Source organism: Solanum pennellii, chromosome 7 (assembly GCF_001406875.1).
Source record: "Solanum pennellii chromosome 7, SPENNV200".
In the NCBI taxonomy this organism is placed as follows: Eukaryota; Viridiplantae; Streptophyta; class Magnoliopsida; order Solanales; family Solanaceae; genus Solanum; species Solanum pennellii.
In genome coordinates, this window is record NC_028643.1 from 67885683 (window position 1) to 67949410 (window position 63728).

The 63728-nt window shown below is 31.9% G+C and overlaps 4 protein-coding genes, 1 long non-coding RNA gene and 1 pseudogene across 7 annotated transcripts; 5 read left to right on the forward strand and 1 right to left on the reverse strand.

Annotated features, from left to right (window-relative positions):
* Nucleotides 1-1434: 1434 nt before the first annotated feature.
* Nucleotides 1435-20074, forward strand: LOC107025200 (protein EIN4-like). The gene is made up of 2 exons (XM_015226013.1): nt 1435-1605; nt 19463-20074. Exons 1-2 carry the CDS (start codon nt 1435-1437, stop codon nt 20072-20074), a joined length of 783 nt encoding a protein of 260 aa, XP_015081499.1.
* A 4445-nt stretch (nt 20075-24519) lies between these two features.
* On the forward strand, nt 24520-30294 carry LOC107024384 (OTU domain-containing protein DDB_G0284757-like). Its single transcript, XM_015225359.2, has 10 exons — nt 24520-24730; nt 24954-25150; nt 25735-25808; nt 26617-26671; nt 26788-26862; nt 27366-27439; nt 27517-27565; nt 28911-28995; nt 29936-29992; nt 30070-30294. The coding sequence occupies exons 2-10, from the start codon at nt 24968-24970 to the stop codon at nt 30114-30116; spliced, it is 699 nt and encodes a 232-aa protein (XP_015080845.1). The 5' UTR covers nt 24520-24730; nt 24954-24967; the 3' UTR covers nt 30117-30294.
* Nucleotides 30295-34334: 4040 nt separating this feature from the next.
* On the forward strand, nt 34335-36581 carry LOC114078076. The gene is made up of 2 exons (XR_003579593.1): nt 34335-34472; nt 35267-36581. It is a non-coding gene; the product is annotated as an uncharacterized LOC114078076 (long non-coding RNA).
* Nucleotides 36582-38505: 1924 nt separating this feature from the next.
* On the forward strand, nt 38506-42357 carry LOC114078032 (annotated as a pseudogene).
* A 4568-nt stretch (nt 42358-46925) lies between these two features.
* On the forward strand, nt 46926-51099 carry LOC107024221 (UDP-arabinose 4-epimerase 1-like). 3 transcript variants are annotated; one of them, XM_015225156.2, is made up of 12 exons: nt 46927-47074; nt 47734-47808; nt 47930-47980; nt 48342-48466; nt 48602-48715; nt 48801-48908; nt 49039-49130; nt 49410-49551; nt 49731-49825; nt 50088-50217; nt 50328-50472; nt 50575-51099. In XM_015225156.2, the coding sequence occupies exons 4-12, from the start codon at nt 48344-48346 to the stop codon at nt 50790-50792; spliced, it is 1167 nt and encodes a 388-aa protein (XP_015080642.1). In that variant the 5' UTR covers nt 46927-47074; nt 47734-47808; nt 47930-47980; nt 48342-48343; the 3' UTR covers nt 50793-51099. The 3 variants fall into 3 exon arrangements, with proteins under 3 accessions (XP_027774557.1, XP_015080642.1, XP_015080641.1); XM_015225155.2 differs by lacking the exon at nt 47734-47808; XM_027918756.1 differs by lacking the exons at nt 47734-47808; nt 47930-47980 and having other exon boundaries at nt 46926-47074.
* Nucleotides 51100-52002: 903 nt separating this feature from the next.
* On the reverse strand, nt 52003-60469 carry LOC107026092 (heat shock 70 kDa protein 17). Its single transcript, XM_015226945.2, has 13 exons — nt 59391-60469; nt 57774-57933; nt 56568-56813; nt 56323-56459; nt 55910-56246; nt 55593-55754; nt 55018-55089; nt 54847-54947; nt 54683-54752; nt 53796-53852; nt 53628-53689; nt 52699-52771; nt 52003-52567 (listed from the first exon to the last, which is right to left on the reverse strand). The coding sequence occupies exons 1-13, from the start codon at nt 60389-60391 to the stop codon at nt 52373-52375; spliced, it is 2673 nt and encodes an 890-aa protein (XP_015082431.1). The 5' UTR covers nt 60392-60469; the 3' UTR covers nt 52003-52372.
* Nucleotides 60470-63728: the final 3259 nt, after the last annotated feature.

Below are 63728 nucleotides of genomic sequence, written 5' to 3' on the forward strand. Positions count from 1 at the left end.
ACCAGTAATTAGTTATTAATGAGGAGTTTTCCCTTATGGGTAGACTAAGAAGTGATGAGTTAAAACAAAAAAAAAGTGATGAGTTTGTATAGATATTCATGACAGAAGGTAGAGTAAGAGTTACTAGTATAGATGAGTTTAGAGTATACGTTAACCAGGAGGGAGTTTATGTTGATGTGTCATCGTGTTAGTGAAGACCAAGTTAAGTGTTGAATAAAAGAGCATAGTAGTCATAAGGTGATAGATCTAACCTAGGCTTACGATTTTAAGGGAGAGCCCATGACAATCGAAGGGTAATGGAACTAATTAGGAAATTATGTACAATGATAGTAGCATGGAATGTGAGGGGATTGAATAAGGTGTATAAACAAAAAGAGATGAAAGAGTTCTCAGTGATGAATAAAGTGATACTTACAGCTATTATCGAACACAAAATTAAGGAGCAAATAGCGCCGAAGGTGATAAATAAGATTGCACCAGATTGACTGTGGTGCGACAACTACATTCATAGTACTCGAGGTAGAATATGAATTGTATGGAATCCCAGGTTTGTCATATATAAACGTTGGTTAAACATGCCCAATTCATTCATGAGGAAGTTATGATATCTTCTAGCAATACACAATTTAGGTTGACAACAGTGTATGGATTGCATACAATTGAACATAGGAGAGACCTATGGCAAGAGGTAAAAGATTAAAGCAGAGGAACGCAAGGGGACTGGATTACTATTGGAGATTTCAACTCAATCCTAAGTGAGGAAGACAGAATTAATGGGAATAAGGTAACTGATCAAGAAGCCAGAGACTTTAATGAATGCATCCTTGAATCCTATCTGACAAATATTAGAACTGTAGAACGAAATTATACTTGGAAAATTGTAATGTTTACAGTAGAATAGATAAAGCGTTTGGGAATGCAGAATGGAAAATGAACTGGCCACAAGTCGAAGTGACATTACTTAAGCCTGATTTTTCAGCCTGAGTTTTAGAATTGGAGGGCAAACAACATCATAGAAGAGACCTTTTAAATTCTTTAACCATTTGGAAAATGACCCTTCCTTTATAGAAGTGGTGAAGGAAGGGTAGAGTAAACAAGGAGAGGGTTCAAAATTGGATAGAGTAAGGCAGAAACTAGGGTTGGTCAAGAAGAAACTGAAACAATTGAATAATGCTTAGTACTCGGGGACAAAAGCTAGAATTAATTGAATAAGGAACCAGTTCCATGACATTTATGACCAGATGAGAGGATATAATAATGTACCGGAGATGTTTGAGAAAGAGAGAAAACTGAAGAGCGAACTGGAAAAATGGGTAATGATTGAGGAAAGTATTTTAAACAAAAATCCAGAATACAATGGCTGAAATTGGGAGATGCAAATACAACATACTTTCATGCTAGTATGAAGAGTAGAGTTTCCATCAATATGATGATATGGTTGACACTGAAAAAAAGATAACGCAAGAGGCATTACAGTTCTATAGAAGTCTGTTGGGATCTAATGCCAGTCAATTGCCTGCAATTAATCCGTGGGTGATGAAGAATGTTCATGTATTGGATAGATCACATCAACTGCGGTTGATTCAACCAGTAACAAAGGAGAAAGTATGAAAAGCTTTACAGAATATTGATGATCAGAAGGCATCGGGGGGAGATGGATTAAATGCAGTGTTCTTTAAAAAAAGCTTGGAGTATAATTGGAGAGGAAGTTACAGAGGCAATACTGCGTTTCTTCGATCAAGGTGTTCTGTGCCCATATATCAATTGTACATCTGTTACATTGATACCAAAGGTACATAATCCTACTTCAGTTAAATAATTTCTACCTATCTCTTGTTGTGATGTAATTTACAAGATTATCTCAAAGATACGGATTAAAAGAATGCATGGAGTTATGGATCAACTAATTGATAAGGGACAATCAGCTTTGCTCCAGGCAGGGTTATAACTGATAACACAATACTAAGTCATGAACTGATTAAAGGTTATGGAAGAAAACACATTTCTCCTAGGTGTATGATGAAAGTGGACATGCAGAAAGCTTATGATTCAATTGAATGGACTTTTTTGGAGCATGTATTGGAGTGTCTAAATTTCCCAATGCGATTCACTAAATGGATAATTCAGTTCATAAGAAAAGTTTCGTATTTTATTATTATTAATGGCAAACCTTCAATACTGTTACAGGCTAAGAAGGGATTAAGACAAGGCGACCCTTTATCTCCCTATTTGTTTGTCACTACCATGGAATATTTTACTAGGTTATTGCGAACTCTCCAAACAAATCCTTATTTTAACTATCACCCTAAATGTGCTAAATTGAAGCTTATTCAGTTGGGGTTCGCAGATGATTTATTGATGTTCGGTAGAGGAGATATTGGTTTTTTGACACTTCTGAATAATTGTTTTAATGAGTTTTCTATGGCCTCTGAACTCAGAGAAAATTTGGAAAAAAAATCTTACAGACGCAAGAGCAACAAGCTATCCTGGAGGAATTGGGGTACACGAAGGGAGAACTACCCATACGTTATCTTGGAGTACCTTTGAGCACAAAAAAGATTACAGCGAACAATGCAAACCTCCTAGACAACAAAGTTCCTATCATATACTGAAAGGGTGCAACTTATAAAAAGTGTTCTTTTCTCAATTCAGACATTTTGGGCACAAATTTTCCTTTTACCAAAAAAGATTACAAAGATGATTGATGCTTTATGCAGAAGTTTCTTATGGACTGGAGGTGCTGAGATATCAAAAAAAGCTCTTATTACATGGAACACAATATGTTGCCCATAGTCAGCAGGTGGACTCAACATTCTGGGCATCCTAACATGGAATAAAACAACTATTTTCAAGCTATTATGGAATCTATGCTAAAAAAAAATATAAGATTTGGGTCCAATGGATCCACACATACTATGGGAAGGGTAGAATGGTGTAGAGTATGGAGGCAAAAAATGCTTCATGGATAATAAAGAAAATTCTCAAAGCAAGGAGACAATGGAAGCTGCAGGGTACGGTGAAGATGAGTTGATCCAGATGCCAAAACTTTCAATACACAAAATGTATACACAACTAAGAAGAGTATTCTCAAAGGTATCTTGGAGAAGGTTCTGTAACAACAAGGGGTCGCCAAAATGAATTTTTATGCTACGACTGGCTATTCATGAGAAGCTACTCACCAAAGATAAGCTTCAGAAGAGGGGTGGTTCAAGAAGCTAAATGCTCTTTGTGCAATAAAACGAATGAATCTGTAGCTCACCTGATGTTTGAATGCAGCATATCAGCTGGAGTTTGGAGAAGGCTACTGGTATGGCAAGGGGTTAAGCAACAAGTATTGAACCGGAAAGGAGAAGTTTTTTGGGCTAGCACACACCAGAAGGGGAAAACACCAGATGTTGAAGTTTATAGAATGACCAGCAAGTGATGTATATCACATTTGGAAAGAACGAAATGCAAGAATATTCAAACAGAATCAACAAAGTGAAGACGAGATTGTGAAGATTATAATTCAGGAGATACATCATAGAGGGAATATGTACAGAAAATTGAGAGGAGTGTTAGCTAGATTGAATAATTATCCTTCATAATTGAGAGTTGATGTTGAGGGGACGAAGTAGATGAGGATGAGGTTGTTGAAGCTCAGGCCTTTGTCTTTTTCTTTTAGTGTTGTAATGTTTACTTGGTGAATCAATAAATCTATTATTTGCCAAAAAAAAAAGTATAATGAATCGTAAGTAGTACTTAAGTTGTGAAATAGAATGTGATAGTAATTTATAAATAGATAGACTGAGTATTAATGGTTGCCTACTTATCATGAGATCTTAGTGGGCGAGTGTTTCTTAATTTTTTTTAGTATTCATAAGTTAGTATAGTATGTGAGATAGCGTATAGATAATTGAATTTAATACTAGGCACTAAACTTAAATTTAAGATGAGTGTCGTGAAAAAAGGGGTGGTAGCATGAGGGTGATGACGTTAGTTTTGAGATCTGAAGATGTTAGTTGCAATTAGTGGTGGCAAATGAACGGCGTGGCTCAAATTTAGGCAGGCTGAAAATGGGTCAACAAATATTGGCAATAGTTCAACCCGTCCATATTTGATATGGGTAAAAATGAATTGGGTAACAAATGAATTGGATAAAAATATGGGTAAATACTAGTTTACCCATATATTCATGAGTCAATAAAACTCTACTTGAGAATTTAACATGGAGAAAATATTTTTATTTTTTTAGATGAAAAATGTTGAAAATGCTTCTTTTTTAGTTTTATTGTATCATAAAAGTCAATTTTTTTAAATAAATTTTCAATATAAAATAAATTTATGTATTCATTAACAAAGGGGACATATTTAATTTCAAAATAAATGAATATCTGAATTTTAAGGCTAAAACATGCTTATTGCACTTTAACCAATGTCAATACTAATACATTATTTGCTTATTTTACACTATTATTTATTATCCAATCTAAAATTAAACAAATAAAAAATATTATTATAATTAATAAAAGAAATGTCTATTCAAATTGGGAGGGTCAAAACTCAAAAACTTCACCTTTTCAATAATAGAGAAACATAATTAGTTTTATAGAATAACATAAAAAGGAAGAGAAACTACAATATTTTAGGTGATATCATGAATTTTGAGTGAATAAAAGTTAGAAACTTAACCCATTTGGCTAATCCACATTTTACCCATAGTTTACCCATATTTTTATGGGTTGAATATGGGTATCAATCCTACCCATATTTTTATGGGTTGAATATGGGTATCAATCCATATTTTACCCATGTAAAAAGTCAATCGTCACCAAACCCATTAAAGTATGAGTGGGTTACAAAAATATAGGCTCATTTGCCGGTACTAGTTGCAATGCATGTGAATGGTTAAAGTGTGATGTTATTACACTTAGATGAGAGAAGTAAAGTATGACTAAGACCTCATTTGTTTCTATTAAGATTAAGACGTCTGAATCTGATCATACATCTGAATATTAAATATGCATTTAGACCTAGATGTGTAAATCTGAATAAACATCTGAAAATTAAGATGTTGTCTATGATCTGAACACTAGTTTATTGGGACTGTTTATTTTCGATATCTGAATGTACATATGAAATTAAACGTTATATTAATAGAATATTATAAAAATGTCATTTTAGTAAAATAGTTTTTTATATATAGAAAATAATATTTTGAACATTCTTATCGTAACAAGGTAATATGATTCATCTATTAAGAATTTAACACTAAGTTGCATCATTAATATGACTATTCTTCGCACTCAAAAACTTTGAGAATCTAATATAATTCAATGTAAAATAGTTTATATAGAGTAGTAATATAATGTTTATGAAAAAAAATTATTTTCTAATGAACATTTGTTATTGTTATCGATCAAATAATTAATACTTTCTTATTTTCTAGAACCGTGCTGAATATTATATCATGAAGTGCTCATCAATTCAAATATTTTGATTAATTTATAAAAGTAAAATTCATATATTAAGTTAATACGAATAAAGGAAATAATAACGGTAAGAATGTGATTAACATTAATTAAATAAGAAAAAACATTTATGAGTTTTTGTGATGTAGTTGAATTAAGAGAGAAGTCTTATTTTTGAGTCTGAATGGTGTTAATAGTGTGTTACAGATTTGATTTATTCAGATGTATTCAGGCCCATTAAGATGTTTACAAGAAAATAAAACAAACTCAATGAACTGAATATGAATAATTAATTCAGTCCTAAAAAACAAACACACTGAATGAGATAAATATGATTGATTAAGATTCAGACTCACATTAAGTGCAACCAAATGAGTCCTAAGTCATATATATTAGCAAGAACATTAATGCAATATCGTATGTAGCCAGACGAGGTTCCAATTAAGTTTATGATTTTTCATGTGTGCCTAGATAATATTTTAATCTATCAATATGGAATAAGCTAATGTAAGCATTATTTTTCCTTAAAATTTAGATGAAGCGACCCTATACGCCAATGAACAAAGGTTAAGAGAAGTGTCATAGATAGAAGTCTTAGAAGGAATCTGTCACACGAGCAGATTACTTCACTTAAATTTTGTGTTAGAGGTTAGCCCAATGTGAGGCAGTCAAGTCTCACTTAACTCAACCCTTTCACAGCCTAGTTTGCCTAACGTTCAAGGACGTTTTACTGTTTTTACCCTAGATTATTTTCAATACTTTCAACAATGAAATCAACTCATTAAAATACGGGCGAACCCAACCTTTATATTAATAACCAAAACCAATACAAAGGACTCACTCGTTGGAACAACAATTATGTCATACTTCGACTTAAGGCACAATCACAAGTTGATTGCTGCCTTTGACACCTTTTTAAAACCCTCACATTTTTTCTAAGTGTCTTGGTAAAATTCCAGACTTAGTCTTCCCTCTTTCAACTTTAGGATAACAAGTCTATCCTCCCTAAAATGTCCAACACATAAGGCTATTCATTTATAGAATATGTAGCAGTCTTGTGTTTTACATTGCATAGTGTTGTGACACATGTCTAACACTTGTCAAGCAATCAGCCCACTAAATAATTTCAGTTGACATCCCCAACTGATAAGAAGCATTTAAATTTTGAATTCAAAAAGCTTTCAAAAGATACGATGAATCTGGACACAAGTAGTTATAAAAAGGTAATGATTGCATGTGCTTTGCATATGACTTAGCTGACTAGGTTTTGGCCCTTTGCTGCTTTTTTAATCTATAATTTTGGTTCTAATAAAATTTCTAAACATTGTATATTCATTGTCTCATCAAAATTCACCCGAATCCATCCGCCCATTTTTCATGCCTTCGCACCACCGACGCCTTGCCACTGCCTTGCCTTGGCCATGTTATCTTTTTATTATCCGTTCCATTCATTGTTTTCTTGATGCATTTCATTCACGTTTGACTATGCTTTAATTTAGCTCAGGTTGATTTCCCGCACTTAATCAAATCATGTGCTTTTCGCATGCCAACTTCGCCCAAAATTAATGTCGGTCAGCGTCCAAGCTATGTCATGGTCTGTTGCCTTGCCAACATCAATTTCATGTCATGACACTGCCTTTCCAGCATTATTTGGTATCATTATACCATGCTAACACTTTTTTCACACAAAGCATGATTGATTTCACCCGCACTTTGGCCCTTAACAAAGTCATTCATGCCAACCCTTTAGCGCAATCGTGTATATGTCGAGTTAGGACCCTTAAAAACTTCCCCCACCCAATGGAAATCGACGTCCTCATCAAGGTCATCCCTCATCTGATCCTATTTGGACTCCGAACAAGAATCATATCCTGCCCATCATCTTTATCTTCAACCAACGCCAAAGAGTTTAAATTTGAAGTTCCTGCCTCATTGTTTGTTTCCCTTTCCAATTCGGCAGCAAGCATGACATTTACTTTCACTTGCATCGGATAGTCCCTTTTTAAATGTGGACCACTACAAGTAAGCATCCCTCAAACTTTCCCTTGTGTTTTAGAAAATAAGACTCCCCTTGTCTAGTTTACCCAACTTCATCTTCCTTTTCGGTAACTTGGCCCTTCTTATTTTTCTTCAACTATTTCCCCTTGTACTTCTGTTTGAAGTGCAAAGAATCTCTTGGGTCGTCACTCTCATCTAATTCAGCCAACTTATCTGCTGCCACTATGGCAGACTTAAGAGTTTGGACATTTTGCCTTCTTAATTCTCTTTGTACCCATCCTTTCAATCCGCTTATGAAATAGTACAACTTGTCTTCCTCAACTATGTTTCCTATTTTCAACATCAAGGATGAAAACTCCTTGATATAATCCCTCACTGTGCTGCTTTGTTTCAATCGCCGCAGCCCGTCCCTTGCCAACCAAGACGAATTGTAATTCTTTCTTTAACACTTTCCACGTTTCAATTTGTGGTAGCTTCGAACCTTCCACTTCAGCAACCCTTATTCTCCATCAAACTTTGGCATCATCACTTAAGTACATTGTTGTGACTGATGCCTTTTCACCATCCGAAGCTTTTGTTGCCTTGAAATAGTTTTCTACATCCCAAAGAAAGTTCTCCAATTCCTTGGCACTTCTCATACCATTGTAAGCCTAAGATTTTAGAACCTTCATCCTTATGGGGTTAATGGTCCGTTGCAACGCCCTGTGTAGAAGAAGAACTTCACCACGCAAGTCTTCCTTTTCTTTGCGAACTACTTCCATCTCTTGTTGGGCGGATTCGTGTTTGGCTCCATATTCTGCCTCCAATAACAAACTTTTTCGTTCAAGACCTCTTTGGTCAAGGTCAATTCTACATTCACTCTTTGAATTTGAGTGACCAGATCAACCAAGTCCTCCCTATCATTTGTCCCACCCATTAGTGTTTTCAATCGTGTTACCCTCTCCCGTAGTTCAACATTTTCATTAGCCATCGAATAATCTAAGCAATGCTTTGATACGAAATTGTCACACAGGTAGATTACTTCACCTAAATTTTATTTTAGAAGTTAGCTCAATGTGAGGCAGTCAAGTCCCACTTAACTCAGCTCTTTCACAGCCTAGTCTGCCTAACGTTCAAGGACGTCTTACTGTTTTTACCTTAGATTATTTTTCAGAATTTCAACAATCAAATCAACACATAAACATATGTACAAACTCAACCTCTATATTAATAATCAAAACTAATATAAAGGTACTCACTCGTTGGAACAACAATTCTGTTCAACTTCAATAGACACAATCACAAGTCGATTGCTTCCTTTGTCACCTTTTTAAAGTGTTTAATCTTCCCTCTTTCATCTCTAGGATAACAAGTCTATCCTCCCTAAAACGTCCAACACACAAGGTTGTCCATTTATAGAACATATAGCAGCCTTGTGTTTTACATTGCATAGTGTTGTCTTGCCAACATCCATTTCATGTCATGACACTGCCTTTCCAGCATTATTTGGTACCATTAGACCATGCTAACACTTTGCTCAAACAACGCATGATTGATTCCACCCGCACTTTGGCCCTTGACAAAGTCATTCATGCCAACCTTTGCCACCACCGTGCCTATGTTGAGTTACTTAGTCAGGACCCTTACAGAATCTTAGTACCTACATATGGAGAGTTTAGTAGTGATGAGATAAGCCTTTCCCGAGTAATAGAGTAAAGCAAATGTAAATCAGTTTAGAGATGATAAAATAGATCCGTTGCTTTAAACTGTCAGTTTCAAACCTAAAAAGGAGGTGATAAAATGAGAAATTCAGCCAAGTGTTGAGAATCAGATAGTAGAAATGTGTTCAAGAAGAGTTAAAAGTGTTTTTTGAGATCACTAGTGTTGTGACACCCCCTCCGGTCTACATAGATCCACTCATGTATATATTTGTTGTGTTATTACAATATATCTAACTATTTTCATATTTATCTAAAATACATATTTTTGGATATAATTTATAAAATTGATACCTAATAAATCAAATTATACATGTAAAAAATACATGAAATAGTATTAGATCTATAACAGATACATGAAATTAATATTAGATCATATAAATAACCACATAAAATTTATGTTAGATCATATAAATAGACACATTAAATTAACAGTAGATATTTAATTTATATGATACATATGAATGTACTTGCAAGATACTCATGTATTTAAGTGTTTAGCTAGTTGGATACATTATATGTTGATAACAGAAACATCAAATTAATGAATTTATTATTTGACGTGTAATAAATGAAATTAATCAAATTATATAACAAAAATATACATCAACATATAGATACATCAAATTAATGAAATTATTACTTTAAGTGTAATAAAATGAAACTAATCAAGTTACATTACAAACATGTTTTTATCGATATAATTCTTAATTTTTGCCTTAAATTTAGGAATTTAATTAATTGTCCGTGAATTTTGAAAATCCTCATTAACTCCTTTAATTAAGAAAATCAGTTACAACCAATTAATTTAAAGAAATAAAATATGTATCTTGTGGATTTGAATCATATATCGTAAGCACAAAATATGATAGAGGAAGTACTATTTGAAACTATTGAAAATCATAGTAATTAGAACCTAAACCAGTAATATTTATGTAGTTTGTCCTATGAATTACTCCTTAGTTGTTAGTGCTTTGTGTCTCTGCATAAAATACTTTAGTAGGATTATTTGTTTATTGATATTCTTTTAAGTTGGTGCATTTTTTTAAGGGAAAATTTCATATATGGCAAACGGATTTTATGAAATTACATTTTGTGGGTATAGTTTAAATAATTACATTCCATGGGTATAATTTAGTTTGTTAGGTGACTCTAAATTTGTATAAAACGTTTTTTTAATTAAATTTATACAAAAAATTGTTTTTTTAATAAATGGTAACAGTAGCACAAAAGATGGTAACAATAAATTCACATAATTCCATGATTTAAGCAAAATATTCAAAATCTGTTATGAAACTATATAAATTTAGAAGAAGAAGAAAGTAGGGAGAAGAGAAAAGACTTCCTATTTCTCTTGAAGTATATTCAGGATTCATAGATCTTTCACAAATCTTATTTACAATGAAGGAAAACCCTTTATTTATAGGGAAAACCTTACTTGGTCCCCAAGTAGGATTCCTAACCATATCCTACAAGGACTCCACATAATTAGACATTCACTATAATACAAATTGTTTATAACACTCCCCCTTGAATGTCAATAGATTATGTGCCTCGTTAAAACCTTACTAGATAAAACCCAGTGGGAAAAAAATCTAGTGGGGGAAAAAGAGTACACATATCTAATAATACGCATTATGGATGCCTCATTAAAAAGCTTTCAAGGAAAACCCAATGGGACAAAACCTTGTGAGGGAAAAAGCGTACATCGCGTATTAACTCCCCCTTATGAGAACATCAATTCAGAGACTAGAATCTTCGTTTTCCAAGCTTGTGCACTATCTTCTTGAAAGTTGTAGTTGGTAGAGACTTGGTGAATAAATCAACAATAATATTACTTGAACAGACCTCTTGCATGTTGATATCACCATTCTTGGAAGCTTATGAATGTAGAAAAACCTTGACGAAGTATGCTTTCTTCTATCTGCTTTTATAAATCTTCCCTTCAGGATCAAAGATTTCTGCAAGTTCCTTACTTTAACTTCTTTACGCAAATAATTTATTGCCTTTTGAAAACAAAACCAGTTCAAAGTCAAATATTTTCTCAATTTTTTTTAGATAAATCTGTGAAACACTCAGACATATATATATNATTAAACTGTATATGACCATCATAATATGTATTTTTTTAATTTTTTTTAGGTAATCTATTGTATACAATATGTTATTATGTTCTTATTTTTTCTTTTGTATATATCTAGGAATTTGTAGAATGTACAATAATTTTGGTATATATATTACAGTTATAGATGTGCATTTGTGATTTCAAGTTTTTTTTTTAAGAAAAAATATTAATGATTAAACTGATTGTATAATATTTATTTGTTAATTGTATATATAGTAAGCTTGAAATCTGTTTCTACATTTGAGTGTGTAACGTTTATATATACAATATTTTATTAAGGTTCATAATTTTTTGTATATATCGACGAATTTGTATAATGTATTATAATTTTATATATGTATTATAGAGTGATTTTAACAAATTTATTTTATACAAAATTAAATAATTGTATACAAATAGATATTGCCTCATAAGACTTTGTATATATTACCTTAATATACAACCCACTATATACTTAACTTTAGTAATTGATATACAACTAATAGAATATACAATTAAGAACTGTTTCATAATACTTTGTATATATTACCTTAATATACAACCCACTATATACATAACTTTGTAATTTGTCTAAATGACTTTGTATATACAACATTAAATACAAACTTAATATATACTTAACTCCAATATTTTGTATATAACTACTAAAATATAAAATTATAATATACAATTATAAATTAGGCATATTCCTATAACTAAATACAATTGATTTTTGTATATATATACAAAAACAAATATAATAGGGAGCCTTTAATATACAATTCACAACTATCCCCTATTAACTTAGTATACTAGTCATTATATACATAACTTAAATAATCTGTATAAACTAATCGAATATACAGATCCATACAATAACTGATGGAATATACATATAACTAAGGGAAGATACATATAACTAAACATGTGTGTATTAAACATGCAATATACTATATACAATTATGTGAATATACAAACATTACTTAAACAAACAATTTTTGTATATTGACACATAAGTAACAAAATATTTTATCTAAAATTGTGTTTTAAGCCACTATCTCATGATCTTGATGTTCTTCGGATCCGTCAATTTCAGATTCACTCTCCTCTGAATCACTGGTTAGTTTTTTCCTCTTTGTTCCTCCTTCGACAATTTTAATACCTCTAGCTATGACATTGTTAACAACTTTTTGAACTGCCATTAGGTCTTTTTTTTTTTTTTGGATCTCAATTCTTCCTTTAATTGTTTATCTTGAACTTGTTTGGATTTTGCCATAGACGCTACATCAACCCCAAAATCTTGAGTTAAACCTATTAAAAACGAGGGTAAATTGTCAACAAAATTGACATGCAATGAAATACCTCTGGTAATCCTCATAGATGAAGATGATTCATCCATTTCGATTTTGAAGAATTTATAATCTAATAAGAATGTTTGATTATTTCAACAAAAAAATATGAAAAAAGTAAGAAACAAAATACATATACAATTGTTGAATAAGGAAAAAATAAAAACAATTGATACACGCCTAGATTTTAGGGGTTACCTGCGAAAGTTGAATTCAATATCGGAGGGAGAAAGTGATTATTTTGCCAATTTAAAATTCAAAATCGGATAGAAGGAGTGACTATAGGAGAAAAAGGTGGAATATGAATAGGAGAGATAATATTGATTTGTATAAAATTATATACAAAATCAAAATAAAGAATTTTTACAGTTGGTTTAGGAATAGAAGGTGGGTCCCATTAATTATGGCAAAAAAAAAAACTATAATCATAGAAAGTAAATAAATTAAATTATACCCTTATTATATAATCACTTAAGGATGTTTGCCATTCTATGTAATTTTCCCTTTTTTTAATCAGCTCACTCTTGTTGTATTTATCTAAAGTTGGACTACGTATCAACCCCTTTTTTTTACTTCGTTTGAATGAGAAAAACTCCATTTTTGAGTCCATTGTGGGCTCTTTTTTCCCCTTGCATCTTAGAAGGGGGCTTTGAAGGCCCAATTCTTTTCCTCTCTCGAGTCATACTTAAATTTGAGTCCCCATGGACTAATATGTGAAGCAAAGGAAGCTGATGAACAAGTAGAAGGCAGCAAATACAGGCACGAAAGTTCAAAATGGGTTGTATACATGTAGTATACAACTATCCATAATGATATACTGGTATAAATAAGTAAATACAGGTATTTAGAAGCTGATTTATACTGTATATACTTGATATACAGTCTTATGTACAGGAAAAAGGGCTAAATATACCTATGTACTGTGGTATACACTGAATGTATACACATACTTTCAAAGGCAAAATGAAAGCCCAAAAGTAATTCCAGCAGGTCCAGGCGAAAAAATGGGTCAAAAGCCCAAAAATATTCAGCAGCTTGTTCTGATTTAAATGGGTCAAATCCCATTATTTGGCAACTTTTTAGGGAAAATTAGCAAACTAGTCACAATCCCTAACTTAATTAGTAAAAACATCTACATTTTAAAATAATTATTGAAAATATCAAAATATCAATATTTTATAAAGTGAGTTGTATTCAAATTTTATTTCTCAAAACAATTCTACTTTGAATCAAATTCTAGATCCATTACCCATTTACACTTCTTCATATGCTTTAGTACCATTAAATTTATTTTTCATCTTTAACTTTTAAAAAAAAAAATCTCTTTCATCAACTTTTCAATTTTCACCATCTCCATCATTCAGTTTTCTCTTTTTTTTTCTTTCATCAAAATTTCATTGTTGAAGAAGAACTAATTATTCAAATTCGTAATAATTTGTTTAGATCTATCAATTAATCAAGAAATCTCTCAATTGATAAAGGCATTTTTGAATTCGTCATTTATGTTGCGAGATTTTTTTTTCAAAATCACACATTATGTTGAATTTTGGGATTGTATGTATTGAGGATTATTCGTCATTTTTTTTAAAATTTTTATGTGAATTTGTTAACATACTCATCAAATATTTATGTATTTCAGATTTTTAGCATTTAACATAATTTTTGTCGATCTTTTTTTATTATTTGTTTTTATATTTCAAATTTAATAGAATCTACATTAGTATTTAGGTATTGAGTTGTTTCGAAAAAGTATTTGAAAGTATTTTGAATGTTCTGTAGTTTGTAGTCAAATTTGTTTTTAGAAAGTGATAATCTAAATACAAAACCTGCATTTTGATTATTTAAAATTGTGAATGAATACGAAATCAAAGATAAACTAGTTGGTATAAACATATAATGAGCAAAATAAAATACAAAAATATTTGACTGATGTAATTAGGATGAATGCACAAATAATGAATACATAAATAAACTGTATTTTGACTATTTATAGTTGAGAATGAATACGACATCAAAATATAAATAAAAAACTTTATGGTATACATTAGGATGAATACAAAATCAAATCTAAATACAAACTTTATCGTATACACTAGGATGAATACAAAAACAAATTTAAATACAAACTATTTGGTATACAAAGTGATATTGGAAATAAGCAAAATAAAATATATATGTAAGATGGATTAATTCCTGTACCATGAATACGTGAGAATTGTATTTTTAATACAGGAAAATTTCTTAAAGAAGATACATAAACTTCATGACATTAACATGATAGCCAAATAACTTCATAAAATTTCAAACATTTTTAAAGATAAATTATAATCTCATAACGTCAAAATGATGCCTTAGTAGAATAAATTGCTTCAAAAATGATAATGTATGGTAAATAAACATGTTTAGAAATCAAAAAAATTAAGAAAATTGAATATTGAATTTTTAGAGCAATGGTAATAGACGTGTTTTTTTAAACATGGTGAAAGAAGAAGAAAGAGATGGAAGTTGTTGCATTTTGATAAATTGTCAATTAATTAATTCTTTGTTTTTGAATTTTTGTAACATAAAACTTTTAAAGCAATTATTTCTTTTTAGTACTTTCCCCTCTCCTTAATTTCTCTTTTCTGTTTTTAACAATTGTTTCTTTTTTGACATTTTTACATAATATTGAAAGTAGGGAAAAGGATCAAAAATACCCTAAACTATTCGAAATAGCTCATATATACCCTTAAATTTTATTTTGGCTCAAAACTACCCTTCCCGTTATACTATTGAGTCAAAAGTACCCTTCTTATTAACGGAAGTTGTTAAATGCCACGTGGATGCCACATTGCATGCCAGTAGGATTCCACTGCCACGTCGACTAAATAGAAAGGGTCAAAAATACCCATAAACTATCCGGAATAGCTCATATTTTCCCTTAAACTATATTTCGGCTCAAAACTACCCTTCCCGTCAAACTATTGGATCAAAAGTACCCTTCTTATCAATAGAAGTTGTTAAATGCCATGTGGATGCCACATTGCATGACAATAAGGTTCCACTTCCACATAGACTAAATCCCTAAATTCTAATTATTTCCCCCCTCATTTCATTATTTCAGAAATGATATATTCACCCGTTCTCCCTCATTTCGCTGCTAGGGTTTCATACTTTTTTTCGTGGCTGGGTTTCAAAGTGGATATTCATGCTTGTAGGTTAGTAAATATTTTTTTTATTTTATTATGTTTATGATTTCAAAGCATGATAGTTAGGATTTCACAACTTTCCCCTAATTTTGCAGCTAAGGCTTCGTAGCTTTCTTGGGGGCTGAGTTTCAAAGTGGATATTCATGGTTGTAGGTTAGTAAATATTTTTTCTTATTTTATTACATTTACGATTTCAAAGTATGATAGTTAGAATTTCACAACTTTCCCGTCATTTCATGGCCAAGGTTTCATAACTTTCTTCGGAGCTGAGTTTCAAAGTGGATTTTCATGGGTGTAAACACAATAAAATAAGAAAAAGATTTTCTAACTTATAACCACGAATATCCACTTTGAAACCCAGCGACGAAGAAAACTGTGAAACCTTAGCCGCGAAATGAGGGAGAAGGGGTGAAATCGTTTCTGGAAAATAATGAAATAAGGGGAAAATGAGTAATTAAGATTTAGAGATTAAGTCAATGTGGCACATGTGGAATTTAACAACTTTCGCTAATAAGAAGGTCACGTTTGACCCAATAGTTTGACAAGAAGGGTAGTTTTGAGCCAAAATATAGTTTAAGGGTATATATGAGCTATTTCAGATAATTTAAGGGTACTTTTGACCCTTTTCCTTTTAGTTTATGTGGCAGTAGAAATCTATTGGGGTGCCATGTGGCATTCATGTGACATCCACATGGCTTTTAACAATATCCGTTAATTAGAAGGGCACTTTTGACCCAATAGTTTGACAGGAAGGATAGTTTGAATCAAAATATAGTTTAAGGGTATATGTGAGTTATTTCAGATAGTTTAAGGGTATTTTTGACCCTTTTCCGTTGAAAGTATTGACAATGATTTGATTGTATTCTCTCATTCTTATTTGTTTATTGTATCAACGAACCTTTATTTTGATTTGATTTCCTTGAATTTAATTAAATTCCTAAGAGATGGTCTTTTTCCTTTTTATTTTGATTGAAATATTTGATTCTCTTTGTTTGATTATTTACTTATTTATAAATAATTATCTCCTTAGAAAAATTATTTCAAGCTTGTTCTTTCAAATAGCTTTTTATTTATTTATAACTTAATATATTTCAAATTTAGTCAAATCTTAGTCAAGTCGCAGGTTAAACGCGTGTTAAAAACCATTTTTGTAATGTAAATTTATACCTCAAACCCCCTTATTTCAATTGATTCTATTTTGTTTAATTTTTTGAAAATTTTAAAGTTATCTTGATTTTTCTTAAAAAATAAGTGAGGACTCTTATGTATAAAAAGTTTTAAAAAATTAAATTGAATTGATTGTTTTATAAAATACATATCTTATATTTCTTTTTTTAGAAATTGAAAAAACATACACTGTTATATTTAATTATGAAGTTGAATCAAAGAGTGCAATTACAAGATTTTAATAGAATATCTTGTAGCTTATTGTGAAACAATAATTCACTAATGTCGAATTAATATCATAATTGAAAGTCTTAAATAATAAATTTGCGGTCCTTATTATGCTTAATTAAAGTAATCAATTTTTAATAAAGGAAAAATGTGTGAAAATTAAGAAGAAGTATATTTTATTTAGTGGTATTCTAAAAAAATAGTCTATAGAAAGAAAGATTTAATGTTAAAAAAAAAATACAAAAACTTTTCAGTCATACTTCACCTTGAAGATAGAAACTTTTAAGTTTTAATAGAGGAATATTTACTCAAATTTTTTGAATTCTTTCAATTGGAAACCATGTATAAAAAAGGATTGGTTTTCCTTTAGAAAAGATACACATTTTCAGATAACAAAATATTCACTTGACCATATAAGTGTTGATTAATCAAGTTGTAATAAGATTAGAGTCCTGGATCTATGTGTTTTAAGCAATTTGTGCAAAAGTTTCAACAAATTAGTGTTCTTCTATAAATGTTCAAATTATGTCGTTTAGTTGTTTGTAATATAAATCATGATTTTAAATACTGCTTTCGTTGTGCATATGATAAAAAAAATATGATCAATCATTACCACCTTCTTATATAGTGACATTTGATTATGAAACTTTTTTTAGTTGAATTTTGAAGAATATGTTTAAAGGTAAAATTTTGAAATTTAATTTGATTTTTTTTAAAAAAAAAAGAAAATAATAAAAATATTTTTCTTTTTACTTTAAATTATTCATTAAAAGTAAAAAATAACTCCAATTTGTTATAAACTCATTGTATTATGTGGATTATTCATTAGATTTATCCAATAATTAATTGGATTCATGTACATAGGTGCTTTCAAAGGTGATAAGGTCATTTAGGATAACTATGTATCTACTAGCTGGATGAGTGATATCTCAACACTATAAATAGAGATATCACTCACTATTTTAAGGACACACTTGAATGAAAAGAAAAGTTCTCTCTTCTATCTACATTTCTTGTTTTCTTCTTTTTACATATTGTACTGAGCTTAGATTTATAACACGTTATAAGCACGAATATATTCTAAAAGTTGTAGCACTTCGCAAAAGTGTTGTAGTTGAAACACTCGTAAGCAGGAACATGTTCTATTTATTTTTCTTGTTACACATTTATATTTTCAAAAGTTCCTCTTATACTAATAATTTATTTTAGTATATATGTGATATATAAAAAGGTAGAACATATTGGTTTGTTTTACTTTAACAATTTTATACATTGATTTATGATTATACTAACAGTTCTTCGTTTCAGAAAAGAATTGAAGGATAAGGAAGTAAATTTTCATGTTGATTTTCTAAGTGTTAATTATGAAGAACTTATTTATATTTATAATTGCTAGAGGTGAGAAAACTCTCAATCTTATTTTGACTAAATTTGCTTCTATAATTCTTGATTTCTTTTAAAGGCTCATGGTTGAGTTCTATTGGTATTGACTTATATAACATTGATTGAAGGGTAAGACGATGGATTCAACTCCTATCTCATCAAAAGGATAAGACATCAAGTTAAAGTCCGGATGCACGTAATGAAAAATATTTGAGGATAAGAAGATAGATTCAAGTTCTATCACACCAATAGGGTTAGACATCAATTTGAGTTTTGATACACCATGATGATAAGGTATTGGGTCCAATCTCATAAATTAATGACCTTAGATGACTTTATATGGATAAGACGTTGAATTTAAGTTCTAATGCACCACAATGTGCTTATAATGCAAATTTATAAAGTACATATAAATGATTAGTCCATTCCTTGAAGAGAATGTGACTTGTGATGAGTATAGTGAATGCTCGACCATTCTATAAGAGAATGGGTCAATATATGATTAAATCATTATGGGTTTGATATATGTCACGACTCATCTCTATGGGAGGTTTGAGAAAAAAAAAAGAGAAAAGACATAAATACACCATCGAAGTTGTTCCATATTTGCATAAAGACACCTAAACTTTCAAAGTGTCCTATAACCCCACTAAACAACTATATATCGTTGTAAATGGGTCATTTTTACCCATTCCCTCGTCTGGGTTGCTTACACGCACGTTAGGCGCATCATGGATCAGTTTTCACTTTCATTGACCAGTTTAAAAGTGTCACGTGTCATTTCCTTTTTTTATTATTAATTATTCAATCAATTTATGTCATCTTATTCAATTTAAACCCAAAATAGATGTGGTAGCCCTAATATTTTGATTTTCATAGCAAGAACTATGTTGCTTAGGATTTCAAAGGTGTGACGCCTGAGTTGATTTACACTCGTTATGCTATTTTAGTTTTGGTTATTCGGAGTGCAAATGATGATTGGAGCCATAATGAGATGAAGATAGTGGAAGTAGTTGCTGATCAGGTGGCTGTGGCCCTATCCCATGCGACGATTCTTGAAGAGTTAATGAGGGAGAAACTAGAAGCGAGGAACGGTTTGCTGCAACAGGCTGAGGAGAATGTTGTGAAGGCAAGCCAGGCAAGGAATTTGTTTCAGAAGGGAATGAACAATGGGATGAGACGACCAATGCACTCGATTTTGGGTTTGCTTTTCATACTTCAAGATGAGAACACAAGCTCTAACCAGAAGATTATTATCGACACAATGGTGAGAACAAGCACCGTTCTGTTAAATTTAATAAACGATGCAATGGATATACCTGACAAAGACGAAGGGAGATTTCTAGTAAAAATGATGCCGTTTCAGTTGCATTCACTTATCAGAGAGGCTTTTTGTCTTGTTAAGTGCCTGTGTTTTTATAAGGGCTTTGGATTTTCCATGGATGTTCCCAGTTCTTTAGCTAATCTGGTGATGGGTGATGAGAAGAGAACGAAGACGACTTTTCTTTAAAAGATAAGGGTCGGGTCGGGTTAATTCTATCCTAGGGAGTGAGCAACACGCGCACGACGTAGACAAGGGAATGGGTAAAAATGACCCATTTACAATGATATATAGTTGTTTAGTGGGGTGGTAGGACACTTTTAAAGTTTAGGTGTCTTTATGAAAATATGGAACAACTTCGATGGTGTATTTATGTCTTTTCTCAAAAAAAATGATATATGCCACAACTCATCTCTACGAGGGATTTCAGAGGAATAAATAAATTTTTATTTGGAGAAATGGTCAATAGTTGTTTATGATTATACGTCATAAATATTATGGTATGTTTATTTGTGAACTACCAAAAGGGCAAAAGAAATAAAAACTCTTGCCTATAAAGGTTGTGTCATGACCAAAATAATATTATTGTGTGGCAATATAAATTTGTCATTGGTTGTATACCTATGGTACAACAAAGTAAAGAAAGAAACATGTCTTGCTCGTAATAATTTTGACCAAGACAATAATAGTATAATTTCTCCTTGAGGAGATATTCACCATATGGATGGTGTCATGTAATATGTGACAGTACACAAAATTAATTGCAAGCTCTAACGAGTTGTATTATTACCAGAGAAATAATATTGGAGTTGTAGTAAGTCTCAAAAGAAACTTTTAAGTTTCAGATGAATTGAAAAGGAATATTGAGACTACAAATTATGAAAAGATTTATTATTTTCAGATTACTATAATCGAAGCGGGTTATTATGTAAAAGATTACCCATTTTTTCTCTTGTTTGTTGCACACAAACGTGGGCATACTGATGGAATCACATGTAAAAGTAAATTATAAGTATACTGAAATAAAGATTAGTTGGCATAACCGGTTGACCATTCTGGTTTAAATGTGATGCAAATGTAATTTAGAATTTAGGTGGCTTATATGATGAAGAAATAAAAAAATTCTTCAAGAATTCTTGTCTTGCTTGTTCTCTTGATAAAATTATTATTGTACCAGCTAAGATTGGGATTGTATTCCCTGAAATTATTTGAAACATATAAAAAGGTGAATATGAGCTCATTCACCTGCCATGTGGATCATTTGTAACTATATGATAGATGCATCTATGTTGTGGTCACATGTGCTTTGTTGTCAACTTGGTTGTTTGCTCGATTGTTAAATTAAAAGCACAATTCCAACTATGAAATTCTACTGATAATGCTGATTGGTTTAGCAGAAATTATATGCCTCCAATTATAGCTAAATCATAGGTGTTAGAGCAAAACTCCCAAATAAGATTCGGTATGAGATAAATTTATTTAACATATAGTAACACATGTATGCATCAAGTCAACAAGGTTTTCCCCATCAAAATTGGTTCAGGGTTAGGAACTAAATAATTTTCATCTAAAATTTGAATGTTCGGTTATGATTTTAATTGCTCCATCACGCACAAAGATGAATTTCCAAATAAGGTTGGGATGAATGTTAGATTTTCTAACATTATGGGGAGAAATATGATTGACAACTGAAAATTTTTATGAGGTAATTATGAATTAACTAGATCCTCGTTAAAGAAAATGTGAACTTGAAGTTCAAGGGATAATTCTTTTGCATAATGTTGCAAATCTATTGTCAGATGAATTAACTGATCATATGATATAATTCAGCTGCAAATGCTACAATGTGAAATCTTTGAAGGACAGAGTCTATGATACGCCGAAAGCGTAATAGACAAACGGTTTCAAATATAAAGAAGAAGGAGAGGAGCAAATGATCAATATGATCATGATAATGAGGAAAGCGCTATAAGAGAGCACCACGACATAACACTTCATAAAACCTTGAAAAAGGTTCAGGTACTTGAAAAATAATGAAAAAATGAATAGATCTCGATAAGTTATGTCATGTTGGAATCGATATCAAATAACAATCGACGGTATCTTTGATATGACGTAGTGCTCAATGATATAAATTGTGACTAGGATCTTGAATTCAAATCTGTCATATAGTGTGGACTGATAAATGGTTGGCCAAGTAAACTGCATAATTCAAGTATATTTTATTTCACTTAGAAAAGTGAAAAATGATGTTTTGGACTGATAGTTTATAAACCAAGGTATAGTGTCAGTGGGGTACAATAAATTATTATGCGATAGTATAACAGTAAGACATAAAGTACAACTTGTGCCTTGGGGCATAAAGATTTGTCGTAAAAATTCTGAAATTATTGGAGATGTTTTCTCCTATGGTGGATGCTATGAGGTTTGTTTTGATCTAGCAACATATGAAAAACTTGTATGCATATAATGAATAATTGTCATGTCTAGTTAGACAATGAAGGTTATATGAAAATTCTTGAATCAATCGAGGTGTCTGAAGCATATAAAACTTTGAAGGAAAATTTTCCAATAAAACTTCAAGAATCCTTATATGGATTGAAATAATCAAAAAAGAAAAGGGTACAAAAAAAATGACTCTAATTGTCATTGAATTTTTATGAAAAGGTCAGGATCTGAATTTGTTATATAAATTGTGTATGTTGATGAATTGAACATTAGGAGCTTTTAAAAACTATTGAGTATTTGAGAAGGGGATTTAAAATGAAAAGATTCTGGAAAGACAAGCCTAAGATTGAGAATTTGACGAATGAAATATTTGTCCATCAATCAAAATACACAGAAAAGTTTTGATGTGATTTTTACATGGATAAATCACATCCATTGAGTACCCTAATGATTATGAGATCGCTTGACATAAATGATGATTCAGTTTGATCTCAAAATAAGTATGAAGAGCTTCTTGGTGATGAAACTTCATATCTTAGTGCAATCAAGGCACTAGTGCATGTTACTAACAATATTCGATCAGACATTTGTTTTGCAGTAAATTTACTGGCAAGATTCAGTTCCTCCCCAACAAAAGGACATTGAAATGGTGTTGAGCACATACTTGAATATCCTCGAAGGACCATAGTTATGAGTTTATTTTATTCCGAGGAATCTAAGACATAATTGATTGGTTACGCATATGCAGAATATTTATATGATTCGCATAAAGTTCAATCTCAAACACACTATTGTTTGCATGTAGAGACACAATAATATCTTGGCTATCAATGAAGCAAATGTAGGTGATCTCTTCTTCAAACCATGCAGAAATAAAAGTCTTCCATGAAGCAAGTCGAGAGTGCATCCGGTTGAAATCAATGACACATCATATTCTTCTTTGAAAAAGAATTTACCAACCACAATGTATATAGATAATCAACTGCAAATGAAATTGTCCACAAGATGATTATTGCTGTGAACTAGTTTGATGTGCAATTTACTTGCAACAACGAGGTCATGACGACTAGAATGATATTCAATAATGTATTCGACTAAGCTCAAAGTCTCGTCATATTCATCAAAACAGAAAATGATATATCAGGATGAGTTCAACGATGCAACATCTTCGTGAATGTGATTTGATCACAAAGACATTGTCAATATCAATATTTGAGAAGATGATGTACAAGATTAGAGACATCATCGCAAGAAATAAAGTGATCTTTTATCGGGGGAGTATAATACGCGTTGCACTCTTTTTTCATTATCCGAGGTTTTGTCCCACTGAGTTTTCTTGGCAAGGTTTTTAATGAGGCAACAAATAGTGTGTATCAAAAGATATGTGTACTCTTTTTCCTTCACTAGAATTTTTTCCCACAAGATTTTTCCTTGTAAGGTTTTAACGAGGCACATTATCTATGGATATTCAAGGGGAAGTGTTATAAATCCATTGTATTATGTGGATTATCCATTAGATTTATCCAACAATTAATTGAATTCATGTATAGGTGCTTCCAAGGTGATAAGATCATTAGTTCTTTCCTCTATCTACATTTTATGTCTTCTTCTCTTTCATTTATATTGTACTGAGCTTAGATTTTGTAACACAATTATATTTATGGCCAGTCATAACTTTAATTTTTAAATATCTATTTTTTCACTTTAAAAATGAAAATTTAATTTTCAAATTTCACAATAAGATAAAAATGTGACCAAACATTTAGTTAATTAAGACGATATATCAAATCATAGATGATTTGACACATAAAGATTTATTCGAAATAATTTTTAATTATTATCCAAAATTACGTCGGATATAGCCAAAAAACAAACTTATACTACTTAATTAGATATCATAGCTACAATTTACAATAATTATCACTCGTGACTAATATTTTAAGTTTATATAATTAATCACGTTTAATTTGTATAGTTCATCATGTTTAAATAATTTCAACTAACAATTCTTTATTTGATTTAGATTTTGTATACAATAATTTGTATTTGTATATGACTAACTTTCTTTGATTTTTCAGTTTTATTCCGGATACATTCAATCTTTTTATATAACTATTTCAGGTCTGTATAACACATGTAGATAATTCTTTTTTAAACCCCAAAAAAAAAGAAAAAATTGTAGTTAGTAGCCGGGTTTGTGCAAGTAAAAGTCAGAGTTAGATATAAGAAAGAAGCTTCCATAGCTAAGCCCGCACACGCTTCCGTTTCCCTTTGGCTGTTGGTTTACCCAAACATTCAATCTCTTCAACACAAATATATGACGTTTAATCTTTTTTTATTTTAACCAACTACTTTTTGTTTTTCTCCAAACCCTTTTTCGCTATCTTCCATTTACAGGTATCTCTCTTTTTCTTTTTCTTGATTTTGGATCTTTTAATGTTCTTTTCTTGAATTTTTATATGGGTATTTTGACTAAAGTAATGGGGGTGTTTTATTTTGCGTATATATGCTGACAATCATCTGATTCGAACCTTACAAACTTTTAAAGATTCTTTTTTTTGAGGGTTTATTTGGTTGGATGATGTTTATTGATATGAATTTTTTTTCTGTTTGTTTGAAGTTGTTTGATATAATATGAATGAATACTATGGGAATTCAAGAGCAAGTTCCAGTTCTGCATCTAGCTTGAATAGCAATTCACAGCAGGGTACTGAGGATGATCATGCCATTGCTACTATTTTAGCTGAAGAAGAGGAAAATGCTAGAAAGTATGGTGGCAAGCTTGGAAAGAGACTTTCTCATTTAGATTCGATACCGGTATGATTGTATTTTTGTTTTAGTATGAGGAAGGAAGTAATTTCAATGAGGTTTTATGATTTGATGATCATGGACTCACTGGGGTTTATGTAGAGATTTGTTTAATTTCCAAATACGAATCTAAGATTTTTAGAACTTGGGCAGAAGGTAAAGATTTATTAAGTGGAAATTGATCCTTAAATCCGACCAAGTGTACCATTTAGCCTTCTTGTATCATGGGTGACGGCAGATAATATTATATCAATTTTAGAAAATACGTACATAAAATACCTAGTTTTATGGATAGACCACGGGTTCACCTGCCCCATATTTTAGCTATACATTTGTCCCTGATAACGTCTAGTGTCTGCTATGATCTATAAAATATATCAAATCCAGGGAAATTTTTGACTTTTTTATGAACAAGCATATAAATTTTACATTTGTGTCTTATTTTCTGCAAACTCTAGCAAATGTATATTTGAATGAATTATGTGTATGTGTCCTTAGTTTGCATTGCAGTATACTACTTCATGAGCTTTATCCCATGGAAACCTGCGCTGTACTATCTCTGCATTCTATTTACAGTCTTACTTTCCTGGCAGCACACTCCACGGGTAATTGGGGAGATACCTGACCCAAATGATGCCACGCTAGACCACGGAAGACTCTCCAGCAGGTTATTTATCATTATACTGATCATGCCACAATTGTTCAGCTTGAGGCCTTTGGCTGACTTACTTTTGTGAATCCAACATATATCAGTTTTGATCCTTGAGCCTATTTTATTTCCTCTATATTGATATAAATTACTGGATTACTTAATGTCCTGCTCTAACAATAATTGTCTTGTGATCAAATTCTTCTTATTTTATTTCTATTGTAAACCCGTGTTCTTTGTAACAAAGATAGCTGCAACTATCTTTCATGGTAGATAAGGGAGTTGGTTCACATTACAATTCCATCCACTCATCTGTAAGGTCTTTCTGGAAAGATGAATGAAATAGGCAGTTGGTAACAAGATTAAAAAAACTGTAAAACCAGAGCTAGGATGGAGCCTTTTTTGTGCTTTCCTATCAAAATAAAAATAAAAATTAGAAATATCTATAAGAAAACTAGTCACTAAAAGCTTAAAACTGTATCTTTCTATCAAAATCACTCTATGTTAGTTTCTGAACTTGATTGACATGATTTTTTACGTCATATATTTCACGGAATTATACTATTTCAAGTATTTATCCAGATTATTACTTTTTGTGCTCATAAGTTCTTTTTCACTTTACAGACATGTGAGTCTCTATGTGTAACATATATATATATATATACACACACATATATATACACACTATGTCCCTTCATTAGAACCTTTAAACATAGCTGAACCCACACTTTAATTGCACTTTGCACTTAAAAGGTGACAACTTGTTGAAATTTTTCTACAGTTTTCCCTTTTGACAACTCTGATCCTATGTTTATCTTCGATTCAGGTTGGCGACATATGGTCTCTTTGAAATGCAAATAGAAGGGGATGGGAATTGCCAGGTTGGTCTCTTTTGACTGGTCGACAAGCTTTCGTTGCACTTCAGACCCACATGCTACTTATTAATTCACAGGCAATTTGAACCTGGTTTGTGACTGTCTTATTTGGCTTATTGTAGTTTCGAGCCCTTTCAGATCAGTTGTATCATAATCCAGAGTATCACAAGCATGTAAGGAAGGAGGTCGTTAAACAGGTATAGTTGCACGTTTTAAATATTTTCTGCTCATCATCAGAAACAGGATATGCGAAGAATTGAAAATTACATAATGCTTATGTTTGAGGATTGTGTGCATCTAAGATTGCCACTTACTGTACCTGGTACTATTAAATCCAAACAACTATCGATTGGATAATTTGCCCGAGGACTTACAGACTGTTAACTAAAGTAGGCCAAGAAAAAGGATTGACTTTTTTATACTTTTGGGAAAAGAGAAGGCTAAGAACAACTATTGTTATATCATAAGTTCAGAGTGTGACATTTCTGGTGAAACTCTCATTTTGCTGCTCCTGGGTGACTTGTGCATAATAACAAAGAAATATTTTCTCGGTTTTTATCTGAGACTCATCAGCTCAATTGCTTGACCTAATTTCTGGATCTAGTAAACATTAATACAATTACTTGCTTGAGTTTGACGCGATCTCTATATCTAGTTTTTGTCCTACATGTTTCTTATCCTAGTTGGCAATTCATTTCAGCTAAAGCAGTTTAGAAAGTTATATGAAGGTTATGTACCCATGAAATACAAAAGGTACTTGAAGAAGATGAAGAGGTAAGCTGTCTGGTCAATTTTCTGTGCTTATAGCAAGAAATCTCAATACGTAACCAACATATTCTCATTCTAACCAGGTCGGGAGAATGGGGAGATCATGTCACTCTACAAGCAGCTGCTGATAGAGTAAGTTGCAAGTTTCTCTTTTTGTGTCTTAACAAGCATTGGAGGCATATATGTGGTATCCTTATGAATATTTAATGCAGCATTTGAACTAAGATTCAATGGCACTGTTGAGGTAGCACAGAAGAAAAATGAGGATGTACTTCTGCAATATTATGATTCATTGTGATTTGGAACATTGCTTACAAGATAAAGCCAACAAATTATCCTGTTAGTAAAGATGTATTGCCTGGAGCCCTGGACAGAAAAATTGATGCATTCCAAACTTGAACTTGTTAAATAAGAAAAAGCAATGAAGTAACCTTGTTAGTAGCATCCTCTCATTGCATAATATAAATAGTGGAAAAGTTGAAAGATTTTAGGAAGTGAAATTTTCAGTTGATGTTGGTATATAATATGGTAGCATCAAAAGTTATGAGTGCAGTGCAATTCTGAAAGCTTCACCATGGTTGAGCTGTTGCCTTTTATCATTTGGCTTTCATGGAAGTTCTTTTTGTTAAGAGAAAAAACTAGTGAATTAAGGAGGTCTACTTGGAACTCTTTGACTATGAGTTGTGGAGTTTTATTCTTGACCGAAACTGTCACAGCAAATAACCTGATCATCTTAACATGAACGTTTCTAGTAGTACCTCTTACTTCCTTGCAAAACGGGCACCATCTCATTTGCTTAACCTGATCTAGTTTTTATGTGGTATACCTGTGTTGTGCATGTATGTTACTGAAAAGTAACTGTAGGTTTTAGAGCAGAAGTGGGGAAGAGTTTAATTTGGCTCGTCACATCTTGTCAATTTACATAAGACTTTAGAAGTACAATTGTTTAAGACATCAAATAGGTCTTTGAAAGATGATCTGTATCACAGAGTGAGTCTGGATTGGAATCCCCTTGTGTTTTATTTACTTCAAGAATTAAAGCCGTATTTGTCCCAAAAGGCAACACCAGTTTTATGGAAATCAGAAAATGAGTACAAAACCAGCAATTCTGGCTCATTTATCATGTTATTGTGTCACTGAAACTAAAGAAGACGAGATTTAGTACTTGTTAATTTTAGCGAAAAATATGAAGAAGAGAAACTGTTTAAAGAAACGGCGCCGTTAAAGAAACAATATCTTCTGCCTCTTTTTTCTTACTGGTGAAGGGGAAGAATTCAAATAAATTAGTTCCACTGTTACTGATTGAAGTTCAATATAGCATCAGACATGAAAGCAACTTAAAAGCATGAAAGCAAGTTGATAAGCCTCTCATGCATACGTTTTTATCTGCATTTCTTTCTCTCTTTTTTTTCCTGTTGTTAGGTGATTGATGTTGCTGACTTCTAATTCTATGTAATTTTTTGGATTTTATTTGCAGTTTGGGGTAAAAATATGTTTGGTCACCTCTTTCCGGGATAATGGCTACATTGATATCCTTCCCAAGGACATACAACCTTCTAGGGGTATGTACATCCTTTCTATTACCTAATGATCATGGTCCAATCAGTACTTGTGACAATTATTTCATTTATGATTATTAATTCTTAAATTTCCTGCATAAATATTAAAACTCAAAAATACAAAAAAGAGACCTGAAAATTACTAAACAATACTCAGATCATGAGTTGTGATATAAAATTCAGAATTTAAATAAAATAGTACTTGTTGTTTTTGCTTGGGACAAGTATCATCCCAAAGTGAAATGTTACTAAGCAACTGTTAAGTACTAAATTAGAGCAACTTCCAGAAGTCGAGGATCACACGAGACACAATTTGATAATGCCAGGCACTGATTAAGTTTTATTTGTTATGAACTGTAAACTTGATCGTATGCTGAAAAAAGTAACATCAGTGGGTCGCTCCTGTTTTATTGTTCTTGTTTTGATGATATGCTGAATGTTTCCCCAAGATATTGAATCATTTTTTTTATTAAGTCCTACTGACTCTATTTATATAGACAAACACATAGGTTCACGGTTTTCTTAGGAAAGACCAAGTTAAACCTGATAAGATTAACCCACCCAACGGTGTGGCTTAGATGTTCAGATATACGAAGACAAAAACACTAGGTGACTTTTTATTTTTGAAATCAGTCAGGTAACTTTTTCCTCATCTATCCAAGTCTTGGTGGATAGAGTTGCTTATATCTATGCTAGTGGGAGGTAGCAGGTACCCCAAGAAACTAGTCGAGGTGCCCACAATCTAACCTGGATACCATGGTCATAAAAAAAGTAATCCTGTCTTCATAAGTAAACAAATTCCAAATCACTAGTTAGTAGATATATCGTGTTGTGCTGATGAAGATTGTTGTCTTGATCTAGCAATTTATCAATGTGTATAGGCCGTCAACATGTTTAATCCCTGAAAGTACAGAACTCTTGACTTGTTGTTCTCGATTTTCAGAACTGTGGCTGAGTTTCTGGAGTGAAGTTCACTACAATTCGTTATACGAAATTGGAGGTAAGTGCATTATTGTTTTCGGTAGTTGAGAATTTTTGGTCAGCTATACTGACAACATATTTGGTTTTTTCTTTCAGAAGCTCCAGTTAGAGTTCCCAGAAAGAAGCATTGGCTTTTTTTCTAAGCCCATTCACCAGCAAAAATACTGCATACTGTAAATTAATAACTCTACAGAGCATGGCATGCACATAACAAAATCCTATGTATAATATTGTTTATACTGCTCAGTTTGTAGAAGGAAGACATTTACGATTTAATTTTACCCGATTTCGAGATAAATTAAAAAAGTATTCTTTTGGATCTCCCGGGGTACGATTCAAGGCATGCCCGATCTGAGGGCCGCTAAACTCTGAATGTCACATGTCACCTTTTAATAAGTTGGAACGTCAAAATCGGATTTCGACCCCATTACAATAATAGAGGTAGAAATGTTTTGTATATACTTGATGATGAGCGGTGCTTTCGAAATTATAGTATATATATGTCATTTTTGTCATGTCCTATTTAATTGTCTCTCTCAAATATTTTATCGATTTACGTCTAATTTTCCTCATTTCTACTTTATGCAATCTCTCGCATCTCCTTATTATCGTACATATATCTCTCATGTTTTATAATTTGCAAATCTCCTATGTTTTTTTTTTAATTATTAATGATATGATAATGTGGAAAATGTCATCACGAGGAGTATAACATTTGTATAGATTACAGAACTATAGCTACTCTATTTATTCAATTCATACAGAATTTATTCTCTTTTCTATCAACCAGGTAAATATAAAATAATGACAAAAGCTAAGAAGGGTTTAACTTCAGAGTTTAGAAGTATAAATAAATCTTGCTATTAGAAATAACCAAATCAAATGTGGTAAGTTATTTTCTTCTTTTAGTTTTATCATCTTCGAGCTATATGTTTGAGCTTACAATTTACTTAAAAATTAAATTTGAAATAAAGTAACTTTTATAAAGTACACTAATATATGTGTTAATTACTCAATGTATTGATAGTTTCAATAATTAATATTTGTCTTTACATTATAGTGTATCTTGCTTCTGGTTACACTATATCTAGCGAATGTACCTTTTGCATTGGTGTAACCAATGTACTTATGTATATCAATTTCATTCGGTATATTCTGTATGTATCCAACATTAAGATGTATTGATGTATCTAGTGTATCTATGCATAGTTATAGATTGGTTTGAAAGGACACTGATATATTCAATATACTTGTACTATATTGAGTGTATATGTGCATAAATAGATTTATCTCATATCAAATTTGTGATCTATTTAGTGTATCTATGCATAGATACATACTTAGAAAAATAAGGAAAACGAAAATATAAGCATAGACACATGTGTAATTATGTCTTAAATAGCGGCCCTTCAATGACAATCTGATATCAATTTCGTAACATAAAGAGGAAAGAGAGAGAGAAGGGGAGAAAAAGCGAGAGATTCATTTTATATAAGAGAGAGTATCTTTGGACGATTAAGGATATTCTGTTCTATCAAAAATTGACTAATATTATGAAATTCAATAGATATGATAGGGATGTTTGTCTAGATAAATTTTTTCAACTATTTATACATATTATATAGATTTTTTAAACTAATATAAAGATATGGAGCAAAATTATTAAATTTTATCAAATTCGAGTGCATTATGGCTCCGCCTTGACAATCTGTGTTTGAAATCATCAAGGTCGTCTCAACAAGTTTGTTAAAGCCAAACATTACAAAGAGCCCCTGTTTTTTTAGTTGTTAAATATAAATTGGAATTATAATATACTAGTGTTATCCTAAGCTTTCTGAGTCGAGTATGTCGCATAGAGCTTGTCTAGTGCGATGCGCGATTTACATTTCTTGTGTGGTTTGCAAGCTATTGCAGGGATTTATCCAGTGCACACAAAGTACTCACCAGTCAACACACAGTGCTACCCGAATGATAGAGTCTGTGGCAGAGTACTTTGTAGCGGCTGCGAGTTATTTTAGGGTTCCAAAAAGAAGAAGTTGGAATAATAAAACATGACTCAAGATTTTAAAAATATTATGATATCAAATAGTGTAGCGATGAATTTGATAAGCTGATAAATAATATTAAAATAGTATTGATTAGTTTTAGTGCTTGAAATTTGAATAAGACACAAAAAAAATAAATTTGATCTTTTTAGAAACGCACAACAACATATATCACATAATGTAGAATATTTGATCATTTGAGAGACTTCAGAATATTCAATAATGAAAGAATAAAAAATAGTGAAAGGAGAATAAAGAAAAGTATGTATAAGAATACACTATTGTTGGTTCATGATAATCGTTAAAATATAAACTAGAAAAGATGCTACAATTAACTAGTCACATCAGAATCTAGAAAATACAATACAATCAACTAAACAATATTCAATTTCTTAATTATATTTTCTATACAAAAAATTATTTTCAAATTTATCAAAACATGAATTTTTTAACTATATATATATATATATATATATATATATATTGAGAGAAAATGAGGGGCCCAGAAAAAATTGGGATCCTAAGCGATTGCTTTAGTAGCCTTATGGTCAAGATGCTGAGAATCATCAAATACATGATTTAATGAAATAAAACACATGTTAGTTAGTTAAAGTTAAGTAAAAGGGAAAACACATAGATTGTCCCTTGAACTTGTTCTGAAAAGTCAGTTACACACTTAAACTATCATCACGACCTATTACACACCTTTTCTACCTAAAAATGAATTTAATACCACCCTGAAACACCACTCTCATCGTAGGTGGTTCATTATATATGCTGCCATGTCGGCGTCATGTCAGAAATTATAATTTTTTATATTTTTAAATATTTTTTTATTTATTAATTAACTTTACTTTTGTTAACTATATTTTTACATTAATTAATACCTAATTAATTATTAAAAATCTCTAATAATTATACATTTTAATCAATAAATCTCACCCACTTCATCTCTCGTCTTATCGAAAAATCATGGCCAGCCACCTTCACTATCAATTCTTTATTCTTTGTTTTGAAAGTCTTATTGAATCATATTGCAGTGCTTGCTTTCTATATTCTTCCCTACTGAAAAAACTATTGTTCAATCTATGATCGTGTTGTTAAGGAAGATATGTAGATTTTTTTAATTGGTCATAATTCCAAAGAACAATACAAGTTTAGGCATGTGTCAGGTTCTTTAAATGCTTAAGGATTATAAATTAGTTTAGTTTTTTTTTTCTTGTATGAGAATATAGTATACAAAATATGGTCGGTAAAAATATTCAATAAACCTATACTATTGAAATATGACCTTGCAAACTTTTAGCCCAGTGGAGCCTTATAAAGTGCTCTTTCTATTTCATTTATTCAACAAGTAACAATTTTGATATTTTTAAATTTTTAATGGGTGGATTATAAAGATTAAGATGATAATTAATGGGGGTGTGAAGAAGAGATATGAGGGGTGTGGAAGGAAAATTTTTTATTTTTTATTTTTTATTACTTTAATTTTTATATCTGATATGCATCTTTTTAGTTTATTTTTTATTTTTTTTGTCATGTCAGTTATAGGGGTAAATTAATTTACTTTTAAATAGTAAAGGTGTGTAATAGATCGTCATGATAGTTTAAGCGTGTCACTGACTTTTCGAGACAAGTTCAAGAGGCAATTTATGTATTTTCCCTTAAGTAAAATGACATATAATATAAATGTGTCATTTAACTTGGTTTCGAATCACATTTATGCCCTTCAACTTTGGTTTTGCACAAATAGACACTTAAACTTGTACAAAGTTGAACAAATAGACACACATGTCCTACATGTCATTTTTTGTCCTACGTGGTGTCCTACGTGTATTGTGCCATGTAGGACTCATGTGTTTATTTATTTAAAAGTTAGATAGTTAAAGTGTCTGTTTGTGCATTATGAGAGTTAGAGGTCAAAGTTAAAATTTGAAATCAAGTTTAGAATCCAATATATGTATTATGTCTAATATAAACTCAAACACATGGCATACATTTATACATATTGAATTGGTGTATGCATCAGGTGCAGATAAATTTTACTTGAATCATCATGAGTAGCCAAATTTTGTAAAGAGCGTTCCATTTAGAGCATGTTCGGCATGGTTGTTGGGAGGCGTTATTTTTCTATTAGGAAAAACACATCTTTGAAGAAGTAAGTGTTTGACAAATCCTTTAAACTATTTTTAAAGGGAAGCAAATGCAGTTTTTCTACTAAACAATATCTTTTAAGATTAAAATATCTCTTACATATATATATTTATCAATGTATCTCTTACTAATTAATTAATATATTTCATAAATTTGGTTAATTTTCATTTAAGAATTTTATATTTATTTTTATTTTTGTTCATATCACCGACCGAGAGAGAAATAAGAATTTTTCAGATGCTCGGTCGGTGATAGAAGTCATCTTTATCAGATTTCCTTTCTCTTTGCTTTTCAACTATGGTGAGTTAATTCTCCAATTTCTACATTTGCTGAATAAATTTATAAGCTTTGATCTTAGATTTAGTTCTATGACTGATGGAAGTTTGAACTTTGAACTTAGAGTACTTGAATGTTGAAGTTAAATCACTGTCCAATGATTTTTCCATTTTCCCTAGAAATTTTCCAATCATTCCTCGCTATTTCAATCTCATTCACTATTGTGTTCATACTATTAAAGAAGCATAAATTGCGTTTCAAGCAACCATGTTGATACAAATTATATACCCATGCATAGTGGAAAGTATAACAAATCTTTATGCCGAAATGAGTTATTTGATTTAAGATATCCTTCTTTCAGAGATGCTATGAAATGTGTACTACCTGTTTGATAAAATGTATGTATGACCTATTTAATTTAGTTGTGAAATGCCTATTGCTTATTTGCTCGCATTGGCGATTACTCGCTTGAAAATGCCTATTTCAAGCTTATAACTTGGCTTTACTGTTGTTATATGTTGTTGATACTATTATTTTGCCATTTAGAAAACATATAGTATAGAGGAGAAAAGACAAGATTTGACAAAACAAAATTACTAAGAGTTCCAACTAGAGATAGGCCTCTTGAATATAAGCAGTGACTCGAGATTCTCAATCGCTCTGTATCCAAAAAGTCACATCCTAGATGTTTTCTACTGTTTTTAATTCTCGCAATTTCTAATTGATGAGTCATTGCCTTCATATATTGCATGTCTGTAGTTTTTTTTTTTCATTCCCTCCCCTTAATTTGACTAATTATGGGAAACTGAATTTTTCAGGCATAAAAATGCTCATCCTACGGTGAAGTCTCAATTTTGGGCAAGGTAATATTTTGCAAATCTTATTCTCATATGTTCTCGGATGTAGTGATCTTATATATACAGTTCAATTTTGAAGAGTAAATGAAATCGTTGATGAAGTTGTTGTCAATGATGATAATAACGGAGTAAATTGTTTGCGTGTTTAATAATTATTGAATGTTAAATTCATTTTTTGCATATGTAGATGTTAGATACCAATGTTTGATTTTTTTTATCGAAAAGTTCTGTAGCATCTCACAAATGCATCACCACTGTTTAAACAAACATTCGATTTTGCATGTAAAAATGCAGTCTGCACATACATGATTGATACAGAAGATGGAGGTCTCAACATTTTAGCGAGGCACATTCAGTATGAGTAATTGAAATTTTTAAAGAAATGCATTTGATATTTGGTACTTGTTATCGTAAAACAATATAACCCCCTTTATATTTGGATTCAACTCTGTTTTTCAGCTAATACTATTTTTGAGTCAGTACTGTAGGATTAATATAGACTGGTGCTTGGTAACTTTTGAAAAGAAGATGTGATTGCACATGTAAAGTAACACATTCCTAGATTTCTAGGATATTAATTCCCTCTTCCTCTTCACTAGGCAATTTGAGTGCACTTTATATTATGTTTTCAAGTAAACTTATGTATTCCCTTTGTTAGTCCCAAATTGTTCATAATCATTGTGTTTATGATTAAATGCCAAGAAGACATTTTTATCATCTGAAATCTGTGAATGGCATTTTTCATCTATTTCTTCATTATGGTTATGACTGCCACAAGCAACAAAGTATCACTCCGACTTCAACTCTTTGAAGACATGACTTCAATGGAGGATGATGAAAATTGAATAAGGAACTTGAAGGCCTAAACTTCCATCGAGACTACCTATCGAAATTTGTATACATGAGATTCATAGATGAACATTTTAGGCTTGTGACATTATTATATATTATTACTATCAGAAGGATCAGTGTTTCTTACCTCTGCTGTATTTCGTGGTGTTTCTTCGGATACGTTAGCATGCTTCATTGGATTGGTAGGATTATCTGTGTGCCCTTGTTCCTTTGTTGCAGTGGTATAAACAGATATAATAGTCAAGATTAGAAGGAAAGGACAAACTATAACGACATCAGTTGCATCTCTCCACCACCAAGGAAATGTGCTACTACTTAAGTTTGATATTTATGATTTATGTACAACTAATAATATGAACGTATGTACAATAGTATTGTGCTTCATTTATTGATCTCTCAATAAAAGGTAAGATTTATGTCTCCCTATCGCTTGGATATAAAAGAAAAAGAATATTGAGCTATCTAGTATAATAATAAAAAAGAGATAATTGCTGAGATTGAATCCAAAAGAATCGTAACAAGCAACAAAAAGATTTTCTCTTTTTGACTTTTTCAACAATATTTATCTATGTATAATATTGATGAAACTTGAATATATATATTTATATATATTTTTTAATTAATTAAATTAAAATGCAATTAAAATTTCTGTATTAGATGTTTAAAATAAATTTTCTCTATCAAATAACTTTAATATTAAAAGCATATTGATACTGGCACTTTTTAATAATTTGACTCTCAACAATATTTTTTAACAAAAATAAGTCTAACATGAATTATTTATCAAAAGCATTTTCAAATGAATTTACCAACCATAAATTTTTTTCTTTTTTTGGAAAAACACTTTTCTAAAAAAACTGTTTTTTTTAAAAAAAATCTATTAAAAAATATCAAGTTTTAACATAATTTTTAGTGATAATATCAAACAGAATGATACTCAATTATAATAATAATAATAAAAAAAAAAAGTTACTTGAATTGGGAATGTCATATTCATACTTTTGTTTGCCTACGTGTTAAACATGAGTCCGAAACTCAAACGGTAGAAAATATTAACAAAAATTCCAAAAGGGTATATAAAATTTTATATACCCTTTTGGAATTTTTGTTAATATTTTCTACCGTTTGAGTTTCGGACTCTGTTAAACATCAACTCCATTTCAGCATGTATATTTTTATTTATTCCACTCATGTTGGATCAACGTAGAATTTTTTGGAAAGCATATTCTTATTCCACTTATAGATTGTTATTATTACATGTAAGTAGTGGAGATTATTAAATAAAAGAGGATCCTTTAAAAATTGTGATATATATTTTTAAATTATAAATCTCAAATTAGTATCTTAAAAATACAAGCGTTTTATCGATTGCAATATAGTAATGAGATTGTTTCACCATTAATCATAGATTTCGATTTCGAGCATTTGGGTATGAAAAAAGTTATGGACGGAACTGCTCCACCTGTAATTATAGATCTCAAGTTCGAACTCTGGATATGAAAAAAATTATGGGTACTGCACTGTGCATTTTAAATTCAGAATTTGATTGATTGGAGCTCCAATATAAATATCGAGATCGAATAGACAAAAAAGAAAAATTATTTTTTTATAGAAAGTATTTTATCCCATTATCGGATCGATCCCAAAACCAATACTATCATACACCAAAAATATCAAACCAAAATAATAAAGGGGGTGTGTACTCAAATTTTCTAAATTTAAGTAGCCTTTGTTTATTTTCTTGGAACAAAAATAATTTTATCGTATGAATATTTTGTGAATTGTTAAATGGATTTCAGGTATTAAAGTTTGGAAAATAAAAAAATTGATTGACACTGTCAATTTTAATTATTTTTGTTAAAGACAATTGAAAAGTAATTTTCAAAAAGTCTGGCGACGTCATTTAATATTCAAATCTTTGTTACTAAACGACCTATGTACATGCAAAAAAATGTTTATACTACTGTTGGTTGAGAATTCGAATACTGCTCTTTAATAGATGGTATATTTATTATTAAATTCAATGTATTCACTTGTTTTCAAAGGGGCTTATATAGTTTATATATTATTGTTGGTTGATTGATGAAATTTACTCATTCAATCTAAACGTATTTGAATTAGTCAAATTATAAAGAGTCAATATCACCATTATGATATAATCTATCTTTTGTTTGTGATATTCTAGCCTGAGCCACATCTAATTTATATTAGTTGAAAAAGACTATTCTACCGTCCAAGAATGGGAAGACCAAGTCAATTTAAACTAGTCAAGTTTGGTTACCAAATGGTTTAAAGAATGTGGTCAGTGTTTTAAAAGAGGGGGTGAGGCGAGACTTTTTATGTAACACATGGCGATGTATAAATCTCAAGATAGGAGCGCCGGCTCAATGTAATCGGGGGCGTAAAGTGAAATTTTAATTCGCGATTTAATATAAAAATACACTTTATATACGTATTTATTCAAAATTTATTTTTTTTCACACTATTTAGATGGAAACTATTTGTACTTTATATTGTTTTTTCAGTTACTAGTTTTAGGTAAGATTTTATCAACTCAACATTGAAAAAAATCTTTTAAGTGAGACAATTATTATATGTATTGTTAACATAATGCTATAAGTAATAAATTGATAAATATTGAATAAAGATAAGAGTAAAAGTCATAAAATTTGACTCAAGAAGTTGATGACTAGCTATACCTCATTTTAATAAGCTTATACTCTAGTGATGCTTGAAACTAAAATTTACAAATAATAAATAAAAAAGAATTTGTAATTTACTTTTCCCAACATTTTCACTATTAATTCTTATTTTTAACAAAGTACAAAAAATGTTAAAGTGGATAAAATACTTATTTGTTAAAAATTATACTTTTTATCATAAATAATCAATTTATCTATAAAATTTTTAACACATAATCTAATCTTGAAAAAAATTTGGGGGCCTAAGGCAAAGACTTTAAATTCCAAAGCATAGAGTTGCTCCTGTCTCGAGATACTAGATGTAAGTCTCATAGATCTATAGGGCGCATATCTCATGTATATTCAATTTTATAATTTTATTATTAAGAAAATAAGTTTAATTTCAATGATTATACAAATAAATTTTAATAAATAATCAATAATTAAAAAAATATTACAATAAATATTAATAACTAATAATAGGAAATGTATTATAATTATTATTTGAGAAATATAACAACTAATAACACATAGTCAAAATGATCTTTAAATTGAAATCATTATTCATCTTCACATTTACTGGCCTTTATCAATTAATTTTTGCACTAATTTTGGTTTATATATTTTAATAAAGAAGAAGTAGCCAATACAAAGTATAAGAGTATGTGTGTGTTGCGTCTATTTTTATCGTGTGACTTACGTTTTTATGCTCGAACTTTATGCCTTATAAATTTACATATTAATTTATGTATCAAAGTATTTTTGATATGCCTCACTCTAAGATACGCCCAAACATTTTTCAAAGTAGTGAATGTGGTTAGCAAACATGTCAAATAAATTTTACTTTGCATTAATTATAAGCATGTTTACTTTTACGAGAACAAAAATATGAGCATTTAAGCATTCCTAGAAAATTAGAATGAACAAAAAGAAAGAGAAAAATTCAAATATGTCATCGTACTTTCAGAAAAGACTCATTTATGTCATCTGTTAAAGGCTTGTTTATGTCATCCGTTAAAGAAAAGGCTCATCAATGCCAGTGCCGATGAACCAATAGTTTTGCAGCCATTTGCATCCGCAAAACTTATCTCTTGCTGCTGGACCTAAGTTTCCCTATTTCACTGCTAATCGCTCTACTTCGTCAAAATCTAATATGCATTTGCCAGACTTGCCTCATGGGCTCCATTATGGTGGAAAAGTGTCACAGTTGAACACTAGTGGCCTTTCACTTAATAACCGGCTGCAAAATCGTTGGACCAGCCATGCATGACTCTTACATGGAGACCATTCTAGTCTCATAGACAGTATCTTACCACATCATTTTCCTCATCTAAACGATTTATTATCTCCTCAGATTTTGTCTCCCAGCTTCAGCAGAGATTGCATCTTGCAGTTCAGCCGACTTCAGGTCATTTTTTAACACGTCAATCTCAAATTATTTAACTCCTTCCCTTCCCCGTCCCATCTTAGCAAGTATGGATGGGCGGATTACAAAAATCCAAGATCTAAGTCATCACACAAAGGTAAACAGAGTGCACATTCTTCTAAACAAGCTACTGATAGTGGTAACCAGAAAACACAGTTCAGATCTAAGTACATGACTGGTGATGAAATACAAAGCATTATGAAAATGCAGCATTCTGCAACACATGGAAATGATCCTTATGTGGATAATTATTATCACCAGGCTCAGTTAACAAAGAAAGCAGCTGAGACAAGATCAATGCGTCAGTTCTGTCCAAATAAGGAGCAATCATCACAGTCGCGCAATATCACTAAAGTGCATCATCTCCACGTTGATACTCAGGGGCGGATTTCATTTTCTTTTGTTCGTAGGCCTCGTGTTCTTCTTGAATTTGATCTACCGGTTCTTTTTTCCAACGATGGAAGTGGTGAGCAGAAGGTATCTGAGAAACCTTTGGAACAGGAACCGACACTTGCTGCTAGAATTACTATAGAAGATGGTTTCTATCTTCTCCTTGAGGTTGATGACAATGACCGGCTCCTTCAGTTTAATCATCCCCAGGATGGTGGTGCTCAGCTCAGGCGGAAACGGCAGATCCTGTTAGTAGGTATGGCAGCCTCGCTTCAACTTGTTGACCCTCTTGGCAAAAGTGGCAGTTCAGTAGGGCTTACCCTTCAAGATGACACTGTATTTTTATGATTGGTATCACTTCCTAAAGGCCAAAAGCTCATCTCAAGGTATATTAGGCATCTTATTCCTGGAAGTGAGCTTGCCAAAGTTGTTTGCATGGTAATTTTCTGACACTTGAGAGTCTTGTTTGGTGGCCTTCCAACTGAGCCATTACTAATATTGCAAAAACAGTCGTTGGATGCATCAGGTATGGACCTCAATTCTCTCGGTGCTTGTCTAGCTGCTATTGTTTGTTCGTCAGAACAGTCTCCTCTCCACCTGCTTGGAAGCCCTGCTGCAGATGGAGCCTCTGTTATTCTAAAGTCTCTTCTTGAAAGGGCAACTCATCTGTGCTTGAGCATGCTTTATCCTGCCCTTTGGCAGGCATCTTTTGATGCCTTCTTTGGTCTACTTACCAAGTATTGTCTAATATAAGTATGAAAGCATAATGCAATCTATACTTGCAGAGACTACATCAAACACTGAGGTGATTGGTCTAGAGGCTGCAAGAGCCGTAAGTAGAGAAATGCATGTGGAGCTTCTACATGCGAGTCTGCCACACACAAATGAGCAACTAAGGAAGCTGTTGTTCAATTTTGCTCAACGATCCATGCCTGTTACTGGAGTTGATGCTCATGGTAGATGTAGTAGACAAACAAATCTTGAACCTGTGAGCTGCTAGTTGAGTTTCTAAGATAGCAAATATCGTTGTACATCCGTAATTCTCAGGGTGGTCATATAGCTGCTCTTTTCCAGACACATGGTGTTCTAATCCAGAAATAGAAGGCTGGAGCCTGGAAGCAAGGGTATGCATATAATATTAGGCGTCGTTTTAATGCCTACAGTTCGTATTCCTCATCTATCTTCTATGTTCTCTTCTCTTATTTCCCGCACCTTCCTTTCCCTGTTTCTTTTTCTCTTCATCTTCACTTTATTTTTTCAGCTTTTCCTTGTTCATTGCTGAAAGAAAAAGTGCTGGCATTTTCTTCTCAACTTTTTCCTTCTTCAATCTTACCTTATTTTTATGCTCTTTTGATTATAACTGCGATAAAGACTGGAAGGGAGGAATAGAATGTACAATTGGTTTATCAAGACTTTTGGCAACTATTGGACTTAGCCGTTTCCCCGAGGTAAAAGGACATGTTTACCTTAAGTAAACATTGATGGCTCGTAAGAGAATAGGGTTCATTTGCCAGAATGAGAATTTATAAGGATGAAAACTGTAATAAGTAGATGTTTGTGTTCATTGACAGTTACTCAATTACCTCCCCCTAATTGTTTATAATCTGTGGCATTCTTATTTGTAAATTGTTTTGAGTACATGCTGGTGGCATGCAGCTGAACTAGTGATGATCACATTTGTCTATAAAATAGTGTCCTATGTATTTTTATTGTTATATTACTAGAAAGGGTATTTGCTGGTGCAACAACCCTTGCGCCCTTTCTCTCCGTTGCATTTATGTGCTATTACTAGTTCAGTAGCTATTATAGTGTAACATCATGTTTCTTCTGCGGTGCAAATGCAGATTATTCGATTCGCTAGTTAAAGTAGAAGCAGTTTCTGTCGATAATTGATGTAAGTCAGTAGTAATTCTGTCGATAACATATTCAGTTTGTTACTCCCTCCGTTCGGAATTGTTTGTGATGTTGCGCTTATCGAAAGTCAATTTGATTAATTTTCAACGGTAAATTAGATCACATTAATTCGATATTTAAATAGAAAAATTAGATATACTAAAACTATATGAAAAGTACAATAAAATTATAATATTTTGCATATTAATATGCTTGAAAAGATATATTTTAAAATGTTAGTCAAAATTTTTATAATTTGACTCTAAAAATGGAAGTCATGACAAATAATATCAGACGAAGGGAGTTTTTAACTTTTTGGTGTTACTATATATAGAAATAGTAGTAGTAATTAGGTTACCTATGTAGAGTTTATTGTCTCACGTGGATCGTGTACACAATGAGTTCAATATATGAAGGCATAAATACATAAAGAAGTTGAAGAGGGTTAATATCGATTGTCTCGTCTGTTTAAAAAGGAATGACCTTTTTTTTATTTCTCTGTTTTGAAAAAAATGACTTTTTTTTTTTGATAATATTTTAAAATTAGTTTTTCACGTGGCATGTTTAAGGCCACAAGATGAAAGGGCAATTTTATACATATAATCTAACTTTAATTTAAGACCATAAACTACAAAATTTTCTTTATACTCTTAAACTCCGTGTCAAGTCAAATTAGTTCATTTGTGAAACCGGAGGAAGTATATACTAAAAAAAAATTAACATTTAACGACATATAAATAGTTTAATTTTTTGCCTTAATCCCTAAGTCATATTTGCTTCACCCCTGCGTGTACAGACCGATGAATAGGTTCAATATATATATATATATATATATATATATATATATATGATAATTTTAATTATTAGTATTGTTTTTGTTTTCATTTTTTTACCCTTTGCTTGGTATTTTGATCTTTAAGGTAGCTTACTTTAAAGTACTTTATACAAAATCCACACACGATATCAAATATCAATTTTCTAATTTCCAGCCAGCTTTAAACTTTTGATCATCTTAAGTTGTGTTGACTCAAAGCTTCCCATAAAGCTTCCCATAGTGCAGCAAGAGAAAATTATCACCAATAGTTTTCTTTTTTCATATTAAAATTCTTAGAAATGGTTCACTTGACCAACACTAATAACTAAATATTACTTTCTCCATCTTAATTTATGGCGCATGTTTTTTTCTAATCAATTTAAAAAAAAACGCATACTTTCTTATTTAATAAATGACGCTACAAATATTTTATTCATGTTAACTCCCATTTAATAGACAAAAAATTTACAAAAATATATTTTTTTAAAAATAATTTTGAAACATTACATAATATTTCTATATTTCTTAAACTTTACGTCCAAATGCGTCTGTCAATGGATAGAGGGAGTAGTTTTAGAGTAACTATCATGCATGATGCTTATTGGTCAAGATTGCACGTTTCTTAATGTTCTCAATTTTTATTTTTTTATGTATGATACAAGTGACATACAGCTAAGATGAATTAGAAGCAATCAAATCTTTAATTTTTATCTATAAGAGAAAATGCTTCCAAGTGGAAGAAAATTACTATTGTACTACTTATTTTAGGTTAGGTTGGGCTATAGACATAGTTTTTTACTATAACAAATTATCTCCCTATAATATCATTTTCACTGATTATAGTATTTCTTTTAATTTATTGACAAGTGTTGACCATTAAAACAAATTTTATATAAATTATCTGTTGACAGTTCATCCATTTGAATCATACTTTTCTAGAAAAAAAATTTCAAAAAAATTGTGATATAAAATAAGTCATAAAGATATTTATTGTTACAAGTTATTTTATTAACAATAAAAATTGAAAAGTTAAAGTTAAATTATTAATATTAAATACATAGATAAAAAGATTTTTCTTCATGAAGACAACGAAAAAAATCACCTAAAATTAAAAAGTGGAGGATATTTAATTTATCGAGGGATCTATGCATTTATAGACATAACAAATTATTAGGTCCTTGTAAATAGATTTTTCCCTAGAGATCGAGCGTGGAGTTAATGTGTGATATGCATTAATTTTAGTTCAAATTTTAAATTTATAGTAAAAGATTTATTGAAGGTGTACAAGTAGAACTCAATAATTTGAAACAACTCAAATTTCAAATTTATAAACTTTTTTTTTTTTATAGTTCATCAGTTTCTGTCATATTTAATTTAATTTAATATATTAAGTAGTTGAAATTTGAAATGGTTTACATGTCAATTTTTTTTCTTTATTTTACACAATTATACCAACTTGATACTCTCTCCGTCCGGTATTGTTTGGTATGATTTCCATTTTTAGAGTTAAACTATAAAGACTTTGACTAACATTTTAAGATGTATTTTTTCATCATAATTAATATGCAAAAAAATTGTAATTTATTGTACTTTTTATAATGTTTTAAAATATCTAATTTTTTTTGTTTAAAATATCGAATTAATGTAATCTAATTTACCATTATAAATTAATTAAATTAACTTTCGATAAACACAATATAACAAACAATTTCGGACGGAGGGATTACTGCAAAATGTCAGCCTAACCCTGCAAGAAGAGATAGGTTATAAGTCATATCAACTGATTAAGAATATTTGTTTCCATCAACAAATTATTTATCAAAATTTCTATATATGAATAGTCAACTTTGACAGCCTACTCGAATATTGAATTTTAAGAGAGTATTTTATTTGAATGTCACAAAATTCACTGATTAAAATGAGAGTTCTTAGCAAAATATATATATATATATATATATATATATATATACTAATTATTGGTAAGAATCATTTTTAATGTAGTCTATATTATTAAGCACATCTAATTGTTAGTCAATTAAAATGCATACTTGTTCAATCCTTCTTAAAAGGATAGATAAAGTATGTATTTGGTAATTTACATATTGTATTTATCTATTTTTTTAATAAGTGTACAAAGAGCTAAAACGATAGTTTAAATAAAATAAAAGAAAAATTATATGTTTAGTAAAATATCAAAATGATGAATCAAAATTTATCTATATTTGATAGACTAAAAGCACAAATCTTCCAGAAAAGATTAAACTTATTTAAAACATGGTGTTCCCTCTCTCTCCAAAAATTTGCTCAATTTAATCCGTTTAAATCTAACTACTACTTCTCCTAGGACATTTCCATATATATGATTTTGTGTTGAAATTGGGAGTCTGAAATTTTGATTACTTTATTTTTTTTTATAATAGTGATATTACATATTTGATAGCTTGTCAAAAATAATTTCTAACCTCTAATATATATACTTTTATTGTTTTAATTTATTTGTCATGATTTTCTTTTTTGATTGTTTTTAAAAAAATATCTTTTTTTTTCGTAACTCTTTAATTTTAACTTTTTATTTTGTGACATATTTAAGGTAATAAAATTAGAAGATATTTTAATATATTTGATATATTTTTAGCATATAACCACATAATTCAAAAGTCTTATTTATTTGCTTAAACTTCGTATCAAGTTAAAAATAAAATTAAAAAATTAAAATGAAGAAAATGCTTAGCTATATATTTAGGAATCAATTTGTATAAGGTAATCTATATGTATGATATTATTTTCTGTCTTTCCAAAAAAGAATGTACCTTATAATAATAAAAATTAATTTAATTTTAAAATTATCCTTTTACTCTTAATAAAATAATTTACTGTTACACAAATATTTAAAAACTTTTTTAAATCATAAATTTTAAAATACTTCTTTTTTTCCTTAAATATTATGTCAAGTCAAACTATATCATATAAATTATAAAATAAGACAAATAAAATATTAATTTATGCAAGTATCAATTATGTAAATATTACTTATTCTACATTCTATCTTACATAAAAACAAAATCCCCCATAACAAAAATTAAATATTGTATTAATTTTATAGTGAATAATTTGTTTCCTGACTAATAGCAAATACATTACTTACCTATGCAAAATTTAATATCTACCTAACTCGCAAATTAAGTATAGAACATATAACAACCCCTATATATATATATATATATAAAAATAAAAATAAAAATAATAATGTTATTATTAAAGGAATTCCATGAAATGTATAAAAAGAAAAGTCCAACAAATAAGAAAATGACATTTTTCCTTCTCTCACACAGATAGATAGATAGAGTCCCCTATAGACCAGGACACTTTTCACAGAGTTATTAGCAGAAAAAAAAGGAGAATCATCAATTAATGGTAAAAAAGGACTTTTAATTAGGTGAAGTGTAACACAATTTAATTATTTATTAAATAGTTTTGTGGCTGCTTAATTAGTGTGAAGAACATGGTCCACTTTTCTTCCACTGCAATATATTTTTAGATTATCTAAATTTAAATTTTATTTGACTTCTTCTTCTCTGTCTTTATATGCACTAAATTTCTTTCCTTTGCTTTTATAACATTAATAATAAAAAAAATTTTAATTACACATAACATAACATTGCAGCAGTTTTGGCTTAAGGACAAATTCTCTTCCTTTTCCTCTTTGCTTTCAGGTAAATTACCTTAATTTTGTTTCTTTCTTTTTATTGTTGATTATCTTGATTAGATTTTGCATGTGATTTTTACATGGTTACAAATTTTTGGTGATGAATTTTTTTTTAATATAACTTGTTTGGTGAATTCTTGGTTCTTATTGCAAAAGTTTTTTTTTTGTTTGTTTCTGGATTTTATTTAATTAATCTGTTGGTAAAAGCTTTGTTTCTTTGTTATGGAAATATGTGCATTGTTTTGTGTTGTTTAAATCAATTTCTGATTAATTAAAAAGATTGTATTTTTATTTTATGTTCATGTTCTGCATCATGATCTTTTCCAGAGTGCAAATTCTTTGTATTTTTAGATAATATATGAGAGTTTTTTAGGTTGGAGTTAGGTGCTTTTATGAAGTGGTGTGCTTGCATTGAATATTTGGATTATATATCTCTGTTGAGTCGAGGGTCTTTCGGAAACACTCTCTATACCTCCACGAGCTGGTGGTAAAGGTCTAAGTACACTTTATCCTTTTCAAACCCCACTTAGTGAGATTTTATTGGATATGATATTGTTGTCTGATTAGATATCTCCCTTTTTGGAAAAGGAAAACAAATACTAGCTTTAATTGTATCATAGTTGATCCTAATTTGGCAATAAAAGTATGTTCGACTTTCTGTGGCAGAGTAAGGATTTTCAATAAGTGGTGTCAGATTATAGAGAAGAAAAGCTAAGGGGATTCATTGTCTACTGTATATACGTAAAATATAACTTTGACTGGTGTAATTTTCTAGAGAAGAGGGTTCGGATGAACCGCCTTGCCCCTCTTAGCTCATCACCTATTGACTTTTCCTTTCGTGCATCTTTCTTTCTATCCATAGGTCGGTTTTGCGCAGATAGATCATTGCCAGGGGAGATTGGTGCCCCTTGAGGTATGTCCTTCCGGTGCAACTGAATGTATTTATGTAGATCCTGTTCATGAGGTTGATGATCTTTTTTTAGTAGTTAGGATTATATATATGGGATGTTTTGATGGATGGAATTCGGTGGCGTTCAATATCTTATGGATTCTCAGGAAGGAATTTATTTGATGTTTGGACTCAAAAAATTTAGCATCAGATCCGGTAGCTGCATGATAATGCTGTTATAAGACTCTTAATTAAGTTTCGATCAGCTAGAATTTCTGAGTATCTTTGAAATTGTCACGCGGTGAAATGCTGAAGAACTTAAAATGTACATCGGAGAAATGAATTGAAACATCATTAACTAAAGATATTTGCATTTAATTTTCAGAAATGGATTTTGTGGAGTTGAAGAGACGGAGCAGCACTTCTAGGAGACTGCTCTTGCTTGCTGGCATTGCTGCGATTTGTTTGTTTATCTTCAGAAATTCATCGAGTTTTAGTACCTCTGTCAAGGTGATTGTCCGACTGATAATTAGATCATGTCTTACAGTATTTACTTCAGTATAGACAACTATTTTATAGTCCAAACTTACAATGTGTGTTTTAAGAATCTGTCGGTAATGGGCAATCTAAATTTGTTATTTTCAGTTCTCTCAACACGAACCAGGTGTAACTCATGTGTTAGTCACGGGAGGTGCTGGCTTCATTGGTTCTCATGCGTCCCTTCGTCTCCTAAAGGATTCGTATCGTGTAACTATAGTGGTATGCCCCCCTTTTCATTTCAAACTCAGTTCAGGAAAATCATGTTTTGGACGCTTGTTTTAACCATTGTTTTTTTTTCTGATAGGACAATCTTTCCCGTGGAAATATGGGCTCGGTAAAAGTTCTCCAGGAACTTTTCCCAGAACCAGGGCGACTTCAGTTTATTTATGCTGATTTGGGAGATGCTGCTGCTGTATCCTAGATAATTTCTTTTCTTCTTTCGTGTTTTAGCTTCACGACCTATCTCCACTTGTAGTCTCTCTGTAGCGTTTTTCATATTGCTTCAATTATCGCCATGACTTTGATCCTTAACAACACCTCAGGTTAACAAAATCTTTTCACAAAATGCATTTGATGCTGTGATGCATTTTGCAGCTGTTGCATATGTTGGTGAAAGTACTCAAGAACCGCTTAGGTACTTCTCGAATTATGAACCTCAAACTCTGTTGATTGGTCATTCAGTTCGATGCATCTTCTAGCTACCTGAGAATGATAACTTTATGATTTAAAACAAAATTGTTGATCCTAGCTTACAACTAAATGCACAAGTCATAATAAAACTTTTTTCCCCAAATTATTCCTTGTTTTCGAGCTCTTCTTATATTTACGTATTCCTATGTAAGAGATTGAAATTTTTTATCCCCTTTGTTTCCGCCTTTTGTCTGTCTTGTAATACTCTTTGAATACTTTGCAGGTATTATCATAACATAACATCAAATACTCTGCTTCTAGTTAAGGCAATGGCAGCACACGGTGTAAAGACACTAATCTATTCAAGTACTTGTGCAACATATGGAGAGCCTGAGAAAATGCCTATTACGGAAGTGACTCCACAAGTCAGTAACACTATTATTTACTTCGTCACAAACTTCATAGTTATATTGATGTTTCATTGGCAGTCTACGCCGTAGTGGAACAAGAGTTTATTCCATTAGACATTTCTACATCTACCGATATTTGGAATTTTGTTTATTTTAGTTAACTGATTCTACTGTTTAACTGTGAGTACAAACAGTCCCCAATAAATCCATATGGAAAAGCAAAGAAAATGGCTGAAGATATCATATTGGACTTCTCAAAGACTTCAGATATGGCTGTCATGATTTTAAGGTTTGTGATTTAACTCGTTCGTTATCTTGTAAAGGTACAATCAGCTGATCCTTAGCAATGAAGTGCCTTTCGGTGATTGAATTAAACGCATTATCACTATAGGAATGGTTTTGGTTCACCAAATTGAGCAATGTTCGAGCACCATTCATAATAATGCTAAAATAATTCATGTGATAAGTAATAGTATTTCTCCTAGGTCTATTTCATCTCTTTGTACATTTACATTTCTCAATAGTAGTATCTGCTGTTCTACCATAATCAGGTACTTCAATGTGATTGGCTCGGATCCTGAAGGAAGGTTAGGAGAAGCTCCGCCCCCAGAATTACGTGAGCAAGGTCGGATATCTGGTGCTTGTTTTGATGCAGCCAGGGGCATAATTCCAGGATTGAAGGTAAGCTTCAATAATTGAATTGCTGGATGTTGCATTTCAAAAACAGGCAGCTTGTTTATGTCTAAACGTAACGTAAAACTAAAATCTTTACTCTTATATGGTGACTGCAGATAAGAGGAGTAGATTACACCACACCTGATGGCACTTGTGTAAGAGACTACATTGATGTGACTGACCTGATTGACGCTCATGTTAAAGCTCTCGAGCATGCTAAACCAAGCAAAGTTGGCATCTACAATGTCGGGACTGGAAAAGGTGCATGGTTACTTTCTACTACTCATAAACTATGTTTTGTTGTATAGCTCTACGAGAGAAGTGATTTTGATGATCGACTACTCATCATTCAATATATTACAGGTAGTTCAGTGAAACAATTTGTGGAAGCTTGTAAAAAGGCAACAGGAGTTGACATAAAGATTGATTACCTTAGTAGACGTCCAGGAGACTACGCTGAAGTCTACAGTGATCCTTCTAAAATTAGACGTGAACTGAACTGGATCGCGAGATATTCACTGGAGGAGAGTTTAGCAATAGCATGGAGATGGCAAAAGGTACACAGAAATGGTTACAACTAAAATAAGTGCAGTTTTGCTAACCAGGTTCTACAAAGAACCTTAACGCGTAGTCGAGGAAAACAGGACTGGTTTCTTGCCAATTCTCACAACTCCTTGTCAATATCAGATATCAAAATCTCATTTTGTTATTTATAGCTTTTACAGTTTGTTAGATGTATACCACCAACAAATAATTCTAGCCTGGCTTTACATATTCTTGTTCATTAGTAGGCATTTTAATTCTCAAGTGTATTACAATATTGGATAACAAAGTGACAACAAAATTGTTGCTGGGGAAATGAATATATTCACAGTTGATTCTATGCCATTTTTCGTTTTGTTTTTAAATTGTTTCTTAAAAAACTCTGCCTTCTATAAAATATCTTCGATCAGTTCTTTTGAAGATGTCTGTTGCGGTGCTTCCAATGGTTTACAGGTGAGAGAAGAGAGCATCACATCAAGTCTATATCAATATATATAAACAAGGGTGATTCTAACTAATTATGTATGAGCCTTCAACAAACTACATTCTCTCTCATCCCTTTCCAGAACCAGAAAGATTTGTAGTTTGTTTTCGGGGGTGGGGGAGGGTTGAGCTTAACCCGCAAAAATTTTTAATCCGCCCTGCCCCGCATAACATTTTTTTTCATTTTCAACCTGTCCCAAACCCCGCATAGACGCTCTACATGTGAAGCCACCCCACATATCTTTTTTAACATTTTGTGTTTCTAGTTAACTTTGATACTAAAATAAATTCATTTTTCAATAAATTGTATTAATTTAATATTTTATTTTTTACAAGAAAACACGTAAGAAATTGAATTATTTTTTAGTAAATCACTTTCATTTACTATGTTAAATGCTTTCATAAATAATACTCTATTACTCTTATAACAAATAAAAAATTAGAACTAGAAGAATCCACTACATCCTTAAACCAGCCCCACCCCGCATAGCCTTAACCTGCAACACCCCACATCCGCCCCGCCCCATTGCCTTCCCTAATTGTCTACTTATGGATCATCTACACACAGGCTAAGAAAAAGTATGTATCCCTTAGACCTTCCATTCTCATCTCTTAAACACGAGAGATTTCTTCCAATTTTGTGAAATGAGATACTTCACCGACGAAATGAGAGCAGTTAAATTGTAGTGCAAAGCTCGCAAGCCCAGCATATCCAACGTTGAGCTCTCTGTCGTAAAAGGGGCAACCAAAGGGAAGCTCAGTAAGTCAGTAACAAAGCACATTCATTGTTGCCTGTATAGATTCACAGAAATTAGAAATATGTAATTTAAGGGCAGGAGTGTATTCAAAGCCTAACAAAATTCTATTCTGCAGCCAAAATGGCGCATGAATATGTTCTCAATGTTCTACATTAACTTAGTGCTACAGAGAATGCTGATCAAGTGTAACAACCCATAGCATGTACTATTTGAACCCGAGACTGCCCGGAGAGTGAGGACTTCCAAAGCATGGCAAGAAAAAGCATCCTATGGAAAAGATGGGTTCACTCAGTATATACTCTACAATTAAGTTTCTGTCTCTTCCTCTTGGTAATTTGCATATATCTAGCCTTCGATGTATCGTTGTAGGATGATAATCATAACTCATCATGATCCGACTTTTCATCTGCAGATGGCTTCTCTGCCTCTGAAGCTGTTTCTTCTTTCTGGGAGGGACCCTCCTCAGAAGAGGATTTGGTAGTGTCTGCTTTCTCCTTGCTGTTTTCAGTTTCATTTTTCAAAGGCTTCTCAACCTTAGGCTTTGGCTTTGGTATTTTATTTACCTTGTTAACCTGATCCATGAAAAAGAGAGAGTGACGATCAAGCACTGAAAGATAAAGCTTCATATCTGGAATGAGTTGACTACCAATTTCTTGTTCAACTCTATCACAAGACCAAATTAACGAAGATTTAGATCACGCACCTTGTCTTGAAGATCAAAAACCTTTACATATACTTCTTCAGAAGTAAATGCAGGCTTGTCGGATCCAGGAGTGCTGTAGGAAAAGAAAAGATGTAACACAGTGTATGAGAATAAAAAGGTGGTAGCAATATTTTCAGTTTCAAAAACAGAACAAAAATTTTCTTAAAATAACATTTATAGAGTAGAGTGGACTTTCTCAAACTTGCAAGCCAGACACTAGGATATATGGGAAATAATTTTATACCCATGACCCAATAATATTATACAGAAATTCTAGGTAATACTATTATGGATGGGGGGGTGGAGAACCAGCCAGCAAAGTATTATTTTGTCACCAGAAATTGTAGGTATAACAGCTCTAGCCACATCGCACCCTACAGCTAACGCACACGGCATGTGATGGGTCCTTGTCACTGAACAAAATTCCCAGGGGGCAACATCTTAGAACACCTATTTTCTTCGTTTTTCTAGTCTCTCCATATATCTTTCATTCTAAGGTCCCAAATGAATAGGGCAAATGTTAAATGAAAAAACTACAAAGTTCCACCTTTCTCCCTCCTAATTCGGTTGAACGAAATACAGAAACAAATAAGAATACACAAACACGTGTATATACAATTTGCAAATGTTCAAATCAAAGTGTATATGCTTCAACACACACACACGTATCCACTAGATTTATTCTTTACAGATGATATATCAGTCAAGATCACTTTCGGGAGTTCAATGGCTCAATAATTTATTGAACAAGATGTTCCAACAGGAAACAACTTGCTATGTTGACTGCTTAAATTAAAAGCGGCAGTGGAAACAAACAGAGTAAGTACGAAAAGAAAAAGGGGAGAGGCAATAACATGGAAAGTGAACGCACAAATGACCATATGAAAATAGGAAACAGGTAAGAGAAATGAGAAAGAAAAAGAACTTACTTTTTCTGTTCAGCCTCCTTCTGATTTAACCAATTCTTCACTTTCTCAGATTCATTTAGAACCTGCAAACATGACCCTTTTAAAACTTCCCCAGTACGAACATAAAGAAGAGATGCCTTAGCTTCTATTTATCAAATCAGAAATATGCACAACAACTGAAAAGAGTACCTCATCTATTTTTCCCTTAGGAAGCCACGATTTGTTGGTTTCCCATCCACGCACAATCTGAAGGTATCCAAGAAAGAAATAAAAGGTTAACTGCAAGGGTCAAAGGCAATAAAAGATACAAAACTTCCCTAGCTGGCTAACAAGCTTTGAAAATCACAGAAGGATTATTGCAAAGGAAGCCAGTTAATAAGTTCAACATCAACAGTGTAGTTGAATCTTCTACTAATGCCACAATGACTGTTATGGTACCAAATGTGAAATCTCTAAAATACAGATGCAGGTTAATATCAATTTCATCAATATGCCTTCTGCACTTCAAAGCTAGAAAATACCCATGGGAATTATCACCTCAAACAGTGCCTCAAAACATACAGCTTATATTCCCACATCTTCGCTTGAAGAACTTCACTACCGACTTACAGTTCGCCGTGCTGGTGCAAACTAGTAGTTTTTCTTAAACATACTAATTTCACCATTTCCTTAAAAAAAAAAAAAAAAACAGATACTCCCTCTGTTTCAATTTGCTTGTCTTAGTTTGACTCAGCACGGAGTTTGAGAAAATAAAGAAAAATTTAGAATTTGGTGGTCTTAAACTAAATGTGTAACGTACCAAAACGCCCTATGAATTTGTGGTCTTAAATATGCCATGTATGATATTGGGTGTAAAGAGTAACTGAATAAAGAAAAACATTCTTTTTGAAACAGATCTAACGCAAGACAAACGAATTGACACGGAGGGAGTCCTATTTATTGTCCACCTATCTATAGATACCACCATAACACAAATAAGACGCTCTTTCAAACTAACATTCTGCACTTCATGATGCAGAGAGTTTGACCAAACAGAGCAGAAGAGTGTTACGGGAACAAGAAATTAAACTTCCTACCTGTTGCACTTCATTAAGGTATTTGCGAGCATGATCAGATGCAGCAGGGCGTGCAGTAAGTTCTTTATGTCTGCATTAAAAATTACATTCAGCATAACTACCGAACCATGTACAAAAGGTAACTACACTTTAGCCTTTGTGTGCAGTTGATACTAGGAGCAGACCTGAAAAATATGGGATCCCCAATAGCTTTCAACTTATCTAAATGTTCTTGAAACTGCTTGGCAGAAGCATCTTCACCATCTGTGTACAACCATTCTTGTACCTGAAAAACTCCATTTAGTATATTTAAGATAAACACATGACAAAACATGGAAAAAAGGAAATATGCAAACCTCATCAAGTTTCTGAATAAAGGACTGGCGCTCTTGACTGGTTGATATTGTCACAAAATCTCCAGATTCAAGCTGGTACATGAGCACATTCACCATTAAAAAAAAGTGATCAATTAATCAGTTCCATGTGATCAATCAGCGAATAAAAATGTTGGTGCAAAACAGTGATGCCACTGGAAGCTAAATGATATGAAGTGCATTACAAGAAGAAAAAGAGATCAAGAAGCTAACAGTGATCACAAGGTTACAACATCTAGGAAACAATATCACCTGAGCAACAGAGTAAGTTCTGCATCTGTGTAAGCATCAGTATAACAAAATGATGTTTCAGGAGAATCTTGAAGCATGGGTATGTGCTTAAAAACTATTGCAAGAAAGATTTGTCTAGCTGCAAAGCCGTTACTCTAAGCTAGAGGAAAAACACATATTAACAAATTGAACAAGTGTATGCAACTGGAACGAAAAATGAGAAAATCAAGAATACAGACAAGGCATTCAAGTTTACAGAGCTGAACAGATCAGGTAACTACATAATCACAGGCATGAGCAAGAGTTAGAGATATAAGCCCTCGAACCTTGTCTCTCGTATCATATATGTATCCTTCCAAGCTATTCTTCAATTCAGCTGTTCTTCTTCTTTCTTCATCTTTTTCGTCCAGTGCTTCCAATTTGCTTTTAGCTTCACTAAAAGATTCTTTTGAAAGAGGTGCTCCTGGCCCAGCAGTCTTCTCATCAATCTACATGAACAAAGAAGTCTCAAGGATAAGACTGGTTAAAAACATCATAACACTACGATATTTCTAAAATAACATTTTTCCCTGGCACGTAATGGAAATCGATAAAGAAGGGGATGCAAAATAGATTCCCCTGCAAATGGATAGGTTTAGAAGACCTTAAGTGGAACTCGGAAGGTCCGTTTCTTCAGCTTCTTCTCTGTAACGGGACTTATGGTGCTAGAATCATTTGCACCAGAATCAGAGGTGTTACTATTAACAATGTCTGGGTTCAACTTTTCATCGCTTTCCTCTGTAGTGCTGGGGCCACTTTCAGTTGATGTGTTTGCAGAAGCAGAGGTCGAGTTGTCCACTGTCAGATTCTTTACTGGAACTTCGACCCATTCAGTTATTTCAATAACAGCATCTGCTCGATCTAATGAAAATATTCCACTTCTACTAAGTGAGAAATGTAAATTAGCCTTGACTGGGGCAGAAAGATTCCGTGATGCATACCTAAAAAAAGAAAAGCACAAAGCTCAGAATAATAGATCACCAAACACCATCTGATACAGATATCAGTGATTCTTACTTTTCGCTAGCATCAGTAAGACCTGACACTGCATACTGAGCAAATGTACGTGAAGTAGTTCCAGGTGGCAAGAAGTCATCGCTTTCATACGCTAGTGAAACTTCAAAATCCTTCTTGTGAACAATAGATCTGAACATCTGCAGATCAGTCACGCAATCGGACATAGAACTGTCATGTGTTAAGTATGTTCTTTGATAGCCTATTGTTCACCAACAATATACAAACAAAACAAAATTCTGATATACCTTGCTAGGCAGTTTCTTCATACGTGGTATGGTCAACTGTTTCGTGCTTTCATCTTTAGGAAGATCCGCACCATCTACTTCAATCACATATCCATATGGAGAACCATCAATCATTCCCAGTTTACGATTCAATTTGATTCCATCACTTATATTAGCAGCATGCAATGAGGCCCCAAGTGCAATTGCTTCATCGGAGTCCAAGTGTCTGTCCAGTTCTTTCCTTCCAAGAAATTCCTGTAGCTTAGCCTGCAAGCAAGGAATGTAAATTTTATTTTCAAGAAAACAATCAGTGTTCTCACAACTCCTTAATCGATCATGTTACAAGCAATGATGTCGAAATCGACATTGACTCGACTGCAAGAAACTCCACCAACCAACAAGAAAATATTTATTTTATCCTAATTATATGTAATTAGTGCCGGAAAAATGAGCTCATATTTTGATGACCCGCCTAACCCGCCCATATTTTAACGGGTTGGGTGAGTGATTTTTCACATGGGTAAAATACGGGTAATATATGAATTAGTCAAATGGGTTAAGCTTCTAACTTTAATTCACTCAAAATTCATAATATCACTCTAAATAGTGTAACTTCTCTTCCTTTTTATGTTATTCTATAGAACTAACTATTCTTCTTTATAATTGAAAAGGTGAAGTCTTTGACACTCCAAAAATATGTAATTCAAATGTACATTTCTTTTCTTAATTATCATACATTTATTTATTTAATTTTATATTGAATAATCAATAATAGTATAAAATAAGCAAATCATGTATTAAAATTGACATTGCTTTAAGATCATTAAGCATGTTTTAGTCATAAAATGCAAATATTCATTTACGAAATTAAAAATATTTTCATCTTGTTATTACATAAATTTATTTTATATTGAATTCTTTTTATGATACAATAAAACTAAATGAAGCACATTCAACATTTTTCATCTAAAAAAGACTAAAAAATCTTCTCCAATCAACTTTTACCCATATCAAATATGGGTGGGTCGAATTATTACCCATTTTATGTTTGCCCATTTTCAACCCGCCTAAATTTGACCCAACCCGCCCATTTTCAACCCGCATATATGTAAATCATAAGCAACCAAACAATTACCTTGTGTTTACAAGTATATGACAACTGCAAATATGTATATTTTTACTGTGGTTAGACCTTAACTTTGTTAAGAAAAGAGCAGTGACTCAGACCTGCAATTTTGGCACCCTAGTGGCACCTCCAATCAACTCCACTGCATAAATATCTTCAATTTTCAAACCAGAATGAGTAAGAACTTCCTTTAATGGTACAAGAGCTTTTTCCCACAAATCGGCACATAACTCTTCAAACTTTTCACGGGTTATTGAGCTCCTGTGACAAAATAAATTCCTGATGAGCGAATAAATGTAAAACAAGTGAAAAATACTAGCTGAATATCACTCTTCCGCCTCTTCCAGATGTGTAAGCATGCCAGGGCATACACATAGTCACACAAAAGAGGAAGCGTACTCCTATATGTATTACATAGAAACACTATTCATGGGGGTAGAACTTTCTTATCAAAGACGGAATTGCATTTGATCATGTCAACTAGAAATAAACATAATCTGTTGTCATATTAACTAAAAATATGAAGAAAGACATGCAAACATGGGGAAACACAAACGAGAAACAAACAATTTACAGAGCACTCCAGTTTGATGTATTTCCCCATAGAATCAGTTTTAAATTAATCACATAAGTTATACAGCACAGAATAAGAGAGAATGCAAGAGCATCAACTTTCAACTAAACCTCGCCCTCAAGCCCTATTTCACCTTTCACATATGCCATTTTGATTTTATATAAGAATAGAAACATTTTCTTCATTATTTTGTTCGCCTATTCAAATTCTTTACTCTCTCATAAGCTGAACAGTTGATCCTTCACCTCAACTACATGTGTTAATCATTATTACTTGCATATCATGTTAAATTTGAGTAACCAAAAGTTCTGAAAAAGTAAACAAAATAGAAAGAATCACAGGGACCAAACAATGTAAAATCAAGTAAAGTTGCTTTAGAGTAATCCTCCCATAGCAAGATCAGCTTGAGAAATAACATGGCAGCAGAAGTGTTTGACCAAACCCTATCCCAGGAATTGGATCGATGTCAATTTAATGAGGCTTACTTCATGCACAAAGTGCTAATTCACTGATTTGGGGTTAAGGGGAGAGTGAGTGTAACCATATAGGGTTACACTTCTATCTAAGCAAGAGATTTCTTTGACCAATTTTTCTTGCTTAGGCAAAGTTGATATTAGACCTAGCCTGGTCATATCTCTGGCAAGCTACAGTGGTTAAGGTGCCAAAAGTCCTGGCCCCTATGTGCCGATTAATAATCCATCTCAGGGTACATGCACTTCTCAAATGTACCCTAAATTTAGTGAAAAGCTGAAAAAAAGAAAAGAAATTGCAACAGTAATGCTTAAGTTTTAAAGAAGCAGTTACAGCAAGAGCATATTCCTTTGAAAAGTCGCTTCATCCCATGTCAAGCACATGGACTCAAATCTCTTGTAGTGTTCATCACAAGCAAAACATGAATTAGCATAGCTTTTGGGTATACAGAACTAAGTCTTCACCCAGAATCAGCATAAAGTTTCCCCAAGCCTTACATATAGTAGACAGGATTATTCTGATCTTCTTTCTCTGGATAAGGTGAAATCATTCACTTATTAACAGAACATAGCAGAGCTAAAGATAAATTTCAGAACTAAAACTACCAATTAATTGATGAACTACAAGAAAACAAGAAAGCATGTGGATAAAAATCAAGCGACAATAAACTTACCTAAAATCCCGATCATCATAAATAGATTCAACTGAAATTGGAGCTGCTGTGTTTGCACTAAGAATTTCCTTTGTTCTTTTGACTTGCTTCTTCAACTTTGCCATTGCCTTTGGAGACTTCCTAATGTCAACCCCATTTCCTACCTGTTTATTGAACTCATCTGCAAAGTGCTCCACCAATCTTAGTTCCATATGTTCTCCTCCCAGTTCCGCATTCCATCTAACATCCTTGACCTGAAATTGGTTAGCTGATACAGTCTTCCCAAACTCCTTAGTGTTATAAGCAGAGAAATACACCAAGGCAGCATATGTACTACCCGCACCCATATCATAGAAAATCACATGCCTTGAACCATTAGAAAAATCTTTATCAATCCCATACTGCAACGCTGCACCAGAATGTTCATTCACAAGCGCCAACACATTAATACCAGCCAATTCCGCAGCAACAAGCAGCCCTTTCCTTTCCGCTACTCCCATATACGGAGGCACAGTCACCACAGCATCTTTCACCGGTGTTCCCCTCGTATGAGCTTCCGCCAATCCAAGAGCATACTTGAACAACATCGCTACCAACTCCTCCGCCGTAAAATTACCATTTTCAGTTTTAAAAACCGCCACATTCCGCGATTCCTCGGGAGAAATGTCGTAAGTCAGGTAAAGAGATTCTAGGGTTTTGGAAACGTGGGAAAAGGGTTTTGATATTAGATCACGGAGATGAGAATAGACCTTGTTTGGATAACGAGCGACGATTCCAGAAGCTTCTTCACCGATGAGGCGACTTCCGGAATGAAATGCGACGAGTGAGGGAGTTTTCCGTTTGGACATTTCGTTAATCGCTATAGAGATTGGAGGTTGTCCGGGTTTTAGGTTAACCACGGCGACTTTGAACCATTCTGATCCCAGATCTATGCTAGAAACTGCAGATTGAGATGGAATCGGATTTAGCAAAAACAAGGATAGGAATATCCCTATATGGAACAACATATTCTTCGCCGGCATCGGAAAATCTGAGTTAATCGGACAAAGATCTCCGGTGAAAATTCAAAAATTGGGACGACGAAATTTCAGCAGCAGGAGAAAGTGTAGGGTATATATACCGTTGGGGCTACAGGTGGAAAGTGCATCTACTGACCAATAAGGATTTGACATGTGGAATAATGTACACGTGGCGTGATATGTGACGCCGGGTGTGTTGGTTTTTGCTGTTGGCGTGTAGAATTTTGAAGTTTCTGGCGAGTTCCCAATTTAAATAATTTTTTTTTCTGGGGACAAATTTGCAAAAGTTTGTCGGGTAAAATTATCACAAGTTTGTGGATTTTAGTTTGATAAAACTGTAAATATCCCAAATATTAAGAGCAAATTTCATGCAAGGCACTGGTATATGGCTTAATAGATAGTTTCAAAAATTACATATTTTTATTCGAGTTATTATATTTAAAATGTGAAGATTGAGATATGTTATCTTTTACTCGATCACTCTTTATCTCGTTCCTCTCCTTTTGTGTTTATGTTTACATATCATGTATATATGCATTCAATATCAATTTCTAAGAGTTATATTTAGTAGAATATGAATATATGTATCTGACTATTTATGCATAAGCTATGAGTTTATCCATGTAGCCAGTATCAATTTTGAAAGCATGTATCTATGAATGTATTCGTGTATCTAATATCAAATATTAAATAATATATCAAGTGTATATGTTCATAAATACATACTTTGAAGTACTTTTCCAACTTAATCAATCAAATATTTAATTACGTGATCAAGAGAATGTAGAAGAAGAAGATAGAGAAGAGAAGAGAAGAGAAGGAAAAAGAAGGATTGAAGAGAAGAAACACGCAAGAGGGAGGACGAAAGAGGCAGGAGAGATGATTAATAGGAAGGAGAGTGTACGAGGGTTTATGCAATCCGCTAGAAAATAGTGTGTGATTGTATAATTTTTTAAAAAAGTTATATGTAGTTTAATTGATATACTATAGATGTTTGATGATATATGTAATTTTCTGTAATATTTATTGAATTTCAAAATCAATATTCGTGAACAATGACAATATAAACTCTCAGATTGTTTTGAGACGCTAGATTATGGTATAGCAAAACAAATAAAAGACTCACAATGAAATTCTTGTAAAATCAACAATGAAAATTTTCATTTTGTATATGTCAAATCATGAATTAATATGTTTTCAGTTTTTTTTTTTTTTTAAAAAAAAGAAATCTCGATTATGTCGTTTTTTTATTTTTGGAATATTTACAAAATTGAATTCCAATACTATGCTATTAAATAAGTGAAGAATAATTCTAAAATTAAGAAAACGAATATACTAAATATAAGATCTTCCAAGTCTTAGGATGAAAATTCCTAAATATTCTCTACTAAAATTGTGTCAGGCTTATTTTCAAGCTATATCTTCTTGTTGTTTAATTTGTATTGCAAATACTCCACATAATTTGATTCCCTTGATGAATAATACTAAAAAGTGATTCAAAATTGATAAGACTTATTTTTGTGTAAGAAAAACTTTGTTACTTACTTCTTTTTTTAAAATATTTTTTTCCTGATCAATTGGTAATATTTAAATACCTTTAAATGAAAGAATATAATAAAGAGAGAGAATGCTCAGATTCATTGCAATAAAAGATATGCATTTTGAATTGACTTTTATTTTATATTTATAATTTGATTTTCTAGATTAAGTCATCATTTATTTTCGTTAAAATTAAAATATTTGAATCTAAATGTATATGTGAATATTAAAGATTAAATTAATATTCAGAGGTATGAATCTAAATATTAAGATATTACATAATTTGAATATGAAGTACGTAGGACACTTTATTTTCTCAACAATATATAAATTTAATCTTTGATCATATAAGATTGAAGTGTCAAAAATACATATAAATTATTGAGAGTAATGTTTTCAAAATATTTTTGGGGCGAGTCTCGGAGCGGGGTGTATCAAAAACGCTCCAGGGTGTAAAATAAAGGCGTAGACGTAAGTCCCAATCATAAAAACGTAAGTCAAGGGCATAAAAAACGTAGGCTCGGTCGTTTTTAATTTTTTAAACCTTTTTTGCTTTAAATTATATTTTTTATTGGTGTAATGATATTTGTCAAATAGTAATTATAGTATTTTTTTCTTCATTGTTGATTATTAATACTTATCTCAAATAAATACAATTTCTATATATTATAGGTTATTTATAAAAATTTGTTTCTAAAATTATTGAAAGGTTTACTTTTACTTATTTTATTAGTAATAAAATTATAAAAATCAAATATATATGAGATTACGCTCGGTAGATCCATGGACTTACGCCCTGTATCTCGGGGCTTATGTCTCGCCCTGTGCAGTACATGACGCCTTGCCTCACGCCCCCGCCTTTTAAAACGCTGCTTGATAATATGAGTTTCATACCTAAATTATCACTCACTCTCTTGATAGGGTCAGGGGCGTCTCAACAAGTTTGAGGCCTAAAGCCAAACTTCATGGTGAGACATTATTTAATTAGTTGTCCTAAATAAATTGAATAGTTATAACATACTCAATGTAATCTTACAAGTGAAGTCTCGCGAAGGTAGGATGTACGCAGATCTTATGAAATAAGGATGCACATAATGAAAAATTTTAATGAAAAAATATAGGGAAAATGCACAAGTACCCCCTCAACCTATGCTCGAAATCCCAGAGACACTCTTATACTATACTAAGGTCCTATCCCCCTTAACTTATTTTAAAAGTAATTTTCTACCCTTTTTCGGCCTACGTGGCACTAACTTGAAAAAAAATCAACCAGCGTTGGGCCTACAAGGTAGTGCCACGTAGGCCGAAAAGGGGTAGAAAATTATTAATAACATAAGTTCAGGGGGTAGTAGGACCTTAGTATAGTATAAATATGTCTCTGAGATTTCAGTCATAGGCTGAGGAGGTACTTGGGCATTATCCCAAAAATATAATATAAAGTTAAATAATTTTAAAAACCCAACTCACAAATGGAAAAAGGAAAAGACATAAATTGCCCCTTAAACTTGTCTCGAAAAGTCAGTTACACGTTAAAATTATCATGATGACTGTCACGACTGGAATCTAGACCCCAGACGAGACCGGCGTTGTTGACCTCTCAGAGGTCGCAAACAAGCCTACTTACGTCATTCTTATTTTATATAGGTTAATTTTAACAGAAAATTTGAAACTTTTGATTTTTAAATATACTTGCTAAGCTTTTTTTTTATATATATTTCGTAATCGTTCATCATCAACCATCTAACATTTAAGAGATAAGCAACTGAAAGAAATAATTCATTAAGTATTAATTGTATATCGG

Bases quoted from the DNA above. Each gene is read 5' to 3' on its own strand.
- LOC107025200 (XM_015226013.1), top strand. From the start codon at position 1,435: ATGGTTGACACTGAAAAAAAGATAACGCAAGAGGCATTACAGTTCTAT. The intron at 1,606-19,462 runs GTATGAAAAGCT...TATGTTGCTTAG, and splicing joins AACCAGTAACAAAGGAGAAA to GATTTCAAAGGTGTGACGCC.
- LOC107024384 (XM_015225359.2), top strand. From the start codon at position 24,968: ATGAATGAATACTATGGGAATTCAAGAGCAAGTTCCAGTTCTGCATCT. The intron at 25,809-26,616 runs GTTATTTATCAT...TCTTCGATTCAG, and splicing joins CACGGAAGACTCTCCAGCAG to GTTGGCGACATATGGTCTCT. The intron at 27,440-27,516 runs GTAAGCTGTCTG...CATTCTAACCAG, and splicing joins TACTTGAAGAAGATGAAGAG to GTCGGGAGAATGGGGAGATC.
- LOC107024221 (XM_027918756.1), top strand. From the start codon at position 48,344: ATGGATTTTGTGGAGTTGAAGAGACGGAGCAGCACTTCTAGGAGACTG. The intron at 49,552-49,730 runs GTCAGTAACACT...GAGTACAAACAG, and splicing joins TTACGGAAGTGACTCCACAA to TCCCCAATAAATCCATATGG. The intron at 49,826-50,087 runs GTTTGTGATTTA...TACCATAATCAG, and splicing joins ATGGCTGTCATGATTTTAAG to GTACTTCAATGTGATTGGCT.
- LOC107026092 (XM_015226945.2), bottom strand. From the start codon at position 60,391: ATGCCGGCGAAGAATATGTTGTTCCATATAGGGATATTCCTATCCTTG. The intron at 55,090-55,592 runs GTTCGAGGGCTT...CTCATGTACCAG, and splicing joins TATATGATACGAGAGACAAG to CTTGAATCTGGAGATTTTGT. The intron at 54,753-54,846 runs GTCTGCTCCTAG...TTTTTAATGCAG, and splicing joins GGGGATCCCATATTTTTCAG to ACATAAAGAACTTACTGCAC.